The 50,692-nt window shown below is 36.7% G+C and overlaps 1 protein-coding gene across 1 annotated transcript; it reads right to left on the bottom strand.

Annotated features, from left to right (window-relative positions):
- Window positions 1-2,314: 2,314 nt before the first annotated feature.
- On the bottom strand, window positions 2,315-24,945 carry LOC121416099 (28S ribosomal protein S11, mitochondrial-like). The gene is made up of 7 exons (XM_041609557.1): window positions 24,803-24,945; window positions 23,646-23,773; window positions 22,423-22,448; window positions 15,896-15,970; window positions 7,676-7,741; window positions 5,615-5,757; window positions 2,315-3,081 (listed from the first exon to the last, which is right to left on the bottom strand). Exons 1-6 carry the CDS (start codon window positions 24,928-24,930, stop codon window positions 5,650-5,652), a joined length of 531 nt encoding a protein of 176 aa, XP_041465491.1. The 5' UTR covers window positions 24,931-24,945; the 3' UTR covers window positions 2,315-3,081; window positions 5,615-5,649.
- Window positions 24,946-50,692: the final 25,747 nt, after the last annotated feature.

Raw genomic sequence — 50,692 nt, 5'->3', positions numbered from 1 at the left:
CACTTTCCATAATCTCCTCTGTATCAAACTTGCACTACTGTAAGACAGCGTTCACTTCCAATGACATACAGATAAGATACAAGAATTGACAGCTTTGATTTGAAGGCGGAATGCTACAGCACAGTTTCCAATTCAGCACATATTTTCTTGGGCATATAATTGGACAGATATTGCATTTTGCTGCAGTGATAAATAGACAACTCAGGTGATACCATATGGTAGGTCCAAAACAAATGGCATTGACTTGTAGTCCCCTGGGTGGGGGTGTGGGAGGGGGCGTACATAGAGCCCTTTCTTTGTTATCCACAACTTTAGAAGAGAGTGGACCCTGTAACGTATAAAGTGTGTAAATTGATCATAGGCCTGGAGAGCGTTTCATGAAAGGACTCGTCGGACGTTTTATCCGACAAGTCCCATTTTATCCAACAGTTACCATAAGAACAGTGCCTCTCAGCCAATCAAAGTCATGGAAAGATGTCAGATCTGACAACTTGTCGGATGAAAATGTTGATGAAACGCTCCCCTGATTTCTACAATTGATTGCACTGATTGTGTGTGATCAATCGTACAAATCAGTCACAATCAATTGCTTATAGATTTTATGTTACAGGGCCCTGTTGAGCTGTTCTTGTGTGTTTCAAGATAGTGAATTCCTGATCCAATCTGACAATTAATAAACATGCATATAGATGCTAATTAATAGTAACTTTAACATGATCTCAGAATGTTTTTATGGTGGAAAGACAATAAAGGTGTTTATACTTCTTTAGACCACTGTATGATAGTCCTGAAATAGACTGTTTGAATTATTTTGCGAGTCACTGGTAGCTCATACATGTAAGTCACTGAACAAGAGTTATCAATAACTTGTGATAGAATAGAAAGAATTATAACAGTCCTTATGATGAACATTACTTGGCCATAAACCTTACTATTCAGAATTGTAATCAACAAATATCAGCTTTTAACGGTAGCTGATTACACTCGAATTGACCAAGAGTCCGATTGCTTTTGCAGCTAACCAGTCATGCACAAAGGGTAGTGCACTGCAAAAACTCTGGTGTTGATTTTACACCAGCCCGGAATCTATATATGTCCACACCAGAGAAGTATTGAAAAACAACACCAGTTTAGAATCAAAGTGATGCTGTTTCAATACTACTTGGTATTGTATAAACACCTATCTGGTGTTAGACCAAAACCAAACTGGTGTAGTTTAACACTTCTCTGGTGTGGACATATGTAGATTCCAGGCTGGTGTTAAATCAACACCGGAGTTTTTGCAGTGTCTATTAAACTCATGAACAGCTTTATGAAGCACCAGTCAGTACTGTTTTGATGAACTGGGGTTGAGGCTAGAATGAGAGTAGAAGAGTTTGTTGACCCATTGTCCCAATCTCAGACTCGCAGCATCTGATGTTGGGATATTTTACTCAACACCACCAGCTGATCCTACCTAATCTAATCCAATTCCTTAATCCCGCATAATCAGAAATTGCCACAAATGCTTGTCACATGGAAGTTTTCCTCTTGCTCGAGTTTAACTTAAATCTCTCCTAATCCCTCACCACATGACCAACATATGAAAATAAAAGCAGGAGCGATGAAGGTAAAGAAAAAAAAATGAGGAAGTCTTGGCTAATGCATCATATTTTAATATTGGAAATCATATTGAACCAAAATAATCAATGGAGATTACCCAAAGCTGAACCAGCAAAATGAGGTAAATCTTAATGCACCCCCCCCAACAAAATCTCTTTACCCCTCTCCCCCCCAAGATCAAGGAGTGTCAACAGATTTGTCTTTGAGGAATACTGGGGAGGGGTATATAGGGGGGCTGGAAGAAACCCCCAGACAAACAGATGTAAGTCTGCGAAACTGCCGTCTTGGGAGCCATTCTGCATTCCTTGTAGCCTGTCTGACATGAAAAAAAACAACATGCATACTGATGAAGGGCTCTCTCGGAAATACACATGTTGGTGGTACTGGTACCAGGAAGCGAAGTCTATCAGCCTGGCCAAGAAGTGGTGTTCCTTCAAGACTCGGGAGAGAGATAAATAGAATCCATTCGATCCACGACCCCAAGGGATCTTAAACCTTTGATCTCAAACCAGTAGACGGCCATGATCTCTATAAAGCATGGATCTTTTCCAAGAAGTAAAGATGTTTTTAAGCTATTTCTTTGGGCAGGAATGGGTTAGATTATATGGTTCACAGGAATACCTCACATGTGCAGATCACTTACGTTTGCGTATTGTCAATATTTAGCAAGTTAACTCTGACAAGAAAGAGAAGGCCAGCCTCAGACATAATATACAATATTTGATTCATATTTCATTTATTATTATTATTATATACAAGGGAGAATTTGCACATTTCGTGAATAGCAGAATCTGCTACGAATTGTGCTGGTCAAAATAATATATATTCTACATGTAATGATGTTAACAATTTCAGGTACTTCTCAACAATCTATACTCTGTAAATACTAAAAACTACGTCTGATATCTGATTGAATTCATACTTTTGAAATAAAATAAAAAATAACAGAAAAGGGAGAAGAAATCCAGATTCACATCTTATGTAAAAGTGAGTTTTAAAACAAAAGCCCACAAGTTTGATACATTGCCAAGGGCTATAAAACGCATCTTTGATTTATTCATATGCACTCAGTGTGTGGGAAAAACCATTCTCGCAAAGATAACTAATTCTGGCTGAGGAAATGAATCTCTCAAGAAACTGACATTTTGAGGTTTAGGCAATTTCGATTTTTCATCGCAATGCAGTAATGAAAGAAGTGAAGAAAAATAATGATGGTGGATATCACCAATACCAAAGACCTTGCTTGCGAATGATTTAAGATGGTAATACACCAGTCTCTACCACTCTTCTTTATAAGCCCTCACAGTGGCATGTATGGCGATTCTAATGAGGCAGGAACGTGGTACCAGTCTGATGCATCCCATCTGTATGGCATCTGTTTCTTGCATCATGCCCAGCATCGATCACTCGTCACGAAGCGATTGGTGCGCGGCGTTCCGGGGCTCATTACGGTTAAAGGCCCCCAACAGACAACCAAACCTGGGCAGATAAAGTGTGAGAAGTTCATTCATTTCCAATGTGAAATACACTGCTTTATTCATTTTTCAGACTGCTCACCAAAAGTGAAATAATATGCAAACAGTAGTTCTACTAACTATTGTGAAATACATGCTGTACAATATTATTTTGATAAAACACAGCATGCTAGAGCACTGTCATACATAGCAACAAGTTACAGTGTATGTCAAAAAAAGCCATGTACATGTTACATTTTAGGAAATGAAGGTAAAATCAAAACTGACAATAAATCACGGAGGAAAAATAATCATTATCCTCATGTATGGTCAAACAGTGTCCTCGAGCCCAATTTCCTTTTTTTGTTACAATATGCACATATATCTTAGTAATAATAATGACAATAACAATGATAATAATAACAACAAAAATAATAATAATGATACTACTACTACTACTAGTAATAATAACAATTATAATCATATTATCATTATTATATCTTTAATTATTTTTTTTGGTTAAATACATATTTTGGAGTATGGACTTCTTATGAAACCTAACAAATCATACCAGAATAATTGTTTTCTTTCGAGAATATATGGAATTATTAAACAACAAAAGTTTTCTATTCCATGAAAGTGCCTCAATTTCATACTTTAAGTCAAAGGTGGCAGCACTGACCATAGAGATCTGCTCAAATATGTAAGTTGCTCATTATGCCCCCTTTTCCCAGAATGACTTGCTGCCACAACGGGCACTACGTTAAAAAAAAACACACAATTTTTACAGTTCACATGAAAATTATTAATGTGTGTTCAATTTCATTGTACAATAACTAACATCAATCATAACACAAACACAGTATCAGTTTAAATGCTAAGTTTTACGTCATATACCATGCAGCAATTTTTTTAGTATATTGCGTTGGAACACAGAATAAAACTAAATCAAACAAACATCAAATTACTTCTTCTTAACTCTCCTAGGTGTAAAGTTGATTATTATTTGTAACTAGAATGGCAACAAGTAGCATCATGGCTGGGATGACAAAACCTCGTATCTCATTATTCAAACATTTTGAGGGCAGCTTAATAGAAAAGGCTGCATTTCAAAAATAGAGCAATGGTGGCAGTCTCATATTGCCTGAAAACAGTCTCTTGATACCTGTGAAGAACTCTTTTGAGGTTGCTACCCTTGTTATAACTACAAAATCTAGCTTATTCTGATATGTCATCAAAATAATTGAATTTTGAGATACAAGGTTTTATCAGTCCAGTAGCGATATATGATAGCCTATTAGTAGGGATGGGACTTTGCAATGATCAGAGGGACTGAAAATCATCTAGAATACAACATTTTGCACACAAAATGCTCAAACTATGGCCTGAAATAAATTGCCAGGGCCTGTAATTTGGTATCCCCACTTCAGGCAAGTAGGAGTACACATATAGCTGTATCTTAACTATTTAAAACATATAACCAATACAATTTATCAGGGAAAAATATATATCATTTTTATTTCTGTTTTCGGGGGCTACTTTTCCCAACTTACTGTCCAAAACTGCAATATTTGACAAGCTTTAACATGGTAGTGAATGACGATTTTTCCAGGGCTCTTATGGGTATTTCGGGGGTGAAATCTCCCCCAGCGCCAGTGTAATTTACTTCCCGTTGTATATGAAATAGCGGGGACCCACATACTCCTTAATCATTGTTACTTATCATCGGTTTGAAATTTGAAAAAGATCTCCCTATCCCATCTTCTTGCCTCATAAATTAAAAATGGTCTCATGGATGCAAGTCTCATCAAATCAATAATTCTACAAACCTTTTTGCACCGCAAACATTATTCAAAAGTAAAAAATATCCCTGAAAAAATATATTACACCAATATCTTAACGACAAGCAGAGATTATATGCCCAAAACATCAAGACTAACATTTTAAAGAACTATTATCAGGACTAACATTACATGGTGTAACTGCAAACCTTACCACCCATATGAATACAGTGCAATACATTAAAATGGGCACTGTATTATCATTGAACACTTCTTATTCTTATTTCTGTATCTAATAAGAGCAATGACACAATCTCATGTAATTTACAAACAGATGATGGCCTTCTGACTCTTTTCATCCTAAACAAACATATTAGTGCATACAGTATACTGAAAAAAAAACCCCCAAAACAAAAGTCAATATGCTAATTTATCTTTATGAGAAAAACGTTAAATTGGTGACAAAAGAAGTGATGATATCACTAGAAAGAACATCTTTTATTGGCATTTGAGAAATACCTTGGTCAGATTCCTATAACCAGATATAATAATATATCGGCTTTTAAATAGCACTTCATATATGATACTTAGTACGACTCTCTAAGCGCTTTACAGATATATTATGATTGTTAACCTTTGTTCTAAGAAAAGCTGCAAAATAGTAGTTTAGTTCCACTGAACATCGAATAGGCAAATTGTAAGGAAGCATTTTTTTTCACACAAAGATATAAAAGTTGGGCTGTGTGTTTTTTTGTATACACCCTGTATGGTCCTTACCTGCAGAATGCGAAGAGTTTCAGCTGATTCCCCGATCATAATCTCCTTGCCTTGCGAGGGCGACAGCCATTGTGCGGGACAGGCGTGTTGTCCGTAATAGAAACTATGTCGAGTCCACCCATCTGTAATCCTTTGATAGAGGTCTACAGAAAGAGACAAGAGGCATGGACGAACTTAACGAGTGTAAAGGACATCAGTTATTATCCAAGGTTTATATCTCTCCCTTTATATACTTTTATCTCCTCTTGCGTCCAAATTTCCCTGCTTCTGAGCAAGAGGATAAAAATAAATATATTACCGAAGATATTTGTGGCACCATGAGTTATTAAACCCACACAGATTTACTTATTCATCAAATTATTCTTCATCTCATTCTTCCTTTTTCCTTACATAAGGGTAATTTTGTTGTATTCACATCCCATCAATATTTCCCTGAGCATCTCACTGGGATTATTCTGGATAGGATGCCATCCCTCAACAAAATTAATCAAAGATGCTCTCGACAGAAATAGAATTGTCTAAAAATAACAAACTATGCTGTTAAAATTTCCTTTCACTTCAAACAACTTAATTAAGGCAATGAACTTGACTAATTGTTTTCTTTTTTTCACGGAAGTATTCACAACATCAATTTATCCAACCACAAACTTAGACCTGCCTCGATAATTAAAACACGAAACAGGATCAGCAAATCCTATTTATTTTCCTTCGAAAAACAGCCCAATAATAGAAATCAGTCATTGACTCATACAGGAGGCTAATATCGGACTACAAATATTTTTCTGGGGATTGACATCATTTTTTTTTCATAATACATCCCCCCCAAAAAAAAGAAATATGGAAAGACCCCTGCAAAGTCGGTACATGAAATTGGCAACACTCAACAGGATGTACAATTTCAAGTGCATCACATGTAGAGAGGCTTGTTCCTGTTCTCCTTTCGCAACAGTTTCAGTTTTCATTCTATACAGATTGACAACATTGAGGGATCATTACCCTAACGGGGCTCCCTACGCTCACTCAAATTGGCAACACGGTTGCAGGCAGTTTGGATTTCATCCAAGCTACGCCGGTGCGAGATGAATTGTGAAATGTCGATGATGGATTGCACTCGCATTCAGCAAAGTCACTGTATGCATATTACCAATTATTATTAAAGGTAAGCTTTCAATTTCGGTATCAAGTACATATTTCAATAGAGAGTATTGTATAAGGCTACTGTCTGTGTATGTTTCATTATCACACGTCCCCCTAACAGAAAATTTAAAGGCTATATGCCAGTATGCCACAATCACACATCAACACCGGTCCTGGAGACCAATTCATGAAAGTTAGCAAATCTGAAAAGCTGTTATTATCCAACATTTACCATGTAGAAACAGTTAGACACCAATCAAAACCACAGGAAATTGTGCGATCTGACATATTGTCTTGGACAAGAGCATCCCCTGGAAATTAGGTTGGTATGCTCTAGCATAATGTATAAATTTGACAAATATCACCTTCAATTTAGAGTAAAAACCTTTTTTTTCTATTTGCTTGTCAATTTTTTTCTTGGCCAAAATTGCCTTCTGAAAGCCTTATTTTTTTTTTCATTTTTTCTAACCTTTGCTTTCACATATTTTTGCTGACAAAAATCATCTTTATTTGGGGGAAGAGACCCTTTCTTTTACTTTTCTTGTAAAGGTAAATCAAATCAGCACCCCTCTTTAAAAATTGTTCCCAGGCCACTAAAAATAATGAAAGAAATGCTTCCTCAACTAAACAATTAAATAACAATTTCGTAACCACAATACAACATATTGATAACAATAGTCTTATTTATACATGTCCACTAGAATGATAATAATTTTTATAATTTACATAACGATTACAGAATTCTACTATGACTATTTTCCAATAGATCAAGCGGGCATTATAATTACTGAACCCAAATTCATGTATTTTCTAAATCCCACCACATCCAAGTGGAGGAGGGGGGGGGGGGGCAAAATGTAGATTGACAAGCCTGCAAAAAGATGGTAATACGATGTTGGGATTCGATAGAAATAGGTTACGCACCTGACGACCTGGTCCGATTCCTTTGATGACTATTCGAACTGTGTTCATTCCTTTATCCAAAGCTTTCTGCAGGGGGTACATAGAGATAGAAAAAGGATTTTTTGTGGGGGGGGGGTGGTGAAAAGAAAGTAGAATAGAGAGAGAGAAGAGGAGAAATTAAAAGTAGGGGAGGTGAAGAAAAAGATTATAAGAACGGGTAGGAAAATAATAAAAGAAATATATAAAAATAAAATATTTAATCTTTACGTGTCTGGCATTTGAAATAAAAATCTCATGAATACAACATCTGACAAAAAAGTCAGGAAATCTGATGCAAAGAGTGCATTATTCATTTTCAAATTTCATGCAATTTGCATATGAATGAGAAAAACCTAAAAACTCACTAGAATGTTTTTCCTATTTCGGAATACATGAAAAATAAATACTATGAGCTTTCAGATTTTTTAATATTTATTACAGGAGAATAGCAGAAACACACAAAAAAGGCCTAATATGTTTTTTTTTTTTTAATAAAAGGCTGAGGGGATTGGGTAGCTCATAATGTAGTTCAATCCATTCACTTTTGTGTGCAGCGCATCTGCGCATGTGAGTTTTGCAGAATTGCGTGAAAGTTTATTACTTGCCACCAAACACGTCAAGAACAAGCTCCCATTCAGAGGTAAAAATACAAATTATAAACTTTCCAAATCACTTTGAAACAGTTTCATAATTCCAAATCAGAACTTATTTTCAAGAGAAATAACAACCACAATTCACAAGATCAGGTATTTATCAGCATATCGATGCTAACCAAACTTAATGTGGACTATCAAAACAGGATCTTCCCACGACAACAGGATTCATATTGTAGTCTTTCCCAACAAGGTTCCCCCTTATTTCAATTCTTAAAAATGGTTCCTTTAAGATCTCCCACCCACTACAATACTAACCATATTATACTCAAGCAACAGCAAGACCAAATATAGAACATGTTGCAATTTGTGGGGGTAAAGATTGAAGAACACGGATGTCCTCTACTATAAATTCCACCTGTATATATAAACTCAAGAGTGATACTTTCTATTTAAATCACCAGGATAAACAAGACTGTTTTCTATTGCAGCTGTAGAGGGCAGGCTTTGTAAAGTCTACCTGAATTAATCAATTCCACTTTATTAGGGCTTATCCTCAGTTAAGGGAGTAAAATAATCAAATAACATCTGGACTTAATTAAAATTCTAAGACTTATCTTTTCATCTGTAAGGATTCAGCCAAGTAATGACATTGTTTTCATCCTTTCTTGGCATATTTACAAACTCTTTGTTATTCTTATTATTTTAAATATTTAAGATAAGAATCAACAAAACACATATATACTGCTGTCATAATGGGACTAATAACTTAAGTACCAGTATGCTCTGTTTCAAAGAATTGAACATTCAAAATCACATAGGAGCAAATGGGTTGTCAACAATAGCAACAGACTATCTCTAAAGCTGTCCTACAAAGCCATGTCTGCTAGCCTAAGATTACAAAAAGCATTCCATGCAAAAATATATCACCAAACTCACAATACGTGTAGTAGTGTTAGAAATATGTAGAGCCATTTATGAAGTGTTTATAAATACTTTTTTATCCTTGAAACTTTACAAATAAAATTACCCTTGAATAACAGAGCTAGAAGAATGTCATACATTGTACAATCAAGTGTATTGGTTTTTATTTCCAATCAAAAGAGTTTTTCAAAACTGCAACTTGAGAAACATTTTTTTACCTTTTAGCTCCATTATTAACAGTGGCATATCAAAGTGGGGGGGGGTGTCAAGGGCATGTACCCCCTGCAGCACTTGAAGGGGCTGCAAAAGGGAAAACAGACTGTGCTGCGGGGGGGGGGGGGGGGGGGGAGGGAAAAAAATAAATAAAAAATAATACTAATGCAATTACTTAGAATTTTCTAGCTGATGCAATCTAGCTAATTCACTATCATGCACAATCCCTTAACTTGCTACTTGAATGTGATATGGCTGATTGGTTGATCATCCAAAGCTTCTAATTTTAAAGCATTTTAATTTTGATTTTCACAGAATGGTAACCCCCCCTGAAGGTCTGGTATGGACTAAATCATTGTAAAGCTAAATAAGATAAGGCTTTTGTGTCTACATATTAAGTGATGAATATCTCTTTAGTTGTTGGATATGGTATGAAGATACCAGGGGCAGCAGAGCGTTTTTTTTGGGGGGGGGGGGGGGGAGGGCTGATCATGCAAAAAAATCAGATGGTCATTTATACGGTGAAGCCTCCCCCTTTCTATGGCCACTGGATAAGATCTATTCCTCTCATCATCATCATGGCATAATTTGCAAACCTGCTTTCAGTGTTAAAGTTGCAATTTTGGATTGTCTATGCATTATAAATCTGAACTTTACCTTTATTATTCAATTGCAATTAATATTATCTACTCATATCACTAGAGTATCTAAAATGCAAAGGGAAAGGGGGGGGGGTAAATATTTGTATTCAACTATAGCTGACCATCCCCCCTCCCCCATTTCCCCACAACTGCCATGACTGCCACTCCATAATCTTAAAACCAATCGAAGCATCTTTACTACATCCAAATGTTTTCCACACAATATTTCCATTTTCACCAATTTCATATCACTAAGGACACTCCAAACAATCTCCTAAACGAAAATTAAGAATATGATTATTATACTCAATGAATTATCGTATTCTACTTGAAAAAAAATCCGGCAGGACATTTGCTTGCACGATACATTCAACTCACTTTGCCCCGAGGGACCATTATTCAGCTACAAATAAATTACGTGGGCACTTTGCAAATTTCATCTCTAATTGCGTTACTGCTTTTCAGTATGCGAACTAGTTTGCCCTATTACCACATGTGTGGAATAATTGATGTTTACGGCAAATCTTATGCATTGTAATTGGTCATTAATATCTCACAATTCTGAGTATACATATCCATTACCATTCATTTTCAAAAAAGGTTTTCGTTTAAAGAAAATCATCTATTCAATTTTTATGACTCATCACCTGCAAAGCTCTATCTGGAATAACAGGACATACTCTTTATTCTCATATTGTTTTACAAGAAGTGGACCTCAACACTGATCACAGTCCTTTAAGATTTTCAGAAAAAAATTTAATCATTTTTTGTGTAGAAAAAAATAATTTCAACAATATTGGCTTGTAGCACTGCTTCCCTTTTTTTGTTGGGGGGGGGGGGGTGACGTGATATGACAATATCAAGCCCACATTCAAAATTCAATTAAAAACAACACTGATACAGGAATTGCATCTACCTGTTTTACTCCTCAAAAAGTTTATAAATCTGAATTTAATAAATATTCCTTCCCTTGGTAATAATTAATTTTTCCCTCCTTCGGGGAAAAATAGTAATTGCCAGTCTAACCTCGGATAAATAATTCCCACTATATTTCTCAAAGCCTGATATATTTCTATAATATACTTGTTCAACTAAGTATACTATTTTATTCTGCATCCCCCAACCACCCTTGCAGTTCTCCCCTAGTTTGTTTGTTTGAAGTATTATATTATTTTATGTTTTGTACTTTTGTCAAGTATTTTGTATTAATATATTTTTGCCTTATCCTATATATCTTTGTAAAAAAGGGAACAGCGTTATTTACAAGCTCTGCTATCTGTTTGTTTCCTTTTTTCCTCATCAATGAATTTAGCGATTATGGATTGTTACCTCGTATAAACATTATGCATGTTTTAAAGATTTGGAAAATAAAATAATTTTGAATTGAACTGAATTGACTCTGACAAAAGGTTGTGATTTCTCAAATCACTCTCAAGTATGGAAAGCCAGCAACACCATCATTCTTTGTTTCAATATAACTGCAACCATCATGTTAATGGACCAAAACAACGATGCATGGATGACTATTATGAGGACTTGATTTGAACAAACTCTACATGATGCAATTGCTGGCTTTCCATAACTCAGTTGAATGCATTAAGTATGGCAAGCGAGCAACACGTTTCAATATAACTGCAACCACCATGTTCATGGACTAAAACAACGATGCATGGATGACTATTTTGAGAACTTGATTTGAACAAACTCTACATGATGCAATTGCTGATTTTCCATAACTCAGTTGAATGGATTAAGTATGGCAAGCGAGCAACACCATCATTCTTTGTTTCAATATAACTGCAACCACTATGTTCATGGACCAAAACAACGATGCATGGATGACTATTTTGAGAACTTGATTTGAACAAACTCTCTGCATGATGTAATTGCTGGCTTTCCATAACTCAGTTGAATGGATTAAGTATTGCAAGCGAGCAACACCATCATTCTTTGTTTCAATATAACTGCAACCACCACATTGATGGACCAAAACAATGATGCATGGATGACTATTTGTCATATTTTGAGTACTTGATTTGAACAAACTCTCTAAATGATGCAATTGTTGGCTTTCCATAACTGAATTGAATAGATTAATCACACTCCCTTGCGCGTATCTGCTACAGTAACTGAATGCATGTGAAGCAGACTATTCTAGTGCAGGCTGGTGTGGACAAAAAATCACGAGTTAGTTCAAATGGTATTTATTGCTTAACATTCTCTGAAAGGGGTGTTTCACAAAACAACATTGGTGATTGGTGATTTTTTTTACCTGATTTCTAAGAAAGCATGAATGCTTGTAAACAAGCAACCAGAGGACTGACGGCTTAAGGTCCCCTTCGAAGGACCTGGTACTGAGGATTAATGCCTTACCAAAGGGCACTAGCACACCAAGTGGGAATCGAACCCGGGTCACCAGAATACGAATCCCCCGCTCTACCTACTGAGCTATCGCGCCTCCTCATAAGTTTGCAGCAATAATAACAAGAGCATGATAATTACTATCAAGAATACTCAGTACTAGTAACCATTTTGACAAACTCCAGTCAATGAAATAAAGTACAATGGTCGTTTATGTGCCATTTAAAAAAAAAAGGAAAATATTTTAATCAATTCCTGTTTTTCCAAAAAAGTGAGTATGATATAGTAGAATTTGCCTCTATACAACCTATATCTAAAATGCATAGGTGCAGAAATACAAGGCACCTTATGTTCTAGTAAGAGAAAAGTGGGCACTGCAAAATCCACTATGGTGTTTACAAAACATCAGTAACAAAAGGAAAACTCCCTAACAAAGGATGTTTCTATCAATGTTTATCTTCGCAGCAATGAAGCAATACTAAACTAGACCTGAATACCTAAAGTGGCCTTGGCCCAAATGACAATTTAGCGTGGATTATTAATAACACGATGGACTAATTTGGTGAATAGTAGGGAACCGGTATCCATTTCTATGAGTCATAGTCAAAATTTGGCAACAGCCAAGGAAAAAAGATAAGAGAGGAAAATAAAGAAGGTCGGAGTTGAGCAAGCGGGAGAAGATGACACCCATTTGGGGCGGAGGCAGGCGTAAAAAGTGAGTGGGCGATGTCAAGTGACCTCTGCCATTTCAGATTGGGAGAATGAGATGGTAAAGTGGGCGTGCAGGGAAACCTAGCTGCTGCAGCGGTAGTTTATAAACAATGCAAAAATACGTAATAATCCTAATGCAGTGAATAGCATGTAACATTAGCCGAATCAGGGAGAGCGTGGCATGTAATATCAGGATTATTCCTATTTTCATAGTTATTAATCATGTATGAGAAGCTTAACAGCACACAGCAAATGGCAGGGCATATTGATTGCCTATTTCAGAAGAAAGCAGAATTTCAATAAAAGAATAATATATCGGGTAATACTGCAATTTGGATAGAAAGTGAAAAGAAATTATTCAGAATACAGAATCACTTTTTAAAATTAAAAAGTTGTACATCTAGGATGTTTTAATGAATATCGCTTTCGAATTCTGGCTTTAACAATAAAAAAACAACAATATTTCAGAATAGAGATAGCAGATCAATGGTTTTACAGTTGAAGATATAGGTAGCCAATTTTTTTTCAAGAGTAATAATGGTTTTGAATTTTTTATGACTGAAAATAAAGAAACACGTTTTCAAAAAAGCAATTAAATTTAGGTATAGAAATAATGATACATCAAAAATCTGGGATGATATGTTATGTAATAATTCTTAAGTATCATTCTTGATTCATCATTGCAAATATGATGGATTCATAACTGCAGAGTGCAAATTGCTTTCGCTTGAAAAGATTCGACCAAAATCATTTGTTTCCAAATGCCCATAGTTCATAAAAAGTCCACTTAATAAAAAGGCTTGTTGCCAACATAATGTGTAAAATATATCTGTTTTTCAAATGGTGTATTTAGAGTTAATTAAAAATGCATCACATGATCAGCATTCTCCAACACCTGTGGAATCAGCCGGAAAAGCAGTGAATAACATTGTTTTCATGTTGTATCATATAAATTTCTTCTTACATTGTCTTAAAAATGAAATTCATATCAATATGAATCTGTGGGGGCATCGTGGACTAGTGGTTACGATTCTCATCTTTCAATTAGAGGCACATGGTTTCAAATCCCAGCCATGGTGCGTTTTTCTTCAGCAAGAAATTTACCCACATTGGGCTACACTCAACCCAGGTGAGGTGAATGGGTACCCAGCAGGGTTAATTCCTTGAATGCACCAAGTGCCTTTAGCAGTTGGATCTATAGCCGGTGTAATATATAGTATGCCATTCAATAGCAAACTCCATAATTGGCGCCTCGTAAATGCTATAGCCTATGTTATTTCTATTGACTGCTACAAAAATGTGTCTGAATTCAAAACTTTACTGCCTATCCATGCAACTAGAAGTACTCTGAAAATAGCAGTTCTCAACGGAAGTGAAAGAACTCTCACGATCATCATCGATGCAATGTTTACAACCTTCAATATCTGCTGACCTCCAGAAGATAAATTCAAACTGGGGCATGAGCTGTCAGCCAAGGTGTCCTAAATATGGATACAAGATGGCCGATTTGGACAAGGACCAAAACATTCATCAGAGCGTACTTCTTGTTCCGTAGATGACAAAATACTGATTGTACAGGCTCCATCTCCACCAGCCCGAGTTTGCTCAATCTTGCGATACTAATCCAACCATCAAGATTACAGTTATTGGTCAGCAGTGGAATGGTTTGTCATTTGGATATCTGCTTTGTCAGCTGGAATGATGAAAATTGCTATTTGATGTCAGATCTTCGATTTCAAATGCATGTGTGTGACATTCGTTTGAGTGAAATCATTTCAGAAAAAGGTTAAATAGGCAAAAATATGAACATTGAGACTGAGAATTTTGCATTGGTTATCAAAGAGTCGCTTGAATGTGGAAAAAAGAGAGATTTTCTAACATTTGTGTCTTTTCAGGATTTGTGTGCAAATTCTACTTGGGGAACTTATAGGGCACAGAGATATTGAAGTGTTGCATGAAGTCTGAAATGTGGTAGAAATGTACTGAACAAGTCTACACCAAAATCTCCTATCACGAAAGTCATTTGGACAGTTTGTTGTATTCTTGACCTGTGAACAGAAGACAAACAAATTGGTATAAATTTGCACTTCCTGAGACAATGCCTTACCTAGCAAAACATGCACGCACTGTGCATTGGACAGTACCCAAAATCACAGCATTCCGGTTTGGACGATAAGCAAATATTTGAATAATTTTGATTGATAACATGAATGTAACATCAAGTGAAGTCTCATATGGATATTTTCATGGAATTTAATTCTTGGGCTAATAAAGAATGGCCTTAAATACCAAGCGTGACTCATACTCACTTTTGAAAGCAGGCATCATCTGTGACGAATGGGATTCTTGAAACTGAGGGGGAGAGACGAGCTCTAGGATGGCGGGGATAATATTTAGCTTTGATGAGTTGCATGCATGATTCGGGATGCCAATTAGGCAGAGAAAGCTTCAAAGGATAATGATGAGATATTTCAGATATTACTTCTGGCTGGACTTGGTCATTTGGCTACCTTCTGTACAAAAGTAGCCATCAATATCATGGGTTGATGTCAGCGAAGAAAACAATATAGAGAACGAGGGCATATAATAAACAGCTCTTGTAATGGGTGCGTATCACAATATGGTAATACATCTTCACTCAAGAAAGGACTTGGATATCATTACCCCAGCTTTAGAAATTGGAAATCTTTTTTTTTTATATTGCCCTTCCCATACCATGACCTTTCTTTACATAGTCAGCCAGATGTAGCTGTACTCACCGAAGCAGCTGCGATAGCGGCTGTTTGAGCAGCAATGGCGGTTCCTTTCTTGGCATTCTTGAATCCTTCTGTTCCCTACAAGATATAATAAAAAAGGCACATTGACATATTTAGAGTTCCATCACAAAAGCTTAAAACATATGTTCTCCAAGGAAATGTTTTATGAAAGGACTGATGGATGTTTTATCTGACAAAGTCTGCTTTCTCTGACAGTCACCATAGGAACAGTCAAAGACCAGTCATTCGCGGCCAATCAGATTCAAGGACAGTTGTCTGATCTGAAAACTTGTCCGGCAACGAATGTTGATTCAACGCTCTCTGTTCTCCAGTAGAACGAGGAATTCACAAAAATGAATATAACATTTTGTAAAAAAATGAAAGAATCTAACCACATTTCTGCAGCGAATGGAACTTGCTTCAGAAAAGGAACAAAACACAGTGAAATATTCTTATATAATTGGATTAATAATTGATACACATATCACCAACTACTATCAATATTTTCTAACAAAGGCATTAAACTGAGTTTTAAAGATGATAGGCATTGTAGCTCTACTGCTTTTACAGCATTCTTCCAGGGATTGTGATAAAGGCAAAGGTAATCAAAACAAAACCACATACTGAGAGAATCTGGCTGCACTCACATGAAGAATCAATTCCATTTACAACACACAAAGTCCTATGCATTATCAATCAGTCTTCTCTTCAACATTCATTTATATTGTATGCAAACTTATGCATGTTTCTTTGCATTTGGCAAGCAGGTTGATGAAAGCATATTCAGGTCACTCTGTAAGGCATTCTTTTTATGGCACAAGCAACAGTGACAAAACTTTGGAACTATGACTCCAGTGTAGAGGTGTTCGGGGAAAATGTTTTAAAAAAAAATTGTCTAGACAGTATGCAAATGAGCCCCCCCCCCCCCCCCCGAAAAAGAATTACATGTATGAAATGATAGACCTACTTAGTATCGGTCTTGAGCAGAAGTTGTTCTTGGTTACCTTAAAACTTGTCAGAGGCTTGTAAGACATACCAACAACAAATGTTGATTGTTTATCTATCACTAACAGGTTTGAAAGGAACATATTCTTTACTAAGTTTCCATGAAAGAAAGATGCATAGATACTAATAAAGAGAATTAAATTCAATACAGATGTCTACATCACTAGTTGCCATGGCTGGCAAGCCTCTGGCTAGTTGTCTTAGTGCTAAGAGCAACTTTTGATGATTTGATTGAAAAGATATGTATAGAACTTGAATATGTTAGTAAATAAGTCTAGATTGATACACTTCCAGTCACCAAATGCCAACTCAACTATTTCTAACAGACATCTGTGGGGATTTCCCCTCCCCAGAATGCATCAGTAATAACACATCTGCCGTCTGCTTCATAGTGTGAATTACATGTGTTAAATAAATCAATGATCAATCATATATTATTTTTCGATATGGCAAACTTGAAACTTACTGTTGGGAATGTAAAATAGTTACAACCTGTATTCTGATCAAATTAAACCGTGCTGTTTAAAAGCTGCTTAGAATTTAACCAATCCAATCTTGTGGAAAAACTTAGCAAATTATCCTCATTCTTTTGGAAATGTCAACATTGCTTTTGCTACTTATCTTAGAGGAGAGCTGAACTCTGATCTAGAACACAACACAACTGTATCACACCATATGGCAATGTGCACTTGGATAATGATAACCATACCCTTTCACCACACAAACAGAAATTATGCATTTTTGTTAAAGATATGATAGTCATCCAATCTTTATTTCTTTCAAAAAAAAGAAAGAAGTGCTTAGAAGCATACTGTAAATATTTGTTTTCCTGGCAAATATTGTAGTATGAATGTTGTCAGGATTAGCAGAATATCATTTATTATTCTAATTGGTTTATATTTCCAGATTATGTGATCAAAACATTGCATCCTGGGTAACAATCTGGGAACTATGTGAGTAGGTTGGGCCTTGAGCTGGTGCTGTTCTAAGTCAATATATGGTAAACAGTTTTAAATCTGCAAAAAACTTTTAACACACAAGTGTCTGATTGTTCCTCTTTTCATAGAGTACGGATAACTTGTCATAACTAAAAGGCTTTGGTACTTCCAAGGTATGATTTCCAAGACCTACGCCCTACCCAAGTCTTTGGCTACACTGACCCACTTGTCTATATTCTTGATTACTCTAACAACATGATCAGGTGGCAAAGCTAGCGTAATTATATATGCATTAGAACCCGAGCCTTTCTGGACCAAGTGGACACAGTCCATAGCTACTGTTGTGCAAGGGTCATTATCATTGTGCTAATGTGGATTGACCCATCTTATGAATTGGGCACCTGGGATTGAAATACACTAAATGATATATATACACATGTGCTATCTCCACACTGCTGCTCTCTCCATTGACAAAAACGAGATGCGAATTAAGTTCTTAAAGGGGTACTCCAGGCTGAAAATTATCTGGTTTGTAAAGATAGAGTAAAATTAGACAATTGGAACACTAATCATTTTGTCACATCAGATGAAGAATAACTAAGTTATAACAAAGTTACGTGAAGATTTTGAATTATTTTGGTTAAATTGTTCAATGCATGAATATGCATGCAATGAGTGCACTGACAATTTCATCTCCTATTTGTCAAATGAATAATTTTTTCCTCAACCATCAAATTTCAAAATTTAAAATAGAACATGATGAAAAAAAAGATTAATATGCAAAACAACCCCAACAAAAGTCCTAGTATTTCCTACCTGCAATTTCTACCTCAATACATATGATATTATGCATGGCAGATTATCAATTAAGCAAGATTAATGAATTTTAGGCCTGCACTTCACCAAAACAGACTGCCATATGGTTAATGACTAAAATAGAGCATAAAAGGGAAATGCATACACGCTAGCTGGCCTACGCCACAGCACCTCCTAAATAACAGCCTACGAGAGCAGTTTCCTGATGTCATGGTATAAAAATAATACCTTGTAAATGGAGCATATGTTGTTTGTATGGAAGGAGAGGTTATTTGCGTTGTTGTGGATGAAATATCACCCTTATGGTTTATTCTCTATATTGTTGTCATCTCTATCACACTGCTTCTACCGCTCACTCTTTTTTGCCTCAATACCCCTCCCCCTTAAAATCCTTTTGTTTTTATTTTGGAAACCTTTATTTTGTCTCTCTACCTTTAACATTATATCCCTCCTACTTTCTAGCAGCTACTCCAACTCCCTTCTCGTTTATTTTAAACTGTTTTTATCTCTATCATTATCTTGAGCTTTCTCATTCTTTTGATTTCTTGTTCTAAATCCATCTCTCTTCTCCCACAACCAATCCACATCAAATACAACATTTCTCAAAATATAATTTCCCCTCTCCTCCAATATCCCCTCTCTCTCTCACTTCCCCTTGTTTACTTCCTCTCTCTCTCTCTCTCTCCCTCCATCTCCATCAATAACCCCTCAGAGAAAACGAATTCATTGACCCACTTCAGTGATCGCTTCTCCATGACAGACCCTAAAATGACTAGCCTTGCATTTTTCCATATTTTGAACCGACGAAGCGTAACCATGAAAATCGACTCGCTCAACTGAAACAGGCTTTGCGCTTATAAAAAAAATAATAATATAAATCATCTGACAGGGAAGGCTTTTAACTTGTTACTTCAATATAATATGATCCCATAAAAGCAATCCTTCCCCACCTATGTCTTGATTCTCACGAAAGCTAAAAAGTAAAAATTGGAATAAAGCGGTGGTAGTTTGAAATACATCATAGAAATAATAACAATCTAATATCACCAAAAACACACAAAAACTTTCATTTAATATATCGAATTCTCATATATTGTAAATTTTGCTGTGGATTACTGCTCATGAATATTACCCAGTTTACCTGGTTGCAGAAAAATATCCATGTGTGAGCTTTTTTTTAATGTCCTCAACACTGGAAAACTACCTTTGTTATAAAGCTTTGGACAGTATAGATATAAACCAGGCTTTGAGAACATCACATAAGCAAATATTTTTCAAAAATACTCAATATGGAGCTCTGCACAGTCTATCTTTCATAGTAAAATTGTATTTTATCACATGGACTTTGACTGACCATTCATAAATTTAGAATACTCATTATCATTCATAAAGGGGATATAATCATATGTTAAATATCTGATAGTGATAGGTTTAACTATCTCTTCTGAAACAGTTGGGGGACCTATTGCATCAGGTGGATGTTTCATAAAGCTGTTCGTAAGTTAATAGCAACTTTAAGAATGACCGGTGATCCTTTCTTGTGGAAAATGGTATATTCATTTGTGATGGTTTGGGGTGTAAGAAAGGTTCACCAGTCGTTCTTAAAGTCGCTCTTATCTTAAGAACAGCTTTATGAAACGGCCCCCTGGAGTTGTAATCAAATGTAACTCTAAACTCAAATACAACCATCCTTCACAGAAAATCTGCTGACCATATCATTCTTTGTTAATGATATGAGAAGAACTCGAAAGCTCACAAATATCCTTTTTTTCTTTAATAAAGGGAGCGCCCGCTCAAAATCCATGTCCGATCACTTTCATTCGCTTATCCCTACGGCAAGCCCATACATCATACCAATCTTGGAGCTGCGAACAAAATTGCCACTGAGGGTGGGAGAGTTTGTCAGATGGCTTCTTTGGTTTGTCTTTGTTTGGTCGAATGCAAGCTGCAGAGGCAAGTACATACAGATCATGTGTGCGCCTATCCCATGTACAGAGATTCCCGAAAGTTGCCCGAGACGGGCCAAGCTTCAAAGTACAGTAATTTCCTACTTTACGCTCCCTTTAATCACAACAGGCCATTTCTTTTAAGCACCAATATTAATTTCACCTGCACTCGAAATATTGACCAAAGCATCACGATTCTACGTCCTGGAAAATAAGAATGGAGTTCAGCACACAGTATGGAGTTCATCTCTGCATATGTCAAACAAGTGGGTCGTCTCTCCTTACCCACGTGATAAATGGAACAACATAAATCTTACCAAATATTTGTATTAATGCAAACTCATGTCTTGCAATTAATAGATTTTTAAAATAATTTATTTGTTCTTTAATTCAATTAAGCCTATATCTTTTTTGGTTCACTGGAGACTGCCACTAGTTCTGGACACTGATACCAACCAACACACACCACTGAACCGCTGAAATAAACAAATAAGACAATGATATTGTCAAAAGATGAAGGAATGTAAATAAATTTGGCATACTAAATTTGTTATGTCTATTGTAGTTTTCAATATAAAGATTCAGACCTTAAATCCATAATCAATTGAAACTCGATATTGTTATAGAAAGTGACAATGATGAGTAATGATAACAATGCTCATGACTGAACACCAATCTAGGGCCCCTGTTTCATAAAACTTTTATAATAACAAATTTGCAATATAAACGGTTAAAAGCTCCAGTAATCCTTCAATCTGAGTGGCTGAAAGTAAATTGGTTTATACAGTGCGTATCAAAAAAAAGTTTACACTTTGAAAAAGCCCTGGGAATCAAAAAAGATACAACATGTGGGTAATTTTTTCACATATAATCTTGGGTTTGGGTCTCATCTTTCCAATGAAAGTAAAAGTTTTGACAGAATGTTACACTTGAGTGAGCACTGTCCATTTTTGTAAAGCTCGCAGAAATCTGTTTGCGCAGAACGGCTTGTTTTCACGCTGTGTCCAGGAGAAAGGGTGAAATCAAACTTGCCCTGCGAAACATTTCTCATACATTTCCCTTGCACAGTCAATTGAAGTGAAACAGATACATTCAAGCATTTTCTAACAATTTTGCCACCCAAATTGAAACATTAACACTTGGTAAACACAACCTTTACCCTTTTTGTTCCAGCTGGATCTGAGGACATAACTGAATCTGAACAAAAGTTTATACCAGACATCTGTAGCATTTTTTTTACTAAGCTTTTATCATTTAAAGTGGGTTTACATTTCATTTTTCATTTAATACTTGTTTCTCCACACTTTTCCCAAGCTTGACAATGATGAACAAAATGAAAATCAAGCCTAAGCCATTTCATGTAAATCACAGCTCAGTGTAAAGCAAATATCTTCACAATGGCCTCGGTGTATGGGGGAGTGGGGTGGGCCGCAATGCACTCCTCGAAGTGGTTTGGGCAAGGAAACAAAATAAAAAGGTAAAAGATATCTTCAAATCAATTTTACTAGCTAAATTCCACGTGTTATTCATGATTAAGGTCTACTTTTATTTGCATAACTATTTCAAAGTTCTGCGCAAATCATTTTTCACTAACTTGTCAAAGTAAGTGGTGCTCACTCAAGCGAAAATATTTTTCGACAGTTGTATCGTCATTTGCTTAAATGGATCTGTACCAATGTTAAAATGTGGAAAAATCTTCAGGATATTACAAATGTATAATTTTACAAGACTTTTTCTAAGTGTAAACTTTTTTTGATACGCACTGTATAGAAACTCTTCATTTGTTATTCAAACAGTCTTTTCTAACTTATTGCAAAATACTTACACATGAGGTACGTGCTATAGTTCTCCCTGTATGAAGGAATAAATAGGAAGGATAGAGAAGGGGGGGTAGGAAAAAGAGAAATAAAACAATGAGAACAATACACAAAGACAAAAACTTCAAGAAATTTAATCATTTAACTTAACAAGATTCCATACCTTTATTTTTAAATCCAATTTTTATCAAGTTGTAATTGTTCTGAAAATTTGATGCTCTACAGGTATAAAATTAACTTGATTGATAATAAAAATATTCACGTAAATTAACTTGATCTCAGGGCATCCCACTTCTTTAAAACATTACATAGTGTACGAGAATAATGGTGAATTATGAAGAACTCCTCTGTGGTTCTACCTCATTACATACACATAAATCTAATGTGAATCAATTTCATAAAGGATTGTTTTGATTAGAGCTTTCAAATAGAAACCAAAAGCCTATAAGCCTTGTTATTAACCATTCCTTATCCATTGATAAAAAAAATCTGCAAACCGACAATCAGACAGATAATTTTTTCATCATTTAGCTGATCATTCATATCCTAACAGGAGGATTACTGGCTAGATACATGTATAAACCATCAAAGCTACTGTTAAGATAAAAAAAATGAATTAATTCTGCAACATTGAACTAAAGTGGTGAAACTTCACGGTCGATTAGATTCAACCATGTTAACAATTTCAAGAATATCTTTAAAAACGTACAATTTGCAGGTAGTTTGAGGCTTATCTTTGCGCAATTATGGAACATTCATGTGCACTGCAATATTACTCTGTTGCAAAACCAATTAGTGGATTTATTCTTCTTTATTTATTGAATTACTACATATGGCATCTCATCTGATTTGAATACAATATTAGCTTCAAACATATATGATTCGTCTCAATTCATTTAAACAAAAATTGCTGTTTGGTGCACTTTGCATTTTGAAGATCCACAGATATTGAACACAAATCAAATAGAAATTTCAAATCATAAAATCTATCAAACTAATATAAGGGAGGCCTGTAGCTCAGCTGATACAGCGGGGGTCTTGAATTCCGGAGACCCGGGTTTGATTCCCACTTGTGCTAGTGCCCTTTGGTAAGGCATCAATGCTCATTACAAGGTCCATCGGAGAGGACCCTAAGCCATCAGTCCTCTGGTTGCTTGTTTACAAGCATTCATGCTTTCTTAGCAATCAGGTAAAATATCACTCCATTTACCATAATCATTTCAATACTTACCGGTATGATCAGCAACCGATATGTGAGTGTTGTTGTAAGTTGCTTTGATATTGACGATGGGTAGTTGGTCGTATGGTATACCATTAAAGATCAAAAGATTGGTGTCCGATGGAGCAATGAACGTCTTACTGCATGAAAACAAAACAAAAGAGACCAAAGTTGCTATTATATTGATTGTATTAAAATAGGCCTACACAGTAATCAAATAAAGCAATAATATAGTGTTATCTAACTAGAAATATCTACTCTGTAGTGCACTATCCTTTTAGTTTTCAGCTGCAGCATCAAGAACCTAGTGTAAGTAATCAATGCTGAGTAGTAGCAGTAGTAGTAGGGGAAGGGGGAGGGGGACAGGAAGAGGGAGAGGAGGAGGAGAAGGGGGAGGGGGAGGAGGGGAGGGGGAAGAGGAGTAGTAGGAGGAGTAGAAGTAGTAGTAATAGTAGGAGTGGTAGTAGTAGTAGTAGTAGTAGTAGTAGTAACAACAGCAGTAACAGCAGTAGCAGTAGCAGAAGCGTAGTAGTAGTAGTAGTAGTAGTAGTAGTAGTAGTAGTAGTAGTAGTAGTAGTAGCAGCAGGGTTTTTTTTATATAGGGCATAACACATACATGTAATCAACAAATGTCTCTATATGCTTCAGAAAATAAAGGAAAGAAAAAGATGTGTTAATGAGTTCACTTCATTGAGTTGAGGTACAATTTAGTAAGTTTTACGAGCTGCTTTGAATTTGGGACCGTTTTAGTTCATGTATATTACCTACAGCACAATATGATCAATTGATTGCCATGAAAGGTCCATGATTAAAGCTAGGCTGATGCCAGGGCTGATATTTGATCCCACTACCCTCTATTTGAAAGGCCAAAGTCAGAACCAAAAGTCATATTTCAATTAATAGCTTGACAAGTCAAATGTTGCATTATTAAGAAATAATACAGTTGGTTAATATCCCTCTCTATTTTACAGCAATAATCTACTTTATCATTTTTTAATGACTTATAAAAAATGAAATTATGAAGTGACTGATTACCTCAGAATTATGCTTATGATCACGTATATTCATTTTACAATTAAATCAACACATGGACAAAATGAACAAGTATGAAAGAAAAGGACAGGAAATGATGTCATACAGAAGAACATGACGTGCATACTTGAACTTACACTAAATTCACAAGAGTCCACCCTGTTCCATTGATAACAAAAGACAAGCATTTTTCCAAATATCTATCCACCTTGAAATGTGTACAAGTATGTGGTAGTATTTTCAATGATTCATTGATGGCCCACATGGAGTATATTGATTTGATATCTGGGCTAGGTTTGTATTCATCAACTTTCCTCCCTTTCCTTCATGCACATTCCTAAAGTGACCTTCAATGAAATTATCGGATTCAACAATGCTGCAAAGCAAAGAGAGCTGGAAGAAAAAGAGGATTGAAGGGGGGGGGGGTGGTAAAATGGGGGAGGGGATGTGCACTCTAATTGCAGGGACGGAAAATAAATCAAGGACTGTAGTAACAGTCAAATTGAATTCTGGATTTAGTTTGAATCCAAACAATTTAGTTCAAAATCATTTGAAATTAAAAAAAAAGATCTATAGGATTCAAACTTAATCCAGGATGCAGATTGGTCCCCACTACTGTCAAGCTGGATTTATTTCAAATCCCTGCAATTGAGAGTGTGGTAAATAGGGATTGGCAGTGGTAAAATGGGGAGGGGAGGTTATAACATGGGGAGGGGAGATGGTAAAGTGGGAGGGAAGGTGGTAACGTGGGAATGTTAGATGGTAAAATGGGGAGGGGAGGTGGTATTAAATAGAGGGAGGGGTATTAGTGGAAGGGGGATGGTGATGGGAGGGTGGGGAGTTATACACAACTCTACTACTGAAAATTTGACTTCCAAGGGAATCACCTGCACAATTGGGAATAGTGAAAATTATTCTGAAGGTCCACTGAATGGGATTGCTCTTTACACCCTTACATGTGTAAAAAATCTATGTGTAGTCCCATACATGCTATTTTGTGTGCAGCTGATGTGGATCGCAGCAAATTTCAATTCATTTTAAAACTGATGTAAATTACATCTTGAACAAGGGCTATAGTTGTGATACATGTACATCTATATATCCAAATAGGACAAGACCAAAATGTATCATTACCAGAAATAGATTAAATTCAAACTTGACAAGTATTGTAAGAGGGTCTCTTGATAATCTTTAATCAGGTCAAAATTAATAACGAAGTCAAGAAGGTGGTGACTGAAAAGCCTACCAATATTGAATATACACAATGAAAAAAAAGACAATTTTATTTCTACTGCAACATGTCCCAATGCAAAAAAATATGGCCACCCAGACCTATAACAAACTTCACCAATGGGAGTGCATATATGTTTTTTGCTTCTGCAATTTCCAGCCCAGAAAAAAATGGCGCTCTGCCTACCTCAGCTCTGCCGTCATCGAGAGGTATTTACAAAGGCTTGCATTATCATACGATCTTCAGTTTCGAATGCACGGACCTATCTTCCACTCACTCTGTGCAGTAAAATACATGAACATGGAGCAAATTTTGGCAGAGGTCCAAGGACTCGACCAGTTTGCAACATGGCATGACAGCAATGGCACAACGATAACATTGAGAAATTGCAATGACGATGACATCAGGAGTGTTTCTTTTTTACAAGTAGTTGCATTGTCAGTCCCACCAATGCAATCACTTTGGGGGGGGAAATAGAAGAAATATAGATGAATAACAGACTGACAACTGACGAGTCTCAGGAAAAATTGGCCCCTTATACTTATAGGGACCCTGCCCCTATATTATAAGCACTTAATACTAAACTACATAATACATAGTTGTTATGCCTTACAACAAGTACATTTGGCCTGGAAGCCTGCATACTTTATATGCTCCGGACTACTCTTCCAGAATTAACTTCAGACTTCCAAAGTCACTTCTTTTAAAAAGGCCACATTCATCCCCAAAACAAGATAAAGTCAATTTGAATAAAGGGGAAACCTTTTTACGAAGTTCAAGGGAGATATATGAAAAAGTCAATAACGTTTGCAAATCTTTGTTAAATCCTTCCTTTACAGAGAGAGATTTAGATTGTGTATCATTATTGAAACCCTATGGTGACATTGTTAATGCAGAACTTAGATCTTTGTTATGTCATGTCTAATTCTTATAAAATTTTCAGTGTTTTCTTGTTTTTTAATTTGTCTGTCTTTGAAGATTTAACTCAACCAAGGGTGAACTTGGCCTTTAAAGTTTATCAAGCCTTGCCGTTCTTTTCAACGCTTCACACCGCAAGATGAAATAAAAAATAGTAAAAGTGTGTTTTTCACATGGCTAAAATGCTATGGTTTGAGTGGGCAAAATTCTTACTCATGAGGTTCAACAACACGCATTATATTGCAAAGTCAGGAACAACACATTGCTACGATGTATCACAGCAGCCTTTATAGTACATGTAACATAATACTAAATGTGTGGGTGCCTGTCTATGAAACCCACATATCGCAGTTCTACAAATAAGAAAATATAATCAAACTAGGAATTACAAAGAGTACGGTAAACCGCATCGTTTACAATACTTGACGAATAGTCTATATTTAGCAGCCATCTTCTAGCTTAGCATAGGGTATGCCACTATTCACTTGATAAGAAATGCTGGCAGTACTGTATCACCTTTCATTCCTGTTAATAATGATATTTTTATAACTCTTTTTTATCACAGTACATCTCTTTTCATTGCTTCTGGGGGGACAGTTGATGCAGTGCAAATGTGGAAAATCTCACAATAGCATGTTGCTTCAAGTTAGTTCTTAATTTTCACCAATGCAAGGACACATTAAAATGCACCGAGCAAAATTTATTAAACATTAAACAGAATCCTTTCAAAAAGGAGCTTGACAATTCATCAAAGATAGTGATTGATTGGTTGAGCTGGGATAAAATAAAATGATCTGGCTACAAGGCTGTAAGCTTGAGTGCTTACCATATTATCTTATTCTCTTTCATCAGCAACACTCCTTCCTTTCGCGGGATCATTCGAGTGTAAAATTAAAAATGCAATCTTCCATGCGGGCCTTAATGCGAGGACAGCTCTCATTTTAGCTCCCATAATTCACACTCCTCCAGGATTTATTACTCAAGAGTAAATCTCAACTCCAGAGTGTAAAGTCTGATAGTAAATCGACACTCTCGACAAAAAAAAGAAAACCCTTTAGGATATCAACAAACCAATAGCGAATATTTACACTAACCATAGATGGAGAAAGTTAATTGTGGTACCTGTTACTATCCAGAAATCGTAGATATCTTAATGAATAACTGACAACTTGGCTTTATAAATTTATTGTGTTACAGGACCATAAAGCCAGGGTCCAGTAACACAAAGGTTAGCGATTAATCGTACGCTTGATTTTCACGTTTGATTGTACATTGTAGTCAATGCAATTAATCGTAGAAAAATGTTCTACGATGTTTGCTAAGATTTGAGTTATGGGCCTCTGGTCATTCTTCTCTGACCCGGAGGATGAAAACAATGATTGAATTAGCTAATGTTGAGCTAAATGCAAACTGATACTGAACAAACCAATGGCCACAGATCTTTGGAAAGTACATGTTGTAGTACCCGGTCATTGGACACTTTACTGATTGGCCTTGTTGCCCTATTCATTGGCCTTGGGAGAGTTCTTGTCCCTTTTCAAAATCTTGTGCTATAATATAGACTTGAACTACAATGGACTGTGGCCATGCCTTGAACAAAAAAAAGGCATGAGCGCCATTAGAATAATCAATCACTATATTCTTTAAATCCAATTATTGGTAACAATCCTTTTTAAAGGGGTAATCCTGTTTTAATCTTAATTCATTTATCAAACAATGAAGCTTCTGTGCTGTAATCTACATTAGATGTGGACTAACTGAAGATGCCACTGAAATGTGAAATAGAAATTGGGCGGTGTTCTGAAAATTAAATGTAGTGCTGGCTCTCATATTTCATATTCCTAACAGTATCAATTAATTCTATAAAATTCATAACTCTTTAAATTTCCTATCCTTTCAATTTCATGACTCAGACAATTTTTGGGAGAAGCAGGATAAGTAATTTTTTTTAAAGGTGAATGAGTTTGACAACTGGCGCTCGATAAAAGTGTCTAATTAATGGTCTACTTAAACCCAGGTTTAACTACACCATGGCTATCATAATACCATCCATTGAATATTTACATCTACTTAAAGGGAGTAGACAACTAGACAGCAGGGTAGCTTTTTCAAATACTGATTGGCACCATCTCCGTTTGATTTTGTGCAGGTTAATGAACGGGCCTTTGCGAACCATAAATATCAGTATTTTCTGCTGACAATGGAAGTCTCTTATTTCTTTACTTCAGGGATGCAACAATGAGTAAAAACTTGCATAATGTCTAGTAGTAGTTAATAGACTCCTCTAAATAAAAGGAAAAGGATACATGGGGGCTCTGGTCGATTTTACCTACAAAATACTAACAAGTGGAATGCCTCTGGCCGTCTCACCTGCATCACGCGGTTCAATGTAGCAGCAGTGCTGACTTTGAATACTACTCTATACTCGCACAAGATGTTCAGTGATACATGGTTACTCTTATGTCCACTTTTTATGAACTAGACCAATAAACTTACAGAGATATGATGGTTATTCAACAAAAAACCCCAACATGGCCAAAGTTCATTGACCTTACATGACCTTTGACCTTGATCATGTGACCTGAAACTCGAACAGGATGTTCAGTGATACATGATTACTCTTATGTACAAGTTTCATGAATCAGATCCATAAACTTTCAAAGTTATGATGGTAATTCAACAGATACCCCCGATTCGGCCAAAGTTCATTGACCCTAAATGACCTTTGACCTTAATCATGAGACCTGAAACTTGCACAAAATTTTGAGTGATGCTTGATTACTATTATGTCCAAGTTTCATGAATCAGATCCATAAACTTTCAAAGTTATGATGGGAATTCAACAGATATCCACAATTCGGCCAAAGTTCATTGACCTTTGGCCTTGGTCATGTGACCTGAAACGTGCACAGGATGTTCAGTGATACTTGATTACTCTAATGTCCAAGTTTAATGAACTAGACCAATAAACTTTCAAAGTTATGATGGTAATTCAACAGATACCCCCGATTCGGCCAAAGTTCATTGACCCTAAATGACCTTTGACCTTAATCATGAGACCTGAAACTTGCACAAAATTTTGAGTGATGCTTGATTACTATTATGTCCAAGTTTCATGAATCAGATCCATAAACTTTCAAAGTTATGATGGGAATTCAACAGATATCCACAATTCGGCCAAAGTTCATTGACCCTAAATGACCTTTGACCTTGGTCATGTGACGTGAAACTCATGCAGGATGTTCAGTGATACTTGATTAACCTTATGTCCAAGTTTCATGAACTAGGTCCATATATTTTCTATGTTATGATGACATTTCAAAAACTTAACCACAGGTTAAGATTTCGATGTTGATTCCTCCAACATGGTCTAAGTTCATTGACCCTAAATGACCTTTGACCTTGGTCATGTGACAGGAAACTCTAATAGGATGTTCAGTAATACTTGATTAACCTTATGGCCAAGTTTCATGAACTAGGTCCATTTTCTTACTTATTTTCTTCCATTTACTTTCTAAGTTATGATGTCATTTCAAAAACTTAACCTCAGGTTAAGATTTGATGTTGACGCCGCCGCCGCCGTCGGAAAAGCGGCGCCTATAGTCTCACTTTGCTTCGCAGGTGAGACAAAAATAGCCCTGGAAATAAAAAAAGAGCCCCAAGAAATCCCTATTCAGTGCCACGTTAAATGTACAAAATTTAGGCAGTCGGTTGTGAAAACAGCCCCCCCCCCAAAAAAAAAAAATCAAATATTTCTTTTTGCCTGATCAAAATTTTGTGACCACTATCATTCAGATTAGCTCCCTGATCAGTAAAGAAGGAAACCATTTATCTATCATTCTCTTAACCAGTTTATACAATAATTATATGATTATGATCCACTGCAAAATGAACATATAATTTGCAAATATTCTTGTGATTGACACAAACTATCCTCTTGACAAAATATACCTACGGCAACTGACTGTAAATGTATATACAACTCAATTTCCAAGCTGTGCATTTTATTTTTGTCTGAACAAAATGTTGCCTTTAAAAGTTCTTATACTTTTTTCGAGTTATGACATATATTTTTATCTAAATTTTAAAAAGAGGAGAGTTAAAAAGACTGATTGATGATATCCATTAATGTTTCATCTTTCACATAATCATCACTCATCAGTCTACCCAATTTCAAAAGTCATGAAGCTATTTTTATCACATATCCTCGCAATACTCCACAAATAGCCAGAGCAAGTTACATTTTCTGGGAATTTTCGATTGCAGAACAGTTGCCGGTGAGAGTTTGGATACGGCAAAAACACAACACAGCCAGGCTGCAAATTAAAAGGAGCTTGCCGATCCTTGATGGTGCGTTATATCTTAGCCAAACAAGAAACGATGACGTCGCATATCCGGAGTATGTGGGTGTCATTGAACTGAGCTGCTATTCACGCATGCTAGTAAATGTCAACGCAGGCGAAGCGAAAACAGCCTCATATACAGAAAGAAAGGGGAAGCAAGAAAGAGACAGACAGAGGAGGGAGGTGATGTTTTGTTGAAGGCAAGATGAAAAATCGATGAAAGCGGTGATGACAAGGTTAAATTGAAGAAAGGCTTTTAAAATGAACAATATGAATTGACGAGGGATAGGTACATAGAGAGTAGATGAAAGAACTTGAGAAATAAAGACAAAGAGAATATAAAGAGACAAACTGTGGGAAGAGGAAAGAAGTATTCAAACTGAATATATGTTTGATAGAGAGATGTTTTAATGCCAAAAAATTTAAAGGGAAAGATGAAGAAAGGAGAAGTTGGAGGAAAACTGCAGTGATGTCGTCGGGGGGGGGGGGGGGGGGGGGGGTGGAGGATCAGTTCAGAAAGCTTTTGTTTTCATTTAGATTAAAGTAGAGAGTCACGTAATATAAGTATTGCACCTACATATTATGGCTAATGTTGTGTATCATAACATTCTTTCTAATTTACATAAATAGTCAAAGAGGTTTTGCCACTCACATTTAACTTCTCCGATATTGATAATTAGGTCTGTGGTCCCAGACTATAGCATGGCACAGCAGCTCTTGTATCATTTTAATGCATAGGCCTATATACACCACAGCTTATGAGTTTACCACATAGCTCTGTGTTGCTTTACTCTGTAGCGTAACTGTATCTTTCAGTTTGGGATACATGTGCTCAAAACTACGCAGTAGGAAGAATGGCAAGAAACAAAGCAGGTCGAGTTCACCAATCACCGTAACCTTTCACAATCCAAGCCTATATTATATTCCATGCAGTTACTAAAACAGTACGAGGGTCTAGTGATGCCTATCTGTAGAAGACAAGTTTTCAGCTTTCAAGAGACAAGTCCATACCAAGACTTTACTGAAAGTTGAAATACATTCATACATTTGAAGTAACCACTTTTTAGATACATACAGAACTGTACTATAAGCTACATGTATATTGAAAAGCTCTTTCTTAAGTTGCCCCAATATTTGAAAGCAATTTCCTCTTTATGAAAACCGCAAAGCAAATGACAATAAAATTGTCACCATTAAATGATTAATAATTTGTCAAGTTTTTATTGGATATGACTGGATATGCTTCCATTCCCACCTCCAAAATCACATTGATCATTATCAAAAATATTGCTGAAATAGTTATAGCCGATTATTACCAGAGTTTTATAGGCAATTAACTGAATAGTGACATATGAAAACTTACATAACAAAATCTTGATAACACCATAATATCAAGCACACCGTGACATTTTATTCCTTTCTTCATTGATACACGATGATTAATATCAACTATTTGACTTCATTTCAAACAATATGATGTAGTTGTGTATTTAGAATGCTTTAAAATAATTCTGGCCCTTGTTTCACTCTAAACCTTGCCTAAAATATAAGCCCTGCTATTGCTAATCTGCAAGCAGACTCCAATCTGACAGTCTTAAACAACAATACCAAAGGATGGAGTCACGGAGACTAGTCTCCGATGCTACGTTTGTGTCAAATAAAGCAGCCACAGTACACTAGTCTAACTACTGCAGACCCTGCATCATGCGCAATAACAGAAATTCAAGGCCTGTTGTGCCATTAGACTTGCATATAAAACGTATGCAAAGAGATGGCGTTTAGTGTTAGCGGATGACATATGGAGTTGCATTCTTTGGATGGCATGGAGGATTATCCTTGTAGATAGCCAAGGATGCTAGGAATGTTGTAATGCCACAACGTCAATGGATGTAGGAAGGGGGTGGGGCAGGGGGTGGGACAGCAGTAGGGGAGGGGAGGTGAGGAAGGGGGAGGGGAAGGTGAGGAAGGGGGTGGTGAAGGGGAGGGATATAGTTGAAACCATCTTACTAGTTCAGCCTATATCATCTCAGGAGATAATCTTAATTCACAAATCGGATGAGTGGTTTGGGTTATTTGAGAAAAAACTTAAGTTTGATATTCGTACACGAAGTAAAAAGCGTTGCTATTCAATAGATTTTACGCATCAGTCATAAGAATCACAACAAGTTGCAAAGCAAAATCTGGCAATAGTAGGAAACGTAGGGACTGACTTGTTTGCAAATATGGACAGGGAATCGGGAAGAGTCAGCACAACACTACAACTCCACTCTTAGGCATGTATTCTGAAGTAGGTTTTGACTTAGACAATATGGTCTAACTCTGTGCTAAGATCACGGGAAGCCAAACGTTTCAAAATTTTGTTTACAGTGATTATTCAATGGTAATTGTCATACTTACATGCATCCTTCCCAGTCAGTAATAATGATTAGACACTTGGGAGTCAAATGAGCTGATACATTGAACCTCTAATGTTAATGATTTATGTAACAATGGCTTTCCATAGTTAAGCTACAACTTAATCCAGGATTTAATTTAAACCAGAGTTCAGAATACGGGCCATAGATCAATTATGTGTGCTAGCAATGCTATGCCTCAACACGCCCCCCCAAAAAAAAAAAATGCTGTTTTGACGTGAAATCATACAAATTTTTCACAGATATTTTGAATATAATGAAGAATTATGTATAGGATATGGCCAACAAGTATCCAATTTCGAGGGGTAGGGTACATGTAGATACCTTGGGATACCTGGACTCTTGAGAAGATTTAACAGAACACGCCTCTGTATTCAATTCTAAATTCTAATCTAAGTTTTTTTCCTCCTGAAGTCAAGATTACTGGTGCTGGCTATACCTCCAGGAACAGGGAAGTTTCATAGTCATATTTCAATATTAGCTCTCTTTTCCAGAATTTATCTACATGTATTCAGCTTCAGAATTGTGCACACTTTATTAGAGGACTACTTCCATCAACCATCAGATGATCATAATCCTAAACTATTTGCGTGGTCATCAGTATGTACATCATGTAGACTAGAGCCAGAGGCCAATGCAGCTTGCAGGGCCCCCTTAGCCCCGCATCCCTGGCTATGAAGAAAGCAAACCATCCATGCATCCACTACAGTCCACCACCACTACCACTCACTGGTGTCAGTGCATCTCCATCAGTGGATTCCAGCTAGCTGGAACCATGGACCAATGCTGGGGCCACGCATTCTCCCTCTTCCCAGGCCATGCACATGGCTTTCTCCCAGCACCAAACCATGCCACATCCCCATTCTCCATGAAGTCACGGTTACTCATCTAAACATTTTGTGATTTTGTGATTTTATCCAAAGTAGCAACCTTCAAATGCACCATCTCCTCTACATAATTCCAATCCACTGTGGCTGTATATGATGAAATCCATGATGAGCACTGTAAAAGGTCTTTTTCTTTCAAACTTTCTCAGAACAAAACTCCCCCACCACCACCTGATCCCAGAGACTCCACATGGCTTGTTGGAAGAAGGCGTACTGTAGTTCATACACTGCCTCATACCAGAGAGGTCCATGCTCATACACATGTGTAAACTGACACACTGCATATTGTAACAACTCACACATGTTCAATGCATTGAGAGCCAACACTTTCTGCCCATTCACCAGGGAATTTTGAATCATAATAGAAAAAGCAACCTTATCATTGAAACATAGCTCTAGAGCGGGAGGGGCAGCTACTACACTAGGAAATAAAGAGAAAGAGTGAGAAAGAAAGTGGGAAAGAAGTAGATGGAGAAATATGAACATTAAAAATGCTGTATGTTTTTTTTTTACAACATTGTTTAACCATAGTTGATAAACAGTTAAAGTAACCATTGATAATTAAATATTAACAATCAAACTTTGTTGTCTAAGATTTCAAACACTTTCTAAAAACTGTTTAAACTATAACTTTAAGGTTCAAAAAGCAAACAGTGTTTTAAAAAAAGTTTAAATAGCAACTGTGTAAAAAGAGAGAGAAAAATAAAGGTGAGCTAGGAAGAGAAATAAAGGCAGAGAAAATGAGGATTGAGAGAAGGTCAGAAGGAAAGGGAAGCAATAGAGAGACAAAATCCAGACAGATGGGCAAAAAAGTGTTCATAATGAAAGAGAAGAGTGAGGAAGAGAGAATGATAAGTCATGTAAGAATGATAGAATGGTTATCCACAGGGTAGAAACCAGCAAAGCCAAGGTTAGATTTTGGAGTTCGATGACCCCTCCTAATGCCATGTGTAAGCTGCATTCCATCAGAGCATGAGTGGATATGGTGAAGGGGGGGGGGGGTATGGGAAGGTGAAAAGGGCAATGAGGGTGGGGGGTGAGACTGAGAGGGTGGAGATGTAAACCCTGCAATTCTGCAATTCAAAGGAGATTATATGGTAAAAAGGGGGTTGATGGAAGGGGAGGGGGTGGTATTTCTTTTACTTTCTTTCTGAAATTTGAAGTCCATCAGAGTAAATATGGCAAAGTGATGAAAGGCCGCAATGGAGGAGGGGAGAGGGGTGGAGTTGTGACTCCCCTGTTAACACATTTTCCATCTGCAATTCAAAGGGGATTTATGGTAAAGGGGGGGGGGGGTGTCAGGTGTGTCTGTGAGTGTGTGAGGGGTGTATCTTTTACTTTCTGTCTGAAATTCAAATGACAAGTGGGGCAGAAGCTCTCAGCTTGACTAATTTTGACATTTTTTACATAGGCCTAACATCTTAATAATAGTTCAAGTATTGGCATAAAATATAAACAATAAAAAGAAGATCGGAGGAAAGTTGTTGGACATAAACGCTTTTATACGAACAAACAGTGGGGTGGCAAAGTGAAAAGACCTTTTTGGGGGTATTCCCCTTCGTGTTCCCAACAAAGATAACAATTACACATACATCTCTGATAGTTCCAATCAAACGAGGAACGACAACCAATTACAAATTATCTCGACAGAAATATGGATTGCGAAAATGACTTATCGTTGCATCTACAAGGACAATAGAAATAGGAAATGAGCTAGGAAGGGGGTAAACTGATGAATTGATCGAGGAGCGGAAGCCCAATTCCCAAACCAAGTATGGCTTCCTGCCTGCTAATGCTCCTGCCAAACTTGATGAAATATGTCAAGGCTAGCCCTGGAAAGGGGGGCTGGGGAAAGGCTGGACTATACCCTAAAGCAGTACTCGAACATGATTTTCATTAGGTCGATACGAATCTGCTCTTGCAAATCGAATTGGCAACAATCATACACTCATTTCCATTCATTTTGATACTTTGTGTACATCACAGGAATAAGGATGTACTTGAACGGTAATGTATCTTTTCAAAAATTTGCTACAAAAACGTCACCAAGAACCCAAAGTTTACTTGGACAGCGGAATCTTGAATGATTTCACGTCAAGAGCAGCTAGCGCAAGGATGTAGATCAAAGGCGGAAATGGTTACTGCCCAGTTTTAGACGAGTCCATTTCCTTCCTCTCATCCACACCCATTCACAACTGAAATTAAATAAAACAAAAAAGGGCCCCGTCTTACAAAGAGTTGCGATTGCTCCGATCAAGTGCAACTATGGAAAGCCAGCAACATCAACATCTAAAATGCATGTTGGTTCAAAATATTTTCTAGATATATGCTGTATATTCATGAGACAAAATGGTCATAGACCAACTTGTGATTTGGTGAAGTGATTGTTGCACTAAAACTCTATTGGACCAGATTGTTATTAGACAAAATGTTGATGAATGGAATGGCATGAAACTAAGTAAAGTAGACTATGATGAGTGGACGAGTCGGCGACAGACAATTGGCAATACACCATTCAGAGACTACTTTCCTCAAGCGAAGGGTTTGCCCGCAAACTGGGACGAATGGAGAGGGGGGGGAGGACATGAGTTCAACGACACTTGAAGAGTATACATAATAGTACACCCACTTAATGAACTCTTTACACCAAACCGGATTTAACGCTCATCATAATCATGATACTGTTAACCACAAAAAAAGAAATACAGGAATGCATTTATTACTTACCCTCTCTTATAATTTCAGTTTAAGATTATACTTAATACATTGGTGGGTTTTATTTATAAGGGATATTTTCAGAAGAATTATTGCAGATCGATAATGATGGCCCACATTTTTTTTTACATAACAAGTACCTGGTATGCCTTGCTATTTGTAAGAAAAAAGAGCTATTAGAAGCTCCAATGATACCTTCAAAAATACTTCTAAAGGTATACATGTAAAGCCTATAGCAGCCTCTATTGGTAGGATTACAACTTGTTTTCTAAAAGGGTTATACGATTAATTGTGAAACACTTGCAAAATATTTCTTAAACGCAACATGCCAATTTCAAAACAAAAACTATATTAGAAATGTAATGTTAACCTCTGAAATATATGTTGATTCATCAGAGAAAGTCAATTTAAACATACAATAATTTGTTAAGTTTGTCAACCGGCCTAATAAATTTATTAAAAGATAATGCCTACTATTGTGTTATATTCTGATTTTCTTCTTTTTGTCTTCTTTCCTTTTTGCAAATTTATCATTTGAATGACACCTTCTGAAATATTGAACAGAAACCAAGAATTAAAAAAAACATCTGTGAGTATGAGCAAGCAACTCTAAAGAATTTATTCCTCAAAACAATGCAATTAACTAAAAACAATATAAGTTTAATATTTGTAGACCCTAAATGAAATGAATAAAAATTAAAAAATGAATAATACAAATATGAATACAAATAAATAATGGCGATGTTTTAATCCTTAAAAGAAAGAGTTCGAGCAGTAACACCCTTAAAATGTACATAAATGCAGCACATAGATCTGCAATCATTGTGTGATGTACTGTTTGTGGAAAGGAGTATTATTTTAGGACACTTGTTAGTTCTGCTTCCCTATGCTCCAGTTAATAATGCCCCTGAGATGTTTACTCTACATGAGATTGCAAGAAAGACCCAGTGGCACCCTCCTCCTAACAGCTTTTATGCGTGACCTATTTTCGCAATATGCTTCTATTCGTATTGTACAGAGCTCTCCAAATGTGCAATGATGATTCGTCTCCTTGCATTCGTCACCATTCCTGGTGTGTGTGCACGTAGGCCAACATGTATCGTTAAATGTGAATATTCTGTCAAATGTAAGGGTAAATCAGTAGTATAGAGTGGAATATTGAATATGATGCAGCATAATTTTCTCTGAAACGAAAGGAATCTTGTAGATCATGGAATATGAATGGTCTTTTTGCACACGTAATAGACAGATAATGAATTTTTGAAGCTTCAGTGTGCTACACTATCAAAGGATAGGCTCCTAATATTACAAGAAATTAAAATTGAAAAATCAAGACTCCACAAAAAACCCAGGAGATGATATGATAGTAAACATTCATTATCTGAATAAGTCAAGAGCTGAAATTTATAATGCTACAGACTGAAGTGTATACAGAGTTTATACAAAAGAATAATGACAGGGCTATGCTCATTACGTCATCACAATCAAACTGATGGCAAAGCCTTTGAAGTTTGAATGCGACTATGAGGATAGCATCAACTATCGCCCTGCAAACCCTTTGAAGTTTGAATAAGACTATGACGATGGTATCAGCTATCGCCCTCTCATCCGTCATTGATAGAGAGGGAGAGAGAGCGAGATGTATAATTATTGGCCGGAAATTAGAACGCGAGTCCTTAAATCAATAAAACACCAGTGCCTCTCCTACAGGCCGGATGCTTTGAAAAGGCAGCATCCATGTTCAGGGTTATTATCATTATGAAACCAACCAGGTTATTATTGGCTAAAGATATCTCTGAGGTTTTAAAAGAGTATCCAACTTTTGAAGATGTCTTCTTTTCCACTTTTAACCTTTTTTTTCTTTCTTATATGTTATAGTGGAAGGGTGAAACACAAAGAGATAATCAAGATTCACAATTGTAAATTTTAAATTTTCAAATGTGGTCTGAAACAGATAAAGTTTTGCTTAATCGAACAATACAATATTGATTGTATCTTATATATTACACATGGCACTGCAATGTTTATGTTATCAAACTATATTGTTGAAGAAATTTATCAAATCATAAGAAAACAAAACAACAATCAGTAGTTCTAAACTCTTTCTAGTGACTGGTACTTACTGTAGCCTCACAAGTTATACAACAGATGCCAACATCATGATTGAGTTTTAAGAAATAAATACATTTAATTTCTCACTTTCCCAACATTACAACCTGTACTTTGTCATAATATTAAATCTATTGCAAATCCAATGGCTTCAACAAAGTGAAGTTGATGGCAATCTATATAATTGGATAGCTGTTTCCATTTTCTTCAATGACAGCCGAAAAATTGGTGGAGTAAACTTCGTCTTTTCTTGAGTTGAGAGTAGAATAAATGACGTCCATGATTCTCAGGAGAAAATCCATTCAACAAACACCATGGGAACAAAAGAGAGTTATGAGGAGAAGCAGGGGAAATTTAAATGAAAGAAATCCATCAACGGGTCGAATTTCAATATTCCATAAATGGGATGAGAAGTGAGATGGGGAGTTGCATGAAAGCGAAAGCTCCACAATAGTCCCATTAGATAGTTGAATAGATAGATCATGTTCAAGGTCATCGTTAACAGCTTATATCAGAGAAATTATGCAGGGAGAGTTGGAGAGGTGGGTTCGAGGGGGGGGGGTGGAACAAGCACGATAGGGATAAACATGGCATCTTGGGTTGCCCCTCTCCTATTAAGCTGTGAAAAGCTGAGAGCGAGAAAATATGAATGTGTGTACTGGAGTGCCATTGGTTGACTATTTCAACATGCCTCGATGTAAAATGAGGGGGGGGGGGTCTTCAGAAAACTTTGCTCTTTGCATGCTAATCAAATTCATTTGCTACTGCTTCTTCACTTTTGAGCAATTTTCAAGGTGTCTCAAAAGTATCCAATCAAATGGAGGGCAAGAGGATTGCAGGTAGGAGGAAGGAAGAAGGAAAGGGAGAGGAAGAGGACAAGGAAGAGGGCATGAGGGGGGGGGGGGGGAGGAGAGGAAAGGGGAGAGGAGGAGGAAGGTTAAAGGGGAGATGAAGGGGAGGAGGGAGAGGACCAAGTAGAGGAGAATAGGAAGGAAGGAAAATATGGATAAGAAAAGAAAGGGAAGAGAGAGAAGAGAGAACAGAAGGGGGATGGGAAGAGGGAAAAGAGAAGGAGGGGAGGAGCAGAAAGAGGAAAAAAGAAGGGGTGGGGAGAAAGAAGGGGAAAGAGGTGTTGTTGATGGATAGGGTAAGAGCATTAAAAACAGACAGACAAGACAGTTGGTCTATATTCAAATAAATTTAATATCGTTATACTATCTTTGAAGGAAGGTTTTGAAGGTTTGAAGTTTTTTTTTTTTTTATACAGCAGGGGCACGATATAACATTTTTTTTCCTGTTAATTGTAACTTAGTTAGTAAACATAAAAAGCTTGATCCCACTGGTATTCTTTTTCATTGTACAAACCTTTACGAATTGAATTTCATTGATCAAAGATATACTTTCACTATTTATTGCAGGGAACCCATACTAACAAGCTTTGCTTTCCAGTGGGTTCCCTTTTTTCATTTCTGTATATATTTTTGTGTTATGCTTTACATTGTAACTTTTGTTAAATTTGGAATGAAAAAGAATAAATGCAATCAATCAATCAAAAAAAAAAAATTAAGTAAATGATGGGCAAAGATAGCCCAAAAAATGTTAAAGTCAAATTCATACCACTTTTTCCCCCTCCAGAACTGTTCTGATTCACCACACCATCAAACCAATCTACAGATTAGAAGAAAGAGTGGTCTTTTAACGTTGAAGAATAAGAAGTCATGAATAAATGATGAGGAGAAGAGCGACAGTGTGATCACCAAATGACATCCTTCATATTCTCCAAATCTACATAGAACACTTTGATCCCATTTGATTCTATATGGATGCAGAGGTCAAAAATAAATATGATCAAAATTACTCTGGAAGGCAATTCAACATTCTCCTTTCTATAATGAATACAAAATTAAATAGTGAATGAATAACATAATATGAAAGGGTCCACTTTAATAACATGATACCTATGTGCCACACGAAAGTCGAAAAAAGGGGGCTCTGCAACAAAATATTAATCATAAATGGGGGGGGGGTGGGGGACTCCGCAATGGCTCTTGGATCAACGATTGCCCAATGACCACATAAATAATGGGAATCTCCGGAACGTAGCAGATAGAAGCGCTATTGGCAGTGTAAAAGGGCAAAACCACAAATTTGAGGGTCTCTGAAACTGGGAAAAATAGGAATTTCAATGGTTTTCTAAATTGGTAATGCTCTGGAACAGAAATTTAGGCTGAAAATAGGGGTCTTGACAGTGGCACATACGTATCACATATTTATACTAAGTAGCCCCCCCCCCTCCCTTCTGGGATCCTTACCCTTCAGGCTTTTATCATCATCATCATATAGCATCTGCTTTCTTTATACTGCTGTGCCCCTTCCCACAAATCTTAAAGGTAAAATACAGCAGTTGCAGCAAACAATTATTTCCTGAGAAAGCCTTTTAAATCAAGGTTATTTGGCAAAATATTATCATACAATGAAATCTAGTACATGAATGTAAAATTAGCTTTGTAAAATCATGAAATCTTACAGTGTAGCTCCAAAATGATAATTCTGATGATCACTAAGAATATGTGGGACAGTCTATTAATATTGCTTCGAAAAGTACCCCTGAAGTTTGATTGAATTCTGTGCTTACTTTGCTCGTATCTCAGCAAATACGCATTTTCTTCCAGAGCTATTTGACACATATTTTTTACATGTATATCTATGCATACAAACACTATGGTGATTATTTCATGAGAGCCTGTTCAAACTCATTTCGAGATCATTACCACTACTCGTAATGGCTAAAATTTGAAAACAATATAAAATTCCCGCTCTATTTTTTCTGCTACCCACCCCTTCCTATTTCACACACCGCTTTATTGGTGTTTTCATATTAAAGGTGAAGTGGAGTTACTCTGGAGTAACTCCGGATCGAGTTGATAAGCTTGTACTGCGGACTGACATTACACTCCCTTTCAAACTGGCAAGCGGTGTATCTGTAGTTGTTTCCATGGTTTCAAAGCGAGTTCACGCAATAAGTGTGGAGGCGCAGAAACTCCCCCATGCGGAAATTAATGAAGTTACACGCGAGATACATGTAGGCGATACCGCACTTCCGGTGCGGACTTACTCATTTGTAACCCTCTTCTCCAAGGGGGCTGAATACTCCGCTTCGAATCCGGATCGAAACAATCCTAGAATTTTCATACTGCCTTCTGAAGAATAGTATTAAACTCCTTCTGGACTCCAGAATAACTCCACTTCGGGCTGTCAGTATGAAAGTGGTATAACCTGGTATAAGTGACCTATTTATATACCAGGGTCACAGATCCTCCCCCTCTGAGCTTCCATTTCAATGACCTCGTTTGAGGTCACAGCCATAGCCTGAGGACACCCAAAACCACTGCTTCTCTGAGTTGTGCAGTCACCATGAGTGACCTCCCTCCCCCATGGGTTTCAGCTTCTTGCTGTAGTAAACCTTTGCCTACATGTTTACCCAAAGGGGGGCTGCTCTTAACTCTGGAATGCAGGACTGGGAGCTTCCACATTCTAGTCTCGCACTATCAGACCTTGATGGGAGTTTAAAAAAGAGATTGTTCCAGAAGTAGCCTTTTCTTTTAACATTCCCAAAATACTTTAATCAGACTTTAATACACTGGAATTTCTTAAAAAATATGTGATTTTAAGATTACAAATGTCAATACAAAATTAAGTAGGATGCAATAATTGCTAAAGGAGTCAAGCTTTGCAGGCAGCACGCATAGGCCTATATCAATAATCAGTAATGTGTAGATAACTCAGCATCAAAGGATCCGTGAACCACCAAAGTTGACCGGATACATGACATACAAAACTCTTCATAGATTTCTCTTCATAATTTGACAAGTTCAGTTTTATCATAGTTTTTTTACATATAATTCCCGACAAACAACAAGTTGCTACATTTTCTAAAGCCTCAAGAAATCTTATTTTCCTATCTCCTGATTTTCTGATACACTTTTGAATGAAATCCAACCCCCAAGGACAGATTAGAGTCCGTTTGTGTATCAGCCATTTATGGCAGCACTAGCTAGCCAGGGGCTTTATATACACTTCTGATAACCAAAGAAATTTGTATATAGTTCAAAGTGCTCTATTTTACTCTTAACACATAATGGCAAAAAGTGAAGGAACCCCCCCCCCAAAAAAAAAAAAATGATAATAGTATTTAAAAAATCCAGTCAAAAACTAATTTCCAAATCCAAAATAACTTTTAGCTCATAGGATGTTTCAAAAATGATCAAATCATTAAAAAAAATGGAAAAAGAAACAAAGATTCATAAATTTGATAGCTACATCTGTAGACCAAATTATATAGAGCTCAGCGCTGGTATTAAATTGAAAGTATTGATTTTGTAAGTGTTCTACTTCATATTCTATATGGCAAAGTAACATGCTTAAACTACTATTCAGATCACAATAAGTTTCTTACTTTGTCAATCCAAAATTAAGCAAAATAGGCTACTTACTACTTGAGCCAAATAACATGCAATTGCAATGTGTAAATCCATTTGTGCGCAGAATGTATTCTATGACTGCGCATGCAGTATCAAAACAGCATGCAAGACTTAAGACTGGTAGACAGCTAACTTTTTAAAGCATCGTGGATAGTGTTGGTAAAGGTTAAAAAAAATCCAGTTGCACGAGTCTTTCATATTGAATAGCAATGACTGGTAACAACTGGAAGTGAAATTGACAAAATTGCTTCTTGAAAATGTCAAATTTCGATATAAAGACTGAGAAATAAACTCATTCTCCTGGACTGAATTTCTCCGTTATTTTGCTGAATTTTTGCACTCGTATATTCGAGAATAGTCCATTTAAATAGCGCCAACTCTCGTCCACGGCTGATTTGGTTTTCCCCCAGTCGTTGATTGTTGGCCGATGCGCTCTACCAAGCCAAAAATATCGTTGCGAGCGTAGTCTGCTAATTACGTGTACGCCGGTCGATCATTGTGATGTGATGAGCATGGCATCCGCCGATCCTCTCCCGTAGCGAGAGCGGCGCGAGGATCGCAGGTTGTCGTTATGGCATGGTTAGATAAAAAGAAGAGGAAAATATGTGGACTTGCTTACCCTTATGCTATCCCTATCGTTAACAGCTTTTGTTTACTGAAGTTTGCTTTGACGTTAATGAAAACGTACTGGAGAAGTTTCTGTGAACATTTTATAGAGTTTAAACGGTTTTACGAAATGCCAAGCTTGAACGGCAAAATCGGTCGAACGACCACAGACCAAGGAATTGCTTGAATTGGCGGGAAGTGCGATAGGCCTATGTACGTATTATGCAAACACATAGATGTGCAAACACTGTGCATGCATGCAATGGATATCTCTCAGCGCACGCCCGCCTCGGCCCTATCATCTTCGAGCTCCATATGCACGGCGCTTGGCTTGAAAATTACGCTCACGTTATGTTTTAGCGAATGCTACAATGTACGTACAAATGCAATTTTACCATCACTGTTTCTGTTTGTATTGGAGTTTGTCAGACCTGTATCAATCATATATGATTATTTACGTCTGCAGGGCCGTCGCCAGGGGGGGTGCGGAGGGTGCGAACGCACCCCCCTTCAGAACAAAAAAAAAACAACCGGAGGGGGGGGGGTTAGGGATACTTGAGGGCTCTTTTGAAAAAGATCTGGCCGGCGGGCTATATAACTGCATGAAATTGAGTTAATACGTTGTTTTTTGTGTTATTGTGTTTTTTTTCATAAAAAGCACCCCCCTCCCTAGAAAAAAGCTGGTGACGGCCCTGGTCTGGGAATATACATGCATCGTCACCATCGGAAAGACGTGACCAGGGCTCGAACCTCTGCATCAATTTGGAATCTTCCAACATAACTTGGATTACAATTTACAAGCGCACCTCACAACGCCCATCACCACCCTTCTGCCCAAAATATATATATTTTTTTCCATTGGCGTACGTAAGGGGGAGGGGAGTACTAGTCTGCCACCCTGTCGGCTGTCGGAGCTCATGGGGGTGGCGGGAAATTGTGAAATGGGGAAAGGGGTGAAAGGGAGAAAAGTAGGAAAGGGAAAGAAAAGGGGAAAAAGTGAAAGGAAATAGAGAAAGAGAATGGAAAGATTGATTGGGAAGAGAAAGGAAGACAGGACTCCGAGGACAAGACTTTAGAGAAAGAACAGATATTAAATAGCGAAATGAGCATTTAAAGAATATTAGAGATAAGAAAATGCAACGGTAATTAATGGCGGAAAAAGGAAAGAATTTAAAGAGGCAAGTGCCCGGGGGGGGGGGCAGAAAAATGTATTGCCTTACACATGCGTGACCAAATTATTTCCCCTAAACAAGTTTTCATGTGTGCATAATTTAACCCGACCTACAATTTTTTCACTGGCTTCATTTACACATTAATTTGGGCTACTAAACTAGTTGTCGCCATGATCCCTACAATAAAAGATTTTTTTTACCATCGAGACGAACCCGAACACTTATCACAGACGAGGAGAAAAGGCCCCTGGACAAAAACATATCGTAAAAAGGTTTGGTTTTGCTCGTCTAAAAAATAGCTTTTGAAAAAATATCCTAAATATTTTTGACCCCAGAACTGACCAGTAACTTGGTGCTTCGATGAGCCACCCGCGTCCAATACTGAAAAACACCCCTTTAATCGCGAGGGGGCAAAAGGAACTAAGAAATGAGTTGGAATGTGGGGTAAGCTGAACTATAAAGCTTGGAATTGGAATATGACGAGGAATAAAACAATAATTCGACTTCTGTGATTGGCTAATGCTTAGCCCCACTCCCGGGCCCCGCGTTTCCGTTTTACACCCTGGCGAAGGCATTTTCCGGAAAAGTAGCCAAAAAGCGACTAGTGAAGAGTCTACGTCTACGTTTGTTTACATTATCAGCTGGGCGCGCGATCCAAAGTCCGCACCGAAGTTATCCGCAGAACGTATACGAATGTATGCCTTGATCATTTGCCTTGCCGATTTGCTGATGTCTGTCTTTCTCTCTATCTGTCTATATATCTATCTCTCAAATTCTATCTCTATCTATGTAACTGCAGTATCTATCTATTTAATAATCTTCTCTGTCTCTCTCATTGTTTATCTAACATCTATCTATCTCAAATTCTCTATCTCTCTCTATCTATCCATCCATCTGTCTGTCTTTCTCTATTTCTCTACTTATAGTAACTACAGTATCTATCAGTTAATTTGTCGCTCTTCTCTCTCATTCTTGATCTATCTGACATCTTTCTATCTCTCAAATTCTCCAGCTCTCTCTCTCTCTCTATCCATCTGTCTGTCTTTCTTCTATCTATTTATCTATCTATCTATGAAACTACAGTATCGGTTAATTTGTCTATCTTCTCTGTTTCTCTCATTCTTTATCTATCTAACATCTATTTATCTCTCAAATTCTCTATCTCTCTCCCTCCCTCTATCTATCCATCTGTCTGTCTTTTTCTTCTCTTTTTCCGTTGTTACGATACTGTAACAAATAACAATTAGAATTTTATTTAAATTTCCCTTTTTTTATTACAGGAAATAATTATACATAAATAAAACAAATAATGATCTTACATAAATCTCTTGAAGTGTCTGATGTACAATCCCGAAGTGATGATACTATATCCAAGTAATAATCCAAATGATAAAATCCTAGTTGACTGGCGAAAATTCACAATGATGGCGATGATGAAACTGATGTTGAAGTCCGATAAATAATAAGAGTCACTGCAACGAGTTGAAATGTCCGTGAAGACGATGTTGATGATGATTAACAGTCAATTTCAGGAATCCATGGGTTGAAGCGTGTTCATTGAACAGGTTGATGATGTTGATGATCTCGATGAGAACTGATAATTTCTCTCTCAAAATAACTGCAAACAGTTCATTGATGCATAAACTGCTCTGATCTGATCTGGTGAAGTGATCTCATATGATGTGATGTGATCTCCTGCTCTCATATGATGTGATGATCAAGTGATCTAATATGATGTGATGGTGTGATGATCTTGAAGAATCCGCCAGCTTTATATAGTTTGCAGCTATTCTTCTAGAATTCACTATTAAGGAAGGTTCTAGCATTTTCTTTAAAAAAACTCTCCTTTCAGGAGCAGTCAAAATCCAGAACACTCTTGAATGACCTCATTGAAATCAAGAGTGTCAATAACATAGCTAAGCCTATTGTTCCTAATCTCTATTCAGAAATAACAATAAAACTCCTTGGCCTTTTAAATAGGCAAGGCCTGCATAATAAAAAGACATCTGGAACGTTCTTACAAACATGCTGTGGAATGTACTTGATCATTCTAGGCTATTCTTAAAGAGGAAATAACTAATAGATTAATGTAACTGCTTTCACAATTCTTCTACAATTATTCTTCTATGTAACACCGTCCATATATCTATAACATATCTCCATCTCTCAAGTTCTCTCCCCCATCCATCTATATATATCTATCTTCTATCTATTTTTGTAACTATAGTATCTATCTATCTGTTAATTTGTTGATAATCTTCCCTGTCTCATTCTTTATCTATTTAACATCTATCTATCTCTCAAATTCTCTCTATCTCTCCCTATCTATCCATCTGTCTGTCTTTCTCTCATTCTCTCTATCTATTTATCTATCTATTTTTTAAACTAGAGTATCTATCTATCAGTTAATTTGTTAATATTCTTTGTCTCTCTCCCTCTTTATCTATCTAACATCTATCTATCTCTCATCTATCTATCTCTCAAATCCTCTATCTATCCATCTGTCTGTCTTTCTATATTTCTCTCTATCTATATATCTATCTATCTATGTATCTATCTGAAGTTAAGTGTCTCTCTCATTCTTTATCTTTCTATCTAACATCTATCTATCTGTCTCTCAAATTCTCTATCTCCATCTCTTTCTCTCTCTTTCTATCTACCTATCCACCTCTCTCTCTCCCTCTCTCTCTCTTTCTATCTATCTATCTATCTGGCTATCTTGTCTCTATCTATTTATCAGTCTTCTATATCTATCTTTCGGCAGCTTCTAAGTGTATCAATCCATCAAACTTCAATTTGTCTTTCCATTATAAGTATCTGTTTATTTTGATTTTGTCTGTCATTCTATTCATTTTAATTTATTTAAAAAAAAAACTATCATAAACAACGCGACTGCAAAAGCATGTTCGGATTTCACTCATAGAGATGTATATTGATTTCACTCCTGACTGCCGCTCTCTCTGTACATGAAGTGCCGAGGAACTCTGTGCTCTGATCAGTAACTGTGCAAATTGCATGCGGTGGTGGACTCGCCTGTGTCCACTGATCAGTGCCTGTGTCACACGCTGCATGCAACCAGCGACGTGTGTAGACTCTTCACTAGTCGCTTTTTGGCTACTTTTCCGGAAAATGCCTTCGCCAGGGTGTAAAACGGAAACGCGCTCCCGGGCCCCACTTTCTTTAGCCCTGTTTCGTTTTCACACTGCATCAATTAGCACCGCAATTGTGGTGCTAGCACGCTAACCCTGTTTTTTTTTTGCAGGGCCAGATAGTACCGTACTATTTACCGTGCTAGCCCACTTTGTTAAACGTAGTGTGTAAACGAAGTGGGCTAAACTAAACCCCGGGAAATTGGTGGGGCTAAGACCCCCCCCCCTTAGCCCCACCAATTTAGGACAATAAGTGCAGTGTGAAAACAAAGTGAAGAATGTGAAAGCGTATTGTGTACCATGAAGTCTATTACAGCTTGCTAAATTGAGGTCTCCCACATTTTAAAATGAATTATGTCGATATAATGTAATCTGATTATGTTTCAAAAATTAAGAAAAAAATTCAGATTGTATGAATTAGACTATATTACAATTAGAATGTAAATATTATGCATAAGTTATGTTATCCAATATGCTATTTGCTTATTGTTATGTTATGCTGAGAAAAAATACACTAAAATGAATGTAAACAAATTAATAAATTTCACGCAATAACGGACGCAATCTAAATAAAATGTTCATGTGTGGCGCTGTTAAAAGGGCATCCTTGCATGCGAGATATTGCGAGTACAAACTTTTTGACATGTTATGTAATGAGACGTGAAAATTTTACATTCAAAGCACTGAGTTACTGAGTGAGATTGATTAATGATGAATAAAATGTGTATCTAACTAAACAAAATTCGCAAGAGAGCGAGTGCGAGCTATATATTTTTTAAAAATAATACTGACCAGAAAAGAAACCTGCAAAGGAATGCATTTTGTGACCTATGCAGGATACATAATATCTCACGAAGCGAGCGCGAGATGAAAAATTGTGATCTTCAACAATCGATGCGAGCGCGAATTCATGAATAAAAAGCTATTATGCTTTATTAAATATACGGATTTCATTTTGAAAAAAGGCACATTTCATTTTGAAAATGGCACTTTTCTTCTACGGTTTTTTTTTTTTGGGGGGGATACTCCCTGCCCCTGCTACCGCTATACGTCGCCCCTTTTGTTGAAATGGAAACGGTTGGGGAAGATGTGATGTGATAAAAATTGATCATTTCGAATTTACGCCGAATCATGATGTCTTTTTAAGACACGAAACTTTGATTGATCAGTGAGTTGACGCCGTATCAAAATGAAATGACTCAAAATAACTGCGAAATATAATGCTGGAAAATGGGACGCCCCCCCCCCCCCGGAAGGAGCAGCAGTGCATCGTTGGGCTCAATCAAAGGGTTGCTAGTCTGATAAGAAAAAATGACCAACATAAAATGAAAAATATGATTAAAAAAATTTCTACTCTCGAATAAAATTTTTTTTTTTTTAAATCCCATGTCCATGGATAATATAAAAGAAAACTATATTGGAAAGCAAAATACCATGCATGATTAGCCTTTTTGCATGAACATTGTGTATTTGAAGGTGGATGACGTTGGTCCTATAAATAGGCAAGTCGCACCACCGTTTTATTTCTCATCTCTCGCTCCGCTTGGTCATGCGTCTAAAAAACGGGACAGTTTTGAAAAGTATATAAAACAATTTGTTTCAAATTATTATACCTATATTTTGATGTTAATAGATGCTCTGATATCTATCTTTGAAATGCAATTTTTAAAAAAATTGTTTGTTCATGCTTGGATTTTCCCTTATAAGTAAGAAGACTTTTGGTCAACAAAGTAAGAATTAGATTTTCATTATTAATTGGGAGAATTCGTAATCATTCAAATCTTTTTATTATGTGAAACAAATTATGTTATGGTACCTATAATAAAAGACATGAATCCTATTTTATTGAATCCTTCACCAAGTTTAATTATGTGCTTAGCAGGACAAATAGGAAAGGATTCATGTCTTTCAAGGGCAATGGTGTAGCTGTTGAGTAGATTTTGAAAGAGCATATGGCAGACCTGGTAAAATGTATTAAAAAGTTGTGAAGCGAGCAAGCAAA

Source organism: Lytechinus variegatus, chromosome 5 (genome assembly GCF_018143015.1).
Source record: "Lytechinus variegatus isolate NC3 chromosome 5, Lvar_3.0, whole genome shotgun sequence".
Lineage (NCBI taxonomy): Eukaryota > Metazoa > Echinodermata > Echinoidea > Temnopleuroida > Toxopneustidae > Lytechinus > Lytechinus variegatus.
Note: the sequence above shows the minus strand (reverse complement) of the source record. Positions and strands in the feature narration are given on the sequence as shown.

Bases quoted from the DNA above. Each gene is read 5' to 3' on its own strand.
- LOC121416099 (XM_041609557.1), bottom strand. From the start codon at position 24,930: ATGTGGGCCATCAATGAATCATTGAAAATACTACCACATACTTGTACA. The intron at 22,449-23,645 runs GTAAGTATTGAA...TCCTTCATACAG, and splicing joins ATCGGTTGCTGATCATACCG to GGAGAACTATAGCACGTACC. The intron at 5,758-7,675 runs GTGCGTAACCTA...CTCTTTCTGTAG, and splicing joins GAATCGGACCAGGTCGTCAG to ACCTCTATCAAAGGATTACA.